The 72,089-nt window shown below is 37.8% G+C and overlaps 5 protein-coding genes and 1 pseudogene across 5 annotated transcripts; 5 read left to right on the forward strand and 1 right to left on the reverse strand.

Moving 5' to 3' along the window:
- The first annotated feature begins 13,473 nt into the window (after positions 1 to 13,473).
- On the forward strand, positions 13,474 to 14,442 carry LOC106833314 (olfactory receptor 11H6-like). The gene has a single exon (XM_014844519.3). The coding sequence runs from the start codon at positions 13,474 to 13,476 to the stop codon at positions 14,440 to 14,442; it is 969 nt and encodes a 322-aa protein (XP_014700005.3).
- A 1,149-nt stretch (positions 14,443 to 15,591) lies between these two features.
- Positions 15,592 to 16,505, forward strand: LOC106833313 (olfactory receptor 11H6-like; annotated as a pseudogene).
- A 7,623-nt stretch (positions 16,506 to 24,128) lies between these two features.
- LOC106833395 (olfactory receptor 11H6-like) lies at positions 24,129 to 26,170 on the forward strand. The gene has a single exon (XM_014844586.3). It carries the CDS (start codon positions 25,226 to 25,228, stop codon positions 26,168 to 26,170), a length of 945 nt encoding a protein of 314 aa, XP_014700072.1. The 5' UTR covers positions 24,129 to 25,225.
- Positions 26,171 to 32,508: 6,338 nt separating this feature from the next.
- On the forward strand, positions 32,509 to 34,606 carry LOC106833312 (olfactory receptor 11H6). Its single transcript, XM_014844517.3, has one exon. The coding sequence runs from the start codon at positions 33,683 to 33,685 to the stop codon at positions 34,604 to 34,606; it is 924 nt and encodes a 307-aa protein (XP_014700003.2). The 5' UTR covers positions 32,509 to 33,682.
- Positions 34,607 to 38,711: 4,105 nt separating this feature from the next.
- On the forward strand, positions 38,712 to 39,668 carry LOC106833311 (olfactory receptor 11H7). The gene has a single exon (XM_014844516.3). It carries the CDS (start codon positions 38,724 to 38,726, stop codon positions 39,666 to 39,668), a length of 945 nt encoding a protein of 314 aa, XP_014700002.3. The 5' UTR covers positions 38,712 to 38,723.
- An 18,891-nt stretch (positions 39,669 to 58,559) lies between these two features.
- LOC106833310 (olfactory receptor 11H6-like) lies at positions 58,560 to 59,687 on the reverse strand. The gene has a single exon (XM_014844515.3). It carries the CDS (start codon positions 59,562 to 59,564, stop codon positions 58,560 to 58,562), a length of 1,005 nt encoding a protein of 334 aa, XP_014700001.3. The 5' UTR covers positions 59,565 to 59,687.
- Between the last annotated feature and the right edge of the window lie 12,402 nt (positions 59,688 to 72,089).

The following is a 72,089-nucleotide window of genomic DNA, read 5'->3' on the forward strand; positions in this document are numbered from 1 at the left end:
AAATCCAAGACATAAAGACATGGAAAGATATCCCATGCTCATAGATTGGAAGAATAAACATAGTTAAAATTCCATATTACCTAAAGAGATCTACAGATTCAATACAGTCCCTGTCAGAATCCTAATGACACTCTTCATGGAAATAGAACAAAGAACCCTAAAATTTATATAAAACAACAACAAAAAATCCTGAATAGCCAAAGCAATCCTGAGAAAAAAGAACAAAGCTGGAGGCATCACAATCCCTGACTTCAAAATATACTACAAACGTATAGTAGTTAAAACAGCATTGCACTGGCAGAATAACAGACACACAGTCAAGTGAACAGAATTGAAAGCCAAGAAATAAAACCACACATCTACGGACACTAATCTTCAACAAAGGAGCCAAAAACATACACTGGAGAAAGGAAAGTCTCTTCAATAAATAGTGTTGGGAAAACTGGACAGCCACATGCAAAAGAATGAAAGTAGACCATTATCTTGCACCATACACAAAATCAACTCAAATACATTAAATATTTGAATGTAAGACCTGAAACCATAAAACTCCTAAAAGAAAACATATACAGTACGCTCTTTGACATGGGTCTTAGCAGTATCTTTTCGAATACCACGTCCACTCAGACAAGGGAAAGAAAAGAAAAAATAAACAAACAGGACTACATCAGACTAAAAATCTTCTGCAAGGCAAAGGAAACCATAAACTTAAATGAAGAAAAAATCAACTGGGAGAAAGTATTTGCAAATCATATATCTAACAAGGGGGCTATTGTCAAAATATATAAAGAACTCATACAACACAATAACAAAAAAACAAACGATCAACAAATGGGCAGAGGATATGAACAGACATTTTTCCAAAGAAGATATACAGATGGCCAAAAGGTACATGAAAAGATGTTCAACATCACTGATTATTAGGAAAATGCAAATCAAAACTACAATGAAATTTCACCTTACACCCATCAGAATGGCTATAATTGGGCCGACCCCCTGGCTGAGTAGTTAAGTTCATGCGCTCCACTTTGGCAGCCCAAGGTTTCACCAGTTTGGATCCTGGGAGCAGACCTAGCACTGTTCTAGTTCTACTATGAGCTGGCATCCCACATAGCAGAACTAGAAGGACCTACAACTAGAATAAACAACTATGTACTGGGAGGCTTTGGGAAGAAGAAGAAAAAGAAAAAAAAGAAGATTGGCAACAGATGTCAGCTCAGGGCCAACCTTTGGAAAAAAATCAAACATAAAGAATGGCTATAATTAACAAGACGAGAAATAACAAATGTTGAAGAGGATGTAGAGAAAAGGGAACCCTCATACACTGCTGGTGGGAATGGAAACTGGTGCAGCCACTATGAAAAACAGTATGGAGATTTCTCAAAAAATTAAAAATAGAAATACCATACAATCCAGCTATTCCACTATTGGGTATTTATCCAAAGAACAAGAAATCAACAATTCACAGAGATTTATGGATCTCTATGTTCATCACAGCATTATTTGCAATAGCCAAGACATGGAAGCAACCCAAGTGCCCATCAATGAATGAATGGATAAAGAAGATGTGGTGTGTATATATATACATAAACAGCAGAATACTACTCAGCCATAAAAAAGACAAAATCGTGCCATTTGCAACAACATGGACAGACCTCTAAGCTATTATGCTGAGTGAAGTAAGCCAGATAGAGAAAGATAAACATCGTATGATTCAATCACATGTGGAAAATAAACAAACACATAGCTAAGGAGAACAGATTAATGGTTGCCGGAGGGGAAGAATGGGGAGGAGGGCAAAAGGGGTAAGGGGACACATATATATGGTGACTGATATAACCTAGACAATTGGTAATGAGCAAGATGCAGCCTATACAGAAATTAATATACAAGATGTAGACCTGAAATGTACACCAATATGGCCTCAATAAAATAATTTTTTTAAAAAAGAAAAGCAATAAAATAAAAGCAGATTTTAAAAGTGATCTTGAGGCACTAAAAACAAAAGCGTCTTAACCTCTTCATAAATATAAGTATTCTGACCATTTTTTATGCCTAATAGGCTTTTATATGACAGTAAAGTGACAAACTCAATGGGCTAAATATAAATAGATTCCCAAAAGACAAGTCATTCCTTTAAGAACATGTAAAGCCATCAGAATTCTATAAAAAAGTAAACTTCTGCTTTAAAAATAAGATTGATATCTGAAAATAAAACTGGCTGCTGTGGAACATGAATGAGCTGCAGAACACAGGAGGAAACTGAATCCAAACTGTCAAGTACTCATCTGAGTCTACTCAAAGTTCTTGTTTGTTTGTTTTATAAGGAAAATAAAACAAACTATTTTAACGTGTTGACCAGAGCTCATTCGCGAACACTAAACTGAGGAGCTGTACTAGTTTAGTTTCATAATTAGCGTAAAGGAAAACAGAACACTTGCCCACAATCTAATCTTTTCCAGAATATTATAAGCAATGAAAAGGAAACAGCAGAATTAGGTAAAGCAGCAATGTTTTGTACTTTCTTCTAAAAAGTGGTGGGGTAGGAAATATGAAGAATATGTGTAGATGAGATATTTACAGACATTTTGAAGTGTTAAATTGTTGTTGATGTTTCTGTTTCACAAACTTGCACAATTCACCTTTCCGAACAAAGTGAATAGTACTCTTCAAGAAACCATTATAACAAAGAGCACCCATCTGACAGAATTAATATTTAAGATGCAAAAATGTTTAATTGGAAAAAAATGTTTAACTGGTTGTTTTAAACTTGAAAAATTTGCTAATCTAAACAGTTACAAATGGTGGTTAGGCCATAATGTACCTGCCCCTGAGTCTTTGTTGGTCTCCTCAGAAGTAAATCCTGAGACTAGGATTCTAGCACAAGTAGTTCATTTAGGTAATGAAGGGAACATTGACAGAAAAAAAAGGAAACAAGGAAACAAGGAAAGGAAGTCTTCCAACAAAGGGCGCAATGTCAAGCCAACTACCACTGTGGAAACTGGAGCTAATCCCTCTGGAGAACCTCAAGGTAGTCAAGTAGACATTCCAGAGTTATCCTGTGATGGGGGAAGGGAGCTGGGACATAGATATCCCAATTCCCGTCGGTCCATATCTGAGGACTTCAGGGGAGTGTGGAGGTCATTAATTTCCCAGCACATCTGGCCTGGAAGAATAAAAGACAGACAGGCAAAACAGATTTCTCAGAAATAAAAACTTAGAGAAATAAATGTGAATGCAGGCAGTTGCACTGAAGTGGAAGGAAGAAGGAAATATGGAGGGGATATGGACAGGGAACCAATGACCTCTGTTACGCTGTTCTAATACCACCTCTGAGACTTCTGTGAGAAAATGTCTGTGCTGTGAGGAACAATGAGGAAAGGCTAACAAAGAAAAGGAAGGCAAACAGGACACTTCGTAAGTTAGCTCTCTACATCCACATGAGTAAATTAATCTCCCACATTCCTCATTCTACAAGGCTTAACTGTCACGCTGGCAGTCATAAATGCAGAGTGTTCTTGTCTACTTTTCAGAGGGTAAAATTATTAACTTGACAAAAATGTATGATCTTCCATTGTGTGTCTAAGTAACATGATGTGGCTGTGACACAGAACATCTGCAAGAAATTGAGGGGAAAAGGTAAAACAACAATAACAACAAAAGTAATGATAACAATAGGTTTGGGCTGAATTTCAGGGGTCCTTGTTCACCAGTTGTGAATGTTCTGTTGAGGACAGAGGGGAACACCAAAACTATTCAGACCAGGACATGAAATGAACTGATGTGTCTTTGAGATGAAACTCCTTCCACACTTGGGGATAGACAGAGAAGGAGTTGTGCTAAAGACCTGCACCTCAACTGGGGATGAGGAAGGCTTAGAGCTCAACTCCCAGATGCAGCTGCTGGAGTGGAGTGATGGAATGCCCTGCTCTGGACGTGGGAACTGTGCCCTGAAAAGCAGCTGTTTGAGATGCACAGGGCCACCACAAACAAGAAAGGAAAAGATCTATAAGAAAACCAGGGTGGTCCTGGGAGGAGATTGATTCCTGCTGTAACTGTACAGCCCTCTATCCCTGAGGTCTCATCACACCTAGTGCCCATCTCTACTTCTGGAAAATCAGAGAAGTTTCTGCCCCAAAATTTATAATTGACACCACTCACTATAGTGAGTGAATAGCTCACTCACTATAATATAATATAATATAATTATAATAACAATAATTAATCTAATATAATATAGGTGAATAGCTTCTGGCATCACAGCCACCACACCCTGTGTTACTTTAATAGACTTTCCCTTGGACACCTGGTAGGTACCCTCAGTGGGCTTGAAAACTGATTAGATCTCATGCTGCCTATGGGAAAATTTGGGAAAGGTAATATTTTTCTACTCTACTGAAAACAAAGGCAGTAGGCCATCAGGGTCTCCAGAGAAGGCAGGCCCCAGGGAAAAGGAAGAACTAACACACAACAGTCTCCTGACACTGTTCTCCTTCTAGAAGTTGTAAACTGATCTTCATTGAGCAGGGATCACTCCCTGGAGGCTCTGCTTATAATCCTTCCATCCTCCAGCAAACACCGAGAAATCCTCACCCTATATCTGCACTTTCACTCCTTGATGGTTATTGTAGACAAGACCACCTCTCCTCTCCAGGAAGATCAGACATTGTGAGAGAAACTTCAGGTTTGGACTCCTGTCTTGTTCGTGACAAAAGATTATATAATGCTTAGAGGAGAAAATAAACACTAAAGAGCTAGAAAAACTACTATCCTCTAAATAAAGTTCCCTTTTCTTCCCTTCAGCTATCTATTATATGCCTAACAGTTCCTAAGCATTACTGCCTGCCAGGCCCTAGACAAGCGCTTCCACATATGTTATCTCATTCAGAGTCCTCTACCCTTTGGAGAAAGTGTTACTTTGCCCATTTTACTGTTGAAGGAACTTGGAAATAGTTTATATAATTGACTTCACAAGATTTCCGAATTGGTCCAGTATGAGTTGTAATTCAAACCTTAGGCTACTTACTCTAAATATTTTGATTTACTACTATGGCTTAGCTACCTAACACTTCTCATAAATGGGAAAGTTGTTCTTATTTTTAAGGGTTTTGCAGAAATGGGACACGTGTGACAATCTCCTGTCCAGGTCAAATGAGCCAAGTGGGTGTGCTACTGTGAGAGCAAGCCAATAACCGTTCCACACCATTGTGCCTCTTTGGACTAGTTCTGGGAAAAAAGTAAAATATTAGAGAAATGTCTTTCTCTCATATTACATACTATAGCTGGCTATCCTAGATTGGCCTATCCCAAACTTTCCAAGATACAATGGAGCTGAGGGTAGAGTTTATTTTGTTTGGCTTTGTTAATTAACTCAGTCTGAGCATCGCGTAAACACAACACAGCTTTGACTCCGTTGCATCCATAGTCACACTCCTTCTGCCATAGCACTTTCTGCAACTGATTCTGGAGAACCTTCCTGCTACTTTGGACAGCTCCAGCTTCACCTTGTGCCAGGTGAACACCACTGCTACTCTCTGCATAGAGGAGCCAAGGAATAAAAGGTGAGTAACAGTACAGTCTTGTTAAAAATACCTTTTTTCTCACCCACTGTCAGTTTAATTAGGTCAAGCATGAAATGGTGATGGCACACGGAGAATCATTTTTCTTGTTTTCTTCTTGTTTTCCAGGGAAGCTTTGTCAGATCTCAAAGTTGGAGCATTGCCCTGAGAGGAAGTTGGCCTGGCCCTTTTGGTTTCATGTGTAAGTGACAATCTATCCAACGGATGTTTTCATCTGAGAGATAAATGTAACTAAAATATCACCCCTAGATCTATAAAGTCTCGATGTCATGTGTGCTTGTGGTATACTTGGAACAGGAATAAGCATTTTTTTAATGAAAACTGGTTATAAATCATGTAATCCTACTCCCTTTTCATATAAAGAAAATGAAGCTTATAGAGCTTAAAAGACTCCACTAGAGCCACTAAGCAAATTTGTTGCAAGGCTGAATCTAGAATTTCCATCCCACTTTCTCTCCTACTTCAACATTCAGGGCTGTGGGGCCATAATTATCTTTAATAGTCAGAGAGGAAACCATCTGGGGTGAGACATGTTCTTCCACCCGGAACATTCAATCTCCCATCACCTCCTTTGAATGGAATTCCTCTCAAGTCTGGGCCAACACTGTGGTACCCTCAGGTCATTTGGAGCCTTTTTTGTGTATTTCATTCCCTAAAATTTCACCTCACAGGTTTTCTGAAGTTCCAATAAAGTAACTGGTAAGTATCTATCTATCTATCATCTCTCTATACTCTTCTACGCTTGTAACAGTGTAGACATCATTTCTTCGACAAATATTCTCAAAATACCTACTATTTACCTCAGACTGTGCTGGGCACTGGGGATAAAGAGTGAACATGAAGGACAACAAGAGCACAGACCCTGAACCAGGAAAGTACTTGCCTGTTACTAGAAACTAAAAGAAAGCCAATGTTATATTACTGAACTGTTGTGTGGAGAAAGGAAGGTTTGCATGCACGTGTGTGTGTGTGTGTGTCTATGTGTGTGTGTGTTAAGACAGAGAGAGGCAAACCTAAGGGCTTGGACACTCATTTTGTAATTTAGCTGAAAGCTGGCCCAACAGTTCAGTTAGCTCAGCAGAAGAACCAGCTGATTCCAGGCGCTGACTTATAGAGGTCCTCTCCTTGCTGGACCAAGAAGCTTCCATTGTTCCACAGTCAAATGGATGGTCCTTGCTTTCCTGTCCCTGTAAATGCACAGAGCTAGGTTCAGCAACTATGACTAATGGGCCAAATCTGGCCTGCTGCCTGGTTTTGTATGGCAGCGAGCTAAGAATTTTTAGATTTTTTAATATAAATTTAAAATCAATATAAGAATCACATTCTGTGACACATGAAAGTTACATGAAATTTAAATTTCAGGGGATATGAAGTATTATTGGAATACAGAAATGTGCATTCATTTAGGTATTGTATATGGGTGCTTTCACAGAACAGCAGAAGTGAGTAATTGTGAGAGAGACTATATGTCCTGTAAACATAAAATATTTAAGAAACAGTTTGCTGACCCCTGGTGTAGAGCATTACAGAAGCAGGTCCCTCTCTGCTAAAATGCTGGCTAGTGGGGTATAGTCCAAATACACAGAGCTCCCAGCGGGATCAGGAGAGCACAGGGGATAGTGTACACCCTACTATCCATTGCTTGTGAAACCTTATTTTATATTTGCAGTGCTTATGTTAGTGGAATGTATGCCTCCTTTGCACAACAGAATGTATATTTGTGTGTATATGTGCGTATGTGTGTGTGTGTGAGACAGAAAGAGTTTGTGTGTGTATTTGATTAATAGAATCATGAGATGATGTTGGAGAAGTTAAGAGGGGTCAAATCAAAGACTGTAGTTTGGAGATTTTATTCTATTCTAAGTGTATTGGAAAGCTAACTAAAGTCTGTGTTCAAGGGTAGGGACTGATCAGATTTTCTCTTTTGAAGAGTCTCTCTGGCTGTGGCATGGATAACAGGTTGCAGAGGCCAGGGTGGAAACATGAACCAGTTAGGACAGCATCACAGTGGTCCAGGAGAGAAAAGATAACAGCTTGAACTAGAGGGAAGTGAGTGGTCATGAGACTTATTTTGGAGACAAACTAACAGAAATTGTGACGAATTAGATGTGAGGGTAAAGGAAAGGGAGGAAATATGACACTGAAATAAGTTCCACCAGAAAAAAAAGAAAAAGAAAGAAAAGAAAAACATTCTTAACATATAATCCAAGGGGTCAATTGTTAGATTGTCGAGCAGATGATTACGCCTAAAACGAAATTTCCACAACACCAGCAAAACAACCCCGGTCAAAAATACCTAATAATTATTCATAACAATTGTTGCGAATTGATCATGAGTTGGTACTAGATTTATAGACTTAATCTTTTGTGGAATCCATCAAGGAACTTTACACATAGCAGAATTCTTCCTTTGTGTCCTTGTTTTTATACAGTAGCAATCAATCAGCTCATGTGACTCCAACATGACTGAAAACACACTTCAAAGGCCAGGATATGCTGCAAAAGAGGCTAAATGCCTAATGTCCTTGTTCATGAGTGAACTTGATACGGAGGGACCTTTAAAAAAATGTTAGGCTCTTCTACTGTCTGCTTTCAACTCCCCTTTATGAAATATAAATACATGGTCTCAGAAATTTACTGGGTCCTAGACAAATGACTATAGAAGCAGAAAAGAAAAAGACATATAGGAAAAGCAAGTTCATAACGTAGGTACCAGAACCTAGCTTTTTTTCCCCCACCAACTGTGCAGTCCACTAAATAGGTTCTAGTCATACATATTAAAATAGAGTCTGGCAGACCTGTGGACATTTTATTGACTCCAAGCATCCCTCATGCCATGGGAATCAGGGAATCCTGAGTTTAAAATGACCCAGAAAGGATTTTAAAAGAATATCTATTGTGTTATAATTACTCCCCCCAAGTCTCCTCTTCCCAACTCTGAAAATTGTATTCCTCCTCCAATTAAATGATTAAATGGGACAAAGTGATTTCTTCTGTTGAATCATCACCCTTCCTTTCCTCTGATAGTCTTTTGTTCTCCAGTTTCAATATCTCAGCTCCATCCTCTGTTACTCATTTTCCATACTTCTAAGCCCCTCTAAGTTGTTTTCCTCAAAATTCACTGCAATTTGCCCATGTACTTCTTAAATTATGAGACCCAGAACTTATGAAGAGTTCTCTGTCTGATCTCTTTAGACTCAAACAAGATTTTATCATTACCTCTATTTATATATTCATAGCTAGAGAGAAGTCAATGCCCGGCTTCAAAGCTTCAAAGGACAGGCTTACTCTCTTGTTAGGGCTAATGCAACTGGTGACTTTAAGTTGAAGCCAATGCTCATTTACCATTTTGAAAATCCTAGAGCCCTTAAGAATTATGCTAAATCTACTCTGCCTGTGCTCTATAAATGAAACAACAAAGCCTGGATGACAGCACATCTGTTTAAAAGATGGTTTACTGAATATTTTAAGCCCACTGTTGAGATTTACTTCCCAGAAAAAAAATTCCTTTCAAAATATTACTGCTCATTGACAATGCATTTGGTCACCTGAGAGCTCTGATCAAGATGTACAAGGTTAATCTTTTCATGCCTGCTGACACAACGTCCATTCTGCAGCCCATGGATCAAGGAGTAATTTTGACCTTCAAGTCTTATTATTTAAGATATATATTTTGTAAGGTTATAGCTGCCATAGATTTTGATTCCTCTGATGGATCTGGGCAAAGGAAATTGAAAACCTTCTGGAAAGGATTCACCATTCTAGATGCCATTAAGAACATTAGAGATTCATGGGAAGAGGTCAAAATATCAACATCAACAGGAGTTTGGAAGAAGTTGATTCCAACCTCATGGTTGACTTTGAGGCATCAAGACTTCAGTGGGTGAAGTAATTACAGATCTGGTAGAAACATCAAGAGAACTAGGATTAGAAGTAGAGCCAAAAGATGTGATTGATTTGCTGCAATTTCATGATAAAACTTTCATGGATGAGGAGTTGCTTCTTATGGATGAGCAAAGGAAGTGGTTCCTTATGATGGAAACTACTCTTGGTGAAGATGCTGTGAAGACTATTGAAAGGGCAATAATGGATTTAGAATATTGCATAAACTTAGTTGATAAAGGAGTAGCAGGAGGGTTTGAGAGGATTGACTTCAGTTTTGAAAGAAATTCTACTGTGGGTAAAACTATTAAACAGCATCGCATGCCACAGAGAAATCGTTCATGAAAGGAAGAGTCAATAGATGCAGCAGACCTCATTGTTGCCTTATTTTAAGACATTGCCACAGCCACTCCAACCTTCAGCAACAACCACTCTGATCAGTCAGCAGCCATCAACATCAAGGCAAGACCCTCCACCAGCCAAAAATTATGACTCGCTAAAGGCACAGATGATGTTTAGCATTTTTGGCAATAAAGTATTTTTTAATTAAGGTATGTGCATTGTTTTTTAGACATAATGCTATGGCACACCTAATAGACTGCAGTATAGTGTAAACATAACTTTTATGTAAACTGGGAAACCAAAAATTTTGTGTGACTTGCTTTATTGCAATATTCCCTTTTTGCAGCGGCCTGGAACTGAACCCACAATATCTACAAGATATGCCTGTATTTAATATTCTGATCCAAGGCTTAAGGCCAACTTATTCTTCAGCTTAGACCCAGGCCTCAACATCTTTCCCTTTTCCCCTAGAGGTTGAACCAATTTAGACCTCAGTTAAAGAAATATTTTCTGAGATCTGGCCAAAACTTTCTTATTGTTATCCCTAGATGAGGCCACTGGGAAAAACAGGGTAATCCAAGAGGGTCAGAAACAAACCTTGGCTTGTTTATTAAAAAGTGTACACGGGACTGTAGCTCAGTGGTAAGGCCTGAGCGCACACACAGAGTGCTCTGGATCACCATCCCCAAGATGGGTTGTCGACAGAATAGCTCAGAATGTGTTTGCTATATACTCTCCTTTAGAGACAGGAGTGTAGTTGGTCCTTCTCAAATCAGGAAAGACCATAGTGCCCTTTATAACTGCATGTAACTACTTTTCAAGCTGTTTAAGTGTTATGGCCATTGTGTGGGCTTCAAATAACTGCTATACTTGATAAAATTACCTTCCAACACTCATCCCATTTTAGAGGCCTTCTGAGATGCTTGGAGGTGAGCATCACTGTGTTTGGCTTTGCTGCATACTTGCTCCTGCTGAAATGAGAGAACAAGGAGTTGAGGCTGACTGCATACTCCAGGAGAGAGAGACCTAAATTTGGATGTCTGCCCTCCACCAGATTCTGTAATTCTCACACCACAGCTTCAGGTAAAGTGCAGTTCAGATTTCTTTGAGATGTATTTTTGACTTCTTTTTCACTCCTCTAATCATATATTGTATTTTCTCCATAAGTAAATGTAAATTAGAATAGTTTCCTCATAAGGGAAATTGGTTAGATTCTTGATTATATAACGTAGTCTCCAGCATCAGAACTGGTCTAAATAAATGTTAGGTTATATGTATTTTATTTATAAATATATAAGTAAATATATTTAATAAGAATAATAATTTTTTACTGAAATTGAGATGTTAGCTGAACCACAAAACCACATGGGCTGGGAAAAAATCTATTCTATACCTTATTACTTATTCAAGTGACATATACCAGATTTCCTGACCCTGAATGTGGAACAGAAGAAAATATCAGGCAGTAAGAGAAGAACGTTTTTCTACTAAAGAACATTTGGCAACAACATAGGAAAAAAATGTCAGTTACAGACAATACACACATTTTCTTTAAGAGGGAGAAATCTAAAACAGCTCACTTACCTATTTAAAAGTAAGAGGAAAAGATTATAAAAGCCATTCCATAAAATCATTTAAGGATATGGACCGTTAGGTACAGAAACAGACTGAGAGAGAAGACAGTAAAAAGCAGCGTGTGTCCACACATACACACATAAACACACACACACCCTTCAAGTGTGATACAAATTTAACAACACTAAGAAAGCACAGGGAATAAAGCAGAGTGGATGAAGGAGACATAAAGAAAGATAAATGAAATGATTCAAAGAGAGAGGCAGCTTCGATGTAGTCATCCTGAGGAGGCTCCTGTCATGGAGATCCTCCTGTTTGCTTGGACAGAGGGTGTATCCCCATAACAAATAAATTCCTTGTTGCCCTGCTTTTGTTTTCAGCATACTGGAGATTCTAGTCTTTGCATTTTTTTTCACTGTTTTCCCTAACTACAAGCAATTGTTTCCTAATTGGTTACTATTAGGGCATGTCCACTAATTGAAACAATAAATACCTAATGAGCACAAATAATATACTAGACATCATCCTAGATGCTTGGAACACATCAGTGAGCAAAATAATGTCCTCCTCTTATATTCAGGTGGTTGAGATAGAAAATACATACTAAGTTTATAATACAATGCCAGGTAGGGGCATGTGCTTCAAAGAAAACTGAAGCAGGATTGGGAAACAGAGTCAGAAAGATGGACTAAATTAGGGAAGGCCTCTCTGAGTCTCTGATTTTTACCAGAAATCTAAAAGAAGTGACAAATTAAGGGATGTGAATACTGTCAAGGGAAGGAGAGGGACATTCCAGGCCTTGATGAGAGCCACACTTGGCATCTAGTACAGTGTTCCCCTCTTATCCTGGGGGGCTACATTCCAAGACTCCCAGTGGATGCCTGAAACCAAAGATAGCACTGAACCATATATACACTATTGTTTTTCTATACATATATACCTATGATAGTTTAATTTATAAATTAGGCAGTGTAAGAGTTTAACAACAACTAATAAAAAAAATAGGACAATTATTAACAATATACCATAAGAAAAGTTTCTGTAGATCTTAGCAAGCTCAGCATACAATTTTTTTTCTTTCCTTCTTAAATCAAGAATTTTCACCTCTTCTCTTAAAGAAAGCACTTTATGACTTCTCTTTAGCATATGCAATTGCCAGCATTACTCGTCTTGTGCTTTGGCACCATTATTAAGTAAAATAAGGGTTTCTTGAACACATGCACTGCCTTACCCCAAGAGGCGATCCAGTAACCGAGAGGGCTACTAAGTGACTAAAAAGCAGGTAGCAGACACAGCATGGATTTGCTGGACAAAAGGAAGACTCATGCCCCAGGCAGGACAGATCAGGATGGGGCAAGATTTCATCATAGTACTCAGAATGGCATGCAATTTAAACTTATAAATTGTTTATTTCTGGAATTTTCCATTTAATATTTTCAGATTGTGGTTTACTGTGGGTAATTGAAACCACAAAAGTGAAATTGCAGATAAGGGGGGACTACTTTATCAGCACAGCTGGAGTGGCGTCAGTAGAGGGAAGAATGGTGGGAAATGTGGGCATGGGGGAAGGCCTCATTGGCCATATAAGTTGTGGTAAGGAATTTGGGGTTTACTTTGCATGTTTAAAGGATTGAGAACAGGTAGATGAGATGATCAGATTTTTGAAAAACTATCAGTCTAGCTAACGTGTGGGTAATAGTCTTTAACCTATAAAAAATGGAAACAGGCAATTTAACAGGTTTCTGTAGTAGTTTAAGTGGGAATTTCATGGTAGCATTGACCAAGGTGAAAGCTGATGGGAATGCCAAAACTTGTTCAGATTCCGAATGTTTGGAACATGATGCCTGGAGGCTTTGTTGATGGTTTGGACGTAGAGTACTGAGAAGGGTGGTAAGGTGTGCCCGAAGTTTGTGGCCTGTACAACTGAGTAAACGGAAGTGTCATTTAATGATAATGCTGAAAATCTTTAAGTAATCTAAAACTATGCTGCTAATTGAATTGTAAAGAGATTGAGAGAATATCTTATTGAGAAAACTTCTGTAGAGTCATTTGTAACATGGTAATGTCTTGTTATTGCAGTTTCAGGAAAGAAGAAATGAAAAGCCCAGGAGGGAATAATCACTCTGACCCTGTGACTGAATTCATTCTTCTCGGATTCCCTTGTACCTGGGAGACTCAGATCCTCCTCTTCTCACTCTTCTCTGTGATCTATTTCCTGACGGTAATGGGAAACCTGTGCATTATCTGTACAGTGTGGTGTGTCCACCATCTCCACACCCCCATGTACATCCTGCTGGCCAATTTTTCCTTCCTAGAGATTTGGTATGTTACTTCTACTGTCCCCAATATGCTAGCCAATTTTCTCTCTGAGAGAAACTCCATTTCCTTCTCTGGCTGCTTCCTCCAGTTTTACTTCTTCTTCTCCATGGGCACCACTGAGACCTTATTCTTGTCTGCCATGGCCTTTGACAGGTACCTCGCTATCTGCAGGCCCCTGCACTACCCCACTGTCATGACAGTTCAACGCTGCATCAGAATGGGAGCCTACTGCTGGATATGTGGCTTCTCCTGTTTTCTCCTCCCAGTTTATCTCATCTCTCAGCTTCCTTTTTGTGGCCCTAATACTATTGATCACTTTTTATGTGACCCAGGACCCCTTATGAAGCTTTCCTGTGTGCCAGCTCCTGCCACTGAGATCACCTGTGCCATCTTTAACTCAGTCCTAATTTTCTCCACTTTCCTCTTCATTACCAGCTCCTACACCCTGGTGATCAGAGCTGTGTTGAGGGTCCCCTCAGCAGAAGGCCGGCGTAAGACATTCTCCACATGTGGCTCCCATCTGGCCGTGGTGTCCCTGTTCTATGGCTCCATCATGGTTATGTATGTGAGCCCAACAGCAGGCAATTCAGCAGGGATTCAGAAAACTGTAACTTTATTTTATTCTGTGATGACTCCACTTTTCAATCCCTTGATCTACAGCCTTCGGAATAAGGAGATGAAGGAGGCCCTGAGAAAACTTTTTAGGGTTATAAGATTGGGTCAAAGACAGCCTCTGAAGAACTAGAATCCACAGATACATATGACATACAGAGATATAAAATTATAGGAGGTTAATGATCTTAAGTAAATTTGAAAGTAAGTAAATTTGTTCCCTATATTCCCCGGAATATTTTTAAGGATGCATTTCAGCGAAGCAAATAGTAAATAAGATCTTACCATAACTTGCATAAATCATTCATACTAGGCTTTATTATATTAATATTCCTGTGTGTACAGCATGGAAACAGGAAAATGTCAGACATTCTCGGGCATTTTCAAGGAAAAAACATAAATAACCCAGAAGTCAACTGGTCAGCTTCTATCCTTTGCAAATTTAGGTAAATTTGCCTCTGAGTCCCTGTTTCATAGTGATTAGATGTCGGGAGTCCCCACCACTGTCTCCCTACACACACACATACATAAACACACACACACGCACACACCATACAAACACATTCATGAATGCTTCTCCTCTCCCAATCGTGAATCCACCAGCTGTCTTATTTTGATCACAACAATCTGGATGTGAGAGCCATTCCTTTCAATATTTTACCCAAAACCAAACTCATTCCAGCTTAGTGTAGGTTTATTAACCTGACTACAGGTCAGAGTTAGGGAAAATCAGAGGAAAGGCCACCGTGCTGAACACCCTTTCAATCTCTCATATTATACCTGGTTCTGCCTCTTTTTCTTCCTTCCTCATCTTCTTTCCACTACCCACAAGAGTGACCCGAACATCTTTCCTTTCTTATTCAGAATAATTTTGACCATATGAAGGCCCTTTGGGGTTTGAGATTCTTCCTCAAGTGGGCTTGTCAAAAAATTTCTTCTCGGCCAACCTAATTCTCAAACAGGATCTTATCTGGAGAAAATAGCTTTCTCCAACTGGTTACTTTTTGGGTTGCGTTAGGTTCTTATAACTTAATATATTCCTTCTTTATCTTTGTACCACAGGAGCACTTAATGCAAAAGAATAAATTACTGAAACAGAACAGAGGTGAAACCTGGAAACTAGATTACCTGGAAAAAACTTAATGAAACAACAATAATTCATATTTTAAGTGCTTTATTATTTTTAAAATGCTTTTCTCCCTGTACGTATTAGAACGAATACTAACGATGTAGAGAGGACAGTGTGTGTGAGTCTGAGGATAGAAATAAGATAGTATGGCCAATGTCTGAAATGAAGTATATTACTCCAGTAAATTTTCAAAGTGGCCTGAAATTATCATATTGCATCTTAGTAAATAAGTCTTACTCTAAGAGGGCACAATCTCATCTACTAATGAAATTGTGCACAGTTCCATAGGAGCACAAAAAACAAGATTCACTTGTGCATGCCAACTTCTCCTTCCTGGAGATCTGCTATGTCAACTCTGACATGCCCAACATGCTGACCAACTTCCTCTCCCAGGGGAACCAGGGGAACCAAAACCATCTCCTTTGCTTGGTGCCTGCTCCAGCTGTACTTCTTTTTCTCACTGGACACAACCGAATGCTTATTTCTCTCCATCATGGCCTATGACGGGTTCCTGGCAACCTACCAACCCCTACACTACCCAACTATCATGACTACTAAGTTCTGTAGCAGCCTGGTCATCTTTTGCTGGGTTTTCTCTGGTTTCTGATCCCAGTGATACTCATTACCCAGCTACCATTTTGTGATCCAAATGTGATTGACGACGTTCTGCATACCTAGGTCCTCTGCTGGCCCTGGCTTCAGCCTGCATCCCACTCCCAGGGACTGTTCTTATATGTGGCACCACGAGCTCCCTCCTCATCTTTGCCACTTTTTTCTACAGTATTGGTTCCTACACCCTGGTGCTGAGGGCTGTAATACAGGTGCCCTCAGTTGCTGGCCGGAAGAAGGCATTCTCCACCTGCACCTCACATCTAGCCATCATGTTTCCATTCTATGGCTCTGTCATGATGACATATGTGATCCCAAGGTCAGGACAAGAGGAGGACATGCAGAAGCTCACAACTCTGTTCTACTCAGTTTTGACCCCTCTTTTCAACTCCATGATCTATAGACTACAGAACAAAGAAATGAAGAATGCCTTGAAGAAAGTTCTAGGAGGTTCCTAAAACTGCTCTGTGATGTTGGTGAGTTATTCCCAGATGAGTTTAGACTGTGACCTTCCTGTTAATGAACAGCTGGGAAACTAGCAAGTAGATGTGAACTTTTTGAAGAAGGCAGTTCAAAATCCTAAATGCCAGATCATCAATGAAGACTTTCCACATGCACAATTAATTGCCTCTTCCATAGCACATTACTTGTACTTCTATTTAATATGTCATTCATTTTTTTCTTGTATTACAGTTAGCTGTTCACAAATCTTTCTCCACATGCCTCCCCATACTTATTAGATCGTGAATTTTTTAAGAGTAGCATTCTGTGCTTTATTAATTTCTGTAACTCCATAACCCAACACAATGCCTAACACAAAAACATCCATAATGTCAATTTAAATAAAACAAATATATTTCTTCATATTTCCTCACTATATTCTATCTTTTTTGGGGGGTAGTGAGGAAGATTGTCCCTTAACTAATATCTGTTGCCAATCTTCCTCTTCTTTTGCTTGAGGAAAATTGTCCCTGAGCTAACAGCTGTGCCAATCTTCCTCTATTTCTCATATGTGGGATGCCGCCACAGCATGGCTTGATGAGCTGTGTGTAGGTCCGCACCCAGGATCTCAACCCACGAACCCTGGGCCACCAAAGCGGAGTGCGTGAACTTAACCACTATGCAACCAGGCCAGTCCCCAGATTCTATCATTCTTGACAGCCAGAACAGTGTCTAAAGAAATTATACAAACTCTGTAACAATCTGTATTTTATATGTGCTATGAATGAAATGAAAAGAATTTTCCTAGACAAATGTGAGGTTTTCTTCAACTGGTTGGACCAATCATTAAATGATAAATCAAATCAATGGAAAAATCTCCTCAGATGAAAGGTAAAGTTTAAGATATTACCTGGCACTGTACTAGCCTTTGGAGTGACCCAGATTAGCAATATTTCTTTCCTATCCTCAGAAAGACCACAACCCAGTGATGGAACTAAACTTTTCTAATCCTTTTTTTTTTCGCTCTGTAACAGCTTGACTGAAATATACCATAAAAATACCATAAAATTCACCCTTTCAAAAGTGGACAATGCAGCATTTTTTAGTTTATTACATAGTTGTGCAATCATCACTGCTAACAAATTTTAGAATATTTTCTATCACCTCAGAAAGAAATCCCATTCCCATTATCAGTCACTCCCTACTCCCCTCTCCCTTCAGCCCCTGACAACCACTAATCTACTTTCGGTCCCTATGGATTTTGTCTATTCTGGGAATTTCATATAAATAAAATCATACAATGTGTGGCCTTTTGTGCTAGCTTCTTTCACTTTGCATACTGTTCATCCATGAACAACTAATCTATGTTGTAGCATGTGTGAGTACTTCATTCCTTTTATTGTCAAATAATATTCTTTTGTATGGATATACCACACTTTGTTTATGCACCAATCAATTGGTGGACACTTGGGTTGTTTCCACTTTTTGGCTACTATGAACATTGATACTATGAATATTCATGTACACATTTTAATGTGAACACATATTCATTTCTCTTGGATATATACCCATATTAGTCCATAGAGGCTACCATAACAACATACCACAGGCTTGGTGGCTTAAACAATAGAAATTTATTTTATCACAGTTCTGGGGGCTGGAAGTCCAAGATCTAGGTGCCAGCAGAGTGGATGTCTGGTGAAGCCTCACTTCTTGTCTTACAGATATCTACCTTCTCACTGTGTCTTTACATAGTGTTTCCTCTATGTTGCAGGGAGAGAGAGAGAGACAGAGAGACAGGGAGAGAGAAAGAGAGACAGAGAGAACAGTGGTGTTTCTTCCTTTTCTTTTAAGGACAACAGTCCTATTGGATTAAGGTCCCACCTTTGTAACTTCATTTAACCTCAATTACCTCTTTAAAGGCCCTGTCTCCAAATACAGTTACATTGGAGGTCAGGCTTTCAACATATGAATTTTGGAGGGATGCAATTCAGTCCATAACAATACCTGAGTGAAGTTGCTAGGTCATATGGTAACTCTTTCAAAGAACTGCTAGACTGTTTTCCAAAGTTGCTGCGCTGTTTTATAATGCTACCTACAATTACGTGGGTTTCAAATTCCCCACATTCTGGCCACACTTGTTATTCTCTCTATATATTTATTTATTAGCCATTCTAGACAGTACAAAGTAGTATCTCACTGTGGTTTTGGTTTGCATTTTTCTAATGATTAATAATATTAAGCATTTTTTCATGTAATTATTGACCATTCATGAATCATCTTTGAATAAATGTCTATTCAAATTCTTTGCCCTATTTTTCATTGGCTTATTAGTTCCTTATTTTTCATTGTTGTTGAGTTTTAAGAGTTTTTAAAATATTCTGGATACAAGTCTTTTATCAGATATATGATTTGCAAATAATTTCTCCCATTCTGCCATTCTCTGGGTTGCTTTTCCCTTTTCTTGGTGACATTTGCAGCATGGATATTGTTTATTTTGATGAAGTCCAATTTATTTTTATGTTTGTGTCTCTTGTTCTTTTGGTGCCATATCTAAGAAACCATTGCCTAAGCCAATATCACAAATGTATATGCCTATGCTTTCTTCAGAGAGTTGTATAGTTTTATCTCTTACATTTAAGTATATGGCCCATTTTGAGATAATTTTTGTATATGGTGGGAGATAAGGATCCAACTTCATTCTTTTGCATGTGGATACACAGTTGCATGTGGATACACGGTTGTCTCACTGTTGAGACTGCTCTTTCCCTATTGAATTATCTTGACACCTTTGTTGAAAATAAAACCTTAAATATAAGGATTCACTTCTGGACTCTCAATTCGAAACCTGCATATCTATCCTTATGCTAGTATCACACGGTCTTGATTACTGTATCTTTCTGATAAGTTTTGAAATCAAAGAATGGGAATCCTCCAACTTTGTTCTTTTTTTTTGAGACTGTTTTGGCTATTCTGGTTCTCTTGCATTTCCTTATAAACTTTAGAATCAATTCGTTCATTTCAGCAAAAAAAAAAAAAAAAAGCAGCTGGTACTTGCTAGGGATTGCACTGGGAATTGCACCGTTGATCAGTTTGAGGAGAACTGAGACTTGAATAATATTAAATCTGCCAATCCAATAACATGGGATCTCATTCTATTCATTTAGCCTTATTGTAACTTCTTGCAACAATATTTTGCAGTTGTCAGTACTCAAGTCTTGCATTTCTTTTGTTAAATTAATTTATCATATTTTTATTCTTTTAATGCTATTTGTAAATGGCATCAGGATGCCTTGTATTTATTTTTCTGGCTGTGTATTAGAACATTCAGTACAATGCTCTACATAAGTGTCAAAAGCAGGCATCCTTGTCTTGTTCCAGATCTTAGAGGGTAAGCCTTGACTACCTCACCACTAAGTGTAAGGTTAACTGTGGGTATTTTATGGATGCTCTTTATCAGGTTGAGGAAGTTCCCTCCTATTCCTAGTTTTCTTTCTCTTTTTAGGATTTTTATCATGAAAGAATGTTTGATTTTGTAAAATCTTTTTTCTTTATCTATTGAGATAATAAAATATTTTTGTCCTTTATTCTATTCATATATTAAATAACACACACAATGATTTTCAAGTCAAAACCACCCTTGCATTTCTGTGATAGAACCCACATGATCACGATATATAAACCTTTTTATGTATTACTGGATTCAGTTTGCTAGCATTTTTTTGAAAAATTTTTTTGTCTAGGTTCATAAGGAATATTGCTCTGTAGTTTTCTTTCCTTGTGATATCTCTGTCTGGTTTTGGTTTCAGAGTAATACTGGGAATGATTTTTTTTGGATATGATACCAAAACTACAAGCAACAAAACCAAAACAAAAACTAAAAGAACAAGTGGAACTACATCAAGCTAAAGAGCTTCTGTAGAACAAAGGAAATCATAAGCAAAATGAAAAGGCAACCTATGGAATGGGAGAAAGTATTTGCAAACCATATATCTGATAAAGGATTAATATCTAAAATATATAAAGAACCCCTATAACTCAATAGAAAAATAAACAAATAACCTTATTAATAAGGAGCAAAGGACCTGAAGAGACATTTTTCCAAGAAAGACATATGAATAGCCAACAGGTACAAGAAAAGATACTCAACATCACTAATCACCAGGGAAATGCAAATCAAAACCACAATGAGATATTACCTCACACCAGATAGAATGGCTTTTATCAAAAAGACAAGAGACAGGGGCCGGCCCTGTGGTGCAGCAGTTAAGTTCACACATTCCACTTCAGCGGCCTGGAGTTCGCCGGTTTGGATCCCAAGTGAGGACACGGCATTGTTTGGCAAGCTATGCTGTGGCAGGCACCGCACATATAAAGTAGAGGAAGATGGGCATGGATGTTAGCTCAAGGCCAGTCTTGCTCAGCAAAAAGAGGAGGATAGGTGGCAGATGTTAGCTCAGGGCTAATCTTCCTTGAAATAATAATAATAATAATAAAATAGACAAGAGATAAGTGCTGATGAAAATGTGGAGAAAAGGGAATGCAATGTACATTTCCCTGTTGATGGGAATGTAAATTGGTACAAACACTATGAAAAACAGTATGGAAGTTCTTCAAAGAATTAAAAGTAAAACTACCATATGATCCAGCAATTCCACTTCTGGGGGTATATGGGAAAAAAATCACTATGTCGAAAACGTATTTGCACCACCAGTTCATTGCAGCATTATTTACAATGGAAATAGTGTAATGTAACATAATGACATGGAAACAACCTAAGTGTTTATTGATGGATGAATAGATAAAGAAAATGTGATGTGTATATATATAATAAAATATTATTCAGCCATGAAAAAGAAGGAAATCCTGCTGTTTGTGACAAAATGGTTGAACATTGAGGGCATTATGCTAAGTGAAATATGTCAGACAGAGAAAGACAAATACTGTACACTCTCACTTATATGTGGAATCTTAAAAAAAAAGAAGTTATAGAAACAGAGAACAGACTGGTGGTTACCAGGGGTGGAGGGTGGGGGAAATGAGTGAAGGTAGTCAAAATATGCAAGCTTCCAGTTATAAGACATATAAGTTCTGTGGATGTAAAGTACAGCATGATGACTATAGTTAACAATATATTTTAATTGCATATTTGAAAATTGCTAAGAGAGTATATCTTAAAAGTTCTCATCACAATAAAAAGAAAATTTTGTAACTATGTGAGGTTATGGATGTGAATTAAACTTAGCATGGTAATAATTTCACAATATATACGTATACCAAATCATTATGTTTTACACCTTAAACTTACACAATGTAATATGATAATTATACTTAAATAAAACTGGAAAAAATAAAATAAGGGAATATTTCACAAATCTCTTTCCTCACCAAGAGGGAGAACTTTATTATGTATTTGAACATATACACAGATTTTTTTAAAAGATCAAAAGCGCTCCTCAACTCCCTCCTGTTAAATTCTGTAGCTTAATACTTCAGTTCAAGTATCTGGCACAGCACCATCCACCTTACAAAAGTTATATAAATTCTTTCTGTCTAATCATAATTTTGGGAGAACTTAGTGTGAAGAAAATTCTCTTCACGCCTTCAAACACCAAAAGCTTGCAATGAATAAATAATTCTGGATGATTGTGCATCTTAAGATATCAATATTCATGACTGAAAAAGTGCTGCTACCATTTAAAAAACAAAAACATTTCTACTTTACAGAAACAATGATTATAAAATAAGCAAGTTCAGGTCATAACCCAAAAAATTCTTTTTGCGCACTGAGTGCTATGGGCATAGGGAATAGTAAATTATGAACAAGAGTTAAGTCTCATTAGAGATGGCTCTAAACCAATAATAGAAGAAAAATGTTGTTAAATATCTGATCTAAGTACATACATACTCATATGCATGTGCACCCACATGCACATATAAGTAATAAAAACAAAGGAGTCCAAGAGTTTGTCATCTCTCTCAGCAACGCCTTACTTAGAAGCAAGAAAATTTCAACCATCATGTCAACTTCCAGGGACATCTGCTAAAAACAGTTTGAAATAACCTGAAAATGGGAAGGTAGCTTCTAGAACTTTGGCATTTCGCCAAATGCCCCACAATCTCTGCTCCAGGACCTCTTCACCATGAAATGGTAATTTATTTATCACTATCATACTAAAAGCACAGAGCTGACCCAGGAGAGAAATCTTTTTACAAAAAAAAAAGGGAAGAACCCTTTTCAAGCCATTGAATGAGTCAATAGGAAAGAGAATGAGAATTCAGATGTCATAACTCTGATACTGATAGATAAGAGAGTCCAAAACTTGCAGACAGACAAAAAAAAATGAATAAAATTGAATGAAAGGAATATGAAGAAAAGCAAAAACCTCATGCTTCAGCTAAGCTGGTGTTGCTGTAGTGTTTGCACCATCATAACAGTAACCTGTCTATAGAACAAAATTAACATCTGCTCTAAGAATTAGCATGAGCTAATCTGATCACCACTGTAGAAACTGGGTCCCAAAGGCCAATTAATGGGCTCCTGAGGGAAGGAACCACTTGGGATATGATGGACAATCTTCCCTCATGAATTCTCACTTTTGGAATTCTTAGGAGACTATATCCCTTCGGAAAAACAAGACATAGGTTACAAAGCAACATACATATGTCTCTGTTATGCAGCAAATACACCAATTTCTCTCCAAACCAATATCAGTGTCCAAATGTAAGCCCCCCTCTGGGTTGCTGGCTGCCAAGGATGCCATGCCCTCCATCTTGCCTGCCTTTTGTTGCAGTGAAAACCGAAGATTACATGTCAGACCTACCAGTTTTATGAGGAGATGGATTCAGAAGAGATACAAGTATAGGACAGCTCTGAGGTGTGCCTTTTTGCTTTGCCTTATTTTGTGTGGCTATAAATACAATAGCACTTCATCTTACATGAATTAATGTAAGGAGATTCATTTTACAACTAGGAGGACTGGGAATCAGGGAAATGAGAGAGAAGAAGATGAGGAAGGAGCCCCAGTAGTATGTAAATTCTGTCCTTGTTAATCAGGAGGTGCACCCAGTCAGAACCAGGTCTTTGGGGGAACAGTATGTTAGCGAAGTGACATCTAGAAATGGCTGACAAAGCGGCTATGAGGAGCAGGGCAGAAAAAAACTTCAGCTCTCCCTATTTTTAGCCATGTTTGGCTCTGCCACAGAGCAGACGATCGGCCATTCCAAGGAGGGAGAACAACAAGATGACAGAGCACTCCAGATTGGTGAGTTCACTCCCACGTGGTTTACAAAACCATTTGCATCTTCATATACATTAGTCCCCAAATATTTCTTGCTGTTTTCACTCTTTCCTCATGGTTTCTTGGGCTTCTGGGTTACACTGAACTCCTGCTACAGAAAGATTACTCACAGCTTTGCTGTGCCAAACATGATCTATTCATAGACTGAAGAGGAGGCTTACAGTTAAGTGTGACATGGAAAATTGTGAATTTCTTTCATCTTTTGTGTCACTAATTGCAATTATCAAGAGCATCCTTAAATCTATGACATTATGTGATCTGGACAGTAACACATTTTTAATAAATTAATGAATATTCTTAGCTAGAATACTTTTATTAAAAGTGCCTGAGTCTGCATTCTGCACTTATATTTTCCTGAATAAATTCTGTCACTCGATCATGTCACTTTGGGTCATTTAGGTCCAAATGATGACTGTTCCTCACTAATGGAGGAGGTCCTAAAATAAATTACTAAATTAAGACCAAATTACTGACAACAGAATTGTAGGTTACTTTATTGTCTTTGTTTTGCTTTTCTCACCATGGAAGTCACACAATGTCCAAGACTAAGTCTAACTCAGAGAAGGAAGTTTTCACAAATATTCTCTGTCCACTTCCCAAACCAACTCCAATCTTCCACATCTGTAACAGGACCCATAAACCAGAAGAATAGAGGCCTTTCTAGGAATCCTGACATCTCAGGCAAAAGTCCTTAATTAATATGCCAGACCCACTGCTCACTTTTTCTGTATTTTTCTAGTATTAACCTAGACCAAGATTTTACAGAAGTATTTTAATCCAACTGGTAAAAGACAGAACCAAATTGAAAGCCATTATGTAGATATCCGGACTTTTAAAGTTTCCTTGAGTTAACAAACCATAACGAACACTGAAGAAATTATGGCACATTTGACACTTTTTGTCTAGATTATCAGACGACCTTAAGACACCAATACTTATAATTCCAACACTGATGTAGAATAAAAGTGAAATGCATAAAGGTTTCAGTGTGTTATTTGTTACCTTCCTCCCTCTCCTCTTCAGATGCCTAATATTTGTGTCTCTAATTCCAAAGATACAAGTATTTGAAACTCTGTGTTCAATATTAAGGTTCTCTGTATCTTATTCCACAGATACAAATACACGATTTTCATATCTACTTACATTTGTAAGTACTGCCATTAACTTTCTCCAATTGCTTATTACATAAGAGCCTGTCTTTTACTGGATTGGAGAAAATACTGAAAGAGGAAAGAGAGAGTACGAAGATTCAAAGTCTGATAACATCCAGCACTCTCAAAGTTTGGCAATCTTCAGCAATATAGTTACATTATTTATTTAATAGAATAATAGAATCTGAGGGACTTAGGCATCTCTAAATAAAAATATTCCTGAGCATTAGGGAATAACGTCATTTTTGTCTTTGTCATTTTTTCCTCTTCACCCCTTAGGAAGCCATGAATGTGTCAGGAGTCAATACGGTGACTGAATTCATACTCCTGAGTTTTCCCTGCTCCAGAGAGGTTCAGGTCCTCCTCTTCGTGCTTTTCTCTGTGTCCTACATCCTGACACTGATGGGGAATGGGGCCATTGTCTGTGCAGTAAAGCTGGATCGCAGACTCCACACCCCCATGTATATTCTGCTGGCCAACTTCTCATTCCTGGAGATCTGTTACATCAACACCACTGTTCCCAATATGTTAAGGAACTTCCTATCTGAGACCAAAACCATCTCTTTCACTGCCTGCTTCCTCCAGTTCTACTTCTTCTTTTCCATGGGCATTACTGAGACCTTTTTACTGCCCCTCATGGCTTTTGATCGGTACTTGGCCATCTGTCGGCCTCTTTACTATCCTACTATCATGAGCAGTCATCTCTGCACAAACTTGGTGGTCCTCTGCTGGGTAATGGGCTTTCTCTGCTATCCAGTCCCTATCTATTTTATCACACAACTCCCCTTTTGTGGCCCCAATACCATTGACCACTTTGTTTGTGACCCTGGTCCTCTTCTGGCCCTGTCCTGCATCCCTGCTCCTGGAATTGAGCTTTCCTGTTCTATTTTGAGCTCTCTTATTATCTTCATCACCTTCTTTTTCATCCTTTGGTCCTACATCCTGGTCCTCAGGGCAGTGTTGCATGTTCCTTCAGCAGCTGGCAGACGTAAGGCCTTCTCCACTTGTGGTTCCCACCTGGCTGTAGTGTCTCTATTCTATGGAACCATCATGATCATGTACATCAGCCCAACCTCTGGAAATCCAGCTGGCATACAGAAGATTGTAACCTTGTTGTACTCATCAGTGACCCCACTTGTAAACCCACTGATCTACAGTCTCCGAAACAAGGACATGAAGGCTGCCTTGAGAAAAATTCAGGTGTGCACAAAAATTAGTCAAAGCAAATGAGAGCTTATGAATGGGCCAAGATTAGAATTATTATTTTCCCCATTTCTATTCCCACTTAACAATAGGTCTTTATTCATTTGCACCCTGACATGCAGACCCAAATTCATCCATTTCTGCCAGGTCAATCATGAACAATAGTACATCAATTAAACTAGACCTTGCCTTCAGTCGGGACTTAATAGATAGTAACTTGAATTGAATGCCCCCGATTTCTGAATTTTAGCCTACCTTGACCTCCAATAACTGCTTATCCTTTTTTCTGTGATCACTTACGTGTTCCCCGAATTCACGCTTTTTTGACCTCTACTAAGTATCTCCATTCTCACCCTTGGTTTTTCTGACCAAATGATCTCTGCTCTGCTCCTGGTAGAAAAGAAGAGTATTCATCCCTTTCTAGCTCATATTAAAAGAAATTAGTGCCAATTAATAAATCATAACTGAGCCAAAATTTTTATTTAATTGGTATCCAAATGACTAATAATGATCTAAAACACTGTCTCTCAAAACTTTCTGTTTCATAATTATTTGAGGAGCTCTTAAAAAAAGCAGATTCCTAGGCCTTTCTCCAAATCTCCTAAATCACAATCTTTGAAGTAGACTCCAGAAATTTCTATTTTAATGTTACTCAGGTAATTCTGATGCATCAAGACCAGCACCAGTCCACAGACTGATCTTATAGAGTCACTATTTTAAATAGATATATGACATAGAGAAATAAAAATCTTATATTAGTTAAGAAAAGTGAAAGAAGTTACAGTGAGTACTATAAGTGACTGAAAAACTCACGAGAACAGCAGAAGTTTCTTTTTTCCTCAGTTTTCAAATTCTACACTTATAAAATAAGAAATAGATTACATTCATCTTAACTTTTCCTACTTGTGAAAGATAATTAAGATACTTGGAAATAGGTTTACATTTTGAAAGAATATTGGCATGTAGTGGCACTAAAATTTGGATTTAGTTTTACATGAGGGAAGATTGAGTTGAGCACACAGCCCCACAGAGGTAAAAACAGACAGAGGGCAATCGCTGGTGATTCTAATATACTGAGATGAAAACAGACGCAGAGGAATTTGATGGCAGCCCAGGTGATGGGCCCAACAATTTGCTCAAAAGTAAATTGGTTGGTTGGCATCTGAAGTGAATACATTTCATTCATTCATTCAATAAACACTTTTCACCTCTATGATGTGCCCTGAATTACATTAATGTAAAAGATAAAGTCCCTGCCTCTGTGAAACTTACATTCTAGTGAGGGAGGCAGATAATAAGCAGGTAAACACATAAATCTATAATTCCAGTAGTCATGAGTAGTCTAAAGAGAATAAAGGAGAAAGAAAGAAATTCTAACCATGTGTGGTGATGCATGTTAACTAGATGCGAAGGATGTGATCATTTTGCAATATATACATATATCAAATCGTTATGTTGCACATCTGAAACTAATATAAAGTTAGCTGTCAATTTATCTCAATAAAACAAAAAAATAAAGAAGAGTATGAATATAGAAAATGTTGGGGTAAGATAAGGAATAATTTAGACAGATGGTCATAGAATGCCTTTGTAAGGAGGTGATATTTCAAAGCAAGAGAATGTGCCATGCCAAGATCTAGGGGAATAAATCCCATGTAAATACAGGTAAAAGTTTGGGGTTTTCAAAGAACAGGAAAAGGCTGACTGCGCTATCCAGAAGGAAAATTATATATGAAGCTCAAGAGGTAGGCAGGATCAGATCACCTAGAACCTTCTAGGCCACAATAAAGAATGCTTCACAATGACAAACATACACATAGAAACAGAGATTGGATTGGTGGTTACCAGAGGGGAAAAGGGGTGGGAGGAGGGTGAAAGAGGTGACTAGGCACATGAGTGTGGTGATGGATTGTAATTAGTCTTTGAGTGGTGAACCTGATGTAATCTGCACAGCAATTGAAATATAATGATGTACACCTGAAATTTATATAATGTTATGAACCAATGTTACTGCAATCAAAAATAAATATATATAGGAAAAAGAAAAATAATATTTTATCTGAATTTCTGGGGAAGCCTGCCCAATACCATATACTAAGAAGAAGTCTTAATAAAAAATCTCACCTTAGAATCCTCATACACTGCTGGTGGAAGTGCAAACTGGTGCAGCCACTATGGAAAACAGTATGGAGAGTCTCCAAAAAATTAAGAATAGATCTACCACATGATCCAGCTATTCCTCTGCTGGGTATTTATCCAAAGAACCTGAAAACAAGTATGCATAAAGATACATGCATCCCTATAACCATCGCAGCATTATTCACAATAGCCAAGACTCAGAAGCAACCGAGATGCCCATCAAGGGACAAATGGATAAAGAAGATGTGGTATATACACAATGGAATAACACTCAGCCATAAGAAATTATGAAATCCAGCTATTTGTGGCAACATGGATGGATCTTGAGGGTATTATCCTAAGAGAAATAAGTCAGAGGGAGAAAGTCAAATACAATATGATCTCACTCATAAGTAGAAGCTAAAAACAACGACAAACAAACACATAGCAACAGAGACTAGATTGGTGGTTGCATGTCGTTAGGCACAGGTGTGTGGTGATTGATTATAATTAGTCTTTGGGTGGTGAACATGATGTAATCTACCCAGAAGTCGAAATATATAATGATGTACACCTGAAATTTATATAATGTTATAAACCAATGTTAGCGTACCAAAAAAAAGTTTCTTTTTAAAGGATTTGTATCTTTGTAATCTGTCCTTGAGGATATATGTTTGGGGAGGGGACAAACCAGGGAGCTCACTTGTCCAAAACAAATGGAAAGTCCTCTTAGACCCTAATAAAAGAAACTCTAATTCTAGAATGATGTTTTCATGACAAACTTAAGAGATAAAGGAAAGTCAGGAATCCACTTCTGGGGCTCTTAAACCACATTTAATCATATTATGACTATATAGACATGTACAAAATATGTTCATAACTATTATCTCATCTCATTCTATCAGCCCTATGGAGTACACAAGCAAGGTGAGTATGTAGCTAATATTTAAAGAAATTAGCTCCACCAATCTCTTATGGCTAATAAGTGAAAACACTCAAGCTAGGACCTAGATTTTCTGTGTCCTACTTGTCTATCTATTATCCCAACTCTTCCTCTTTAGGTTCAACTCTGCCAACACCCAGTGCTCTCTTTTTATAGCAGGTCACTCACTTTCATATAATGTCTGAATAATCTCCTCAACCATTTCCCTACCTATTCCAGGCCTCTTTCCAAAGCCTTCCAGATTCTTTTTTTTTTTTTAAAGATTGGCACCTGGGCTAACAACTGTTGCCAATCTTCCTTTTTTTTCCAAAGATTGGCACCTGGGCTAACAACTGTTGCCAATCTATTTTTTTTCTGCTTTATCTCCCCAAAGCCCCCCGTACACAGTTGTATATCTTAGTTGCACGTCCTTCTAGTTGTGGGATGTAGGACGCCACCTCAACGTGGCCTGACAAGCGGTGCCATGTCCGCGCCCAGGATCCGAACCCTGGGCGGCCGCAGCGCAGCGCACGAACTTAACCACTTGGCCACGGAGCCGGCCCCCCAAAGCCTCCCAGATTCTTGAATCCAATCCTGCCTTTACAGATACAACATCACCTATAACTCAGCCTCAAGTTCCAATTTTCCATACAAATACCATTTTTAACCCTGTCTCCAACCATCCTCAATTAGTTTCTGACCTTAATGAAATCCCCTCAAACTTAGAAGCTGTTTCAAACATACCCATCCTTAACCCAGACTCTAATGCTCTATCATCTACATAGTGGTTCTCGGATTTCTGCCCGCATCAGAAACACACAGAAAGTTTGTTAAAGCAGATCGCTGGGCCCCACACTCAGAGTTTCTGACTCACTAGGTCAGGGTGGAGCCTGGGAACTTGCAATTTAACAAGTGCTTAAGTGATGTTAATACTGCTAGGACAGGGACTACATTTTTGAGAACCTGCTCTGTCTTTATACAGTCTCACTCCTAAACTCAGTAATATTCTCTACTTTAACTCTTGCCATGATTGAATTCATCTCCCCCTCAAATTCTCTTCTTCATCTTGTTTGTTCTCCTGCCCCTGAAATCAATGAAAAAACTTCATACTTCCCACCTCTGAGCGACTTCAGTGCAAAACTTTCACTTTCACTAATATTGCATCATGTAAGTCAACAACATTACAAATCTACTTTTATAGAAGACTAAATTTTTTCAACTAAATGTGTTCAAGCTATACTTAAAATTGAAAAAGTAGATTCTTTGCCTTATGTTGAATATAATAAAATTAAGTAAAATATGTATAGACGACAATTTTGTTTAATTTAAGTGCTTACATATATGGGACCAAGAATAAACCAGGTCTATTTTGGAGAGAAGATCAAACACACACATTCTTTCTCCTTCTCTTCTCTCCCATTAACATGTCCCTCTCACTCTTCTAAACTACCCTGCTCCCCAGGCAGATCAGTTCCTTAAAGGAAGGATCCCTCCACAAAGAGGAAATATTTCCTAGCCCCTCTTGGATATTTATCCTGACCACTGTGTCTCAACAGTCAAACCGATGGAGGAAATATAAACAAATATAAGTAGGATTAGATGCACACACAGAAACACGTGCACAAGGAATTGGTGCCTCCCAGTGAACACACTGGGGAGCTGTGGATCCTAGTCAGGAGAGACTTGTAAACTCTTAATAATCACTGACATGAAAGATACATTTCATTTTGTTCAGAATACTAAAGGAAGCAAGACTCTGGAGCCACAAATACTGCTCTCCATCCACAAATGATCTTTTAGATTGTATTATGAGAACAGTCTTGTAGCTGGAGTTTCACTCACATCTTCCTTCTGGAGCCAGAAACACCATCAGGTATGTACAGAAACTCTGCCTGCATCAGTGCATCACTGCCTCTGTACATCCACTGCTGTCAGCTACTAAGAGCACGCTGGTTCTTCTGTAAATTCATTAATTCTATGTTCCTTTGTTCTTTGTACGAACAATATGTTAGCCCAGCAGTTCTCTTCTCTCAACACACTCAGAAGAGTGCTAGGGGTAATATAGTCCCAATAAGGACTCACTTTGGTATCACAGAGCTCTCAGTATACAACTCACTTAGGGAAAATAGTGCTCAAATGTCTTGGATATTGGGGGAAGGGGGAGCATTAAATTTCCTTCAGTTAGAATGCAACCTGAGTCTTGTGCCACTTTGCTTCTGATATCTAAGTTTTGATTGGCAAATATCCTTCAGCAAGAGCAATTAAAGCAGGCTGTTCTTATTTTTTCACAGTTGTTGGAAAGTGACAAGTGGCAAGTGGAAACTAAGAAAGAAGTAGGCCAGCAGATTCTGTTGTCCCTTGGATTCATCTGCAGGTTAACCTTAAAAATATAAGTATGTATAAGAAGAAGAATCTCTGCACTTATAATTTTAAAAGTGCTCTTTCCTGGGAAAGTGGCTTTAAATCCCAAGCAAGTGGTTGTGGTTATGGAGGAAGATCTGGCTTCCTTTTCAGTTCCTACAGAATGGATTATCCAGGCTCCTCGTTCCTCTTCTTCTCTCCAACTAATTTATTATAACACTTAAAGTGAAGAGAAAGATGAAAAGGGTGGATTTAAATTCACCATTTGAGCTACTAATAGATGTACTTTGGAGGGAGAAGCAATAGAAAGGTATGCAGTGAGATTTCAAATTACCTGTGAAGTTCATTTATCCATTTTTTTCTGATTATGTATTATAAGGCTAACTAAAATTTCACTGAAACATAAATGTAAAAAGGTCATGGACAGTATGAAGTCAAGTGACCAAGCAGGAGTTAAGACTTATGAGGTCTGGGTCCAGGTCAAAAACGAAGAATTGGAATTGTATTTCTCTTCTTGGTGCCAAGAACTTCCTGACCTGGGGTAGAATAAGTCATGTCTCATGTCTCTGTCTACTGTTTTGAAAAGCCCAAAATATCTCATTTATGTCAAATAAAGTTTGCTACATGCTACTAATCTCACTACATAGATTTATCTAAGTTATTCCTAACTGGAATAAATATCTTTTTTCAGGCCCACAGCATATAGCTCACGGAAGCCCCCATCACATAGAGACATGACTGTACAGATGTAGGTAGCAGTCCTGGTTGCTTTTATAAACAAGAAGTTCCAAAGGGAAGAAATTTTATTTTTCATGTTTACCATTGTACTCCAGAACTTTGTACTCTACAAGGAATTTAACAAACAGTGAATAAACATTTGTTAAATGTCTAAATGAATAAGTAAATGGATAATGTGCTGCAATTTAAATTCAGAATTGAATTTTTTTTTAATGCGAGCCCAGTAACTACATTTTCCAACCAAGAATTACAGCACATGGTCTGGCAAATACAAGTATAGTTATGGGAATTGTATTTGAAATTACAACTGTCAGAGAAATGTTTATACATATGGTCATCATAATTACAGTTCTTTGAACTAAATAACGGACAAAATTTAGATTTTCATAAAAATCGTGTTTATTAGACAGAACTTTTTCATCATTCTAAAAATACTGTTAGTTAATACAAATATCCAAAGTTACCTTGACAATAAAAGATTTATCCTGAGTTTGCTCCAGGTCTGATCAAATACTGAGAAGCAGGCCTCTGTCATTCTGAAGACTGTATAAATGGCATAAGGATGCAATTTTGTGAGTATCTTAACAGTGACATCAATAAATAATATGGTCAATTATCCTTCATTTGTAGTCAATATATTACTAAATTTAAAATATTGATGGTGGCTTACCAAACCAAGTATCTTGAAATTTACCCAGGAAACTTTAGGACATAGAAATAAGCATGGGCCAATAGCCTTAGGAAAGTTGTTGGCAAAATGTCCAAGTTTATAGTCCCGTCTCAACTCTCAACTCCTAATTCAGCCACTATGAGAAAGATCTTTCTGGTCTCAGCCTATCCTAAGGTGACCCTTCTACTCATTATTTAATTTAGGTAACAGCAAGATGATGAATGGCGAAGTTATGGTGTTCAGGGCTTAATTCCTAGCAAAAACGATAGCACATGGTTTTACATACTAGAGAAATTGAAATACCTAGCTGGAAAGTACCTCAAGAGCCCGGTCATGATGTAAAGCCCCCCCAAGTGCAGCTTAGGGGGAAACAAGCCAGAGAAAATAGCAGTCTCCAAAAGAAAACATATTCAAATTTAGAATATTTGAAAAGAAGTGGAGTTAGTTCAAACTGATCTCCAAATGGGCCAGGGTATCTAGGAGTTAATGGCACTGCACATTTAAGTAAACCCTTAAATCTCTCTTAACTTCAATTTCCTTATCTGTAAAGGAGAAGGATAAAGCACACCGCCCTACAGATCAAAGGGTTATTAGGAATACTAAATGTGATAACGTACGTAAAAATACTTTGTACGTTTTTAAGCAATTTATTACTAAACCTACAAATGTTATTATTCACTCCTTGGTTCCTTCTGTTTCTCTAACAGCTTTGGGATCCCAGAACACAACAATGCATTTTGTGTCTGAGTTTGTCCTCCTGGGTTTCCCTGGTCAAAGGAAGATGCAGAACTTCTTCTTCTCATTAATCCTGGTGGTCTATCTCCTGACGCTGCTGGGGAATGGGGCTATTGTCTGTGCAGTGAAATGGGACAGGCGGCTTCACACGCCCATGTACATCTTCTTGGGAAATTTTGCCTTCCTAGAGATCTGGTATATTTCCTCCACTGTCCCAAATATGCTGGTCAACATCCTCTCTGAGACCAAGACCATCTCCTTCACTGGTTGCTTCATCCAATTCTATTTCTTTTTTTCACTGGGTACAACAGAGTGTTTCTTCTTGTCAGTTATGGCTTATGATCGGTACCTGGCCATCTGTCGCCCATTAAATTACCCCTCCATCATGACTGGGAAGTTCTGTGTGATGCTGGTCTGTGTTTGCTGGGTGAGCGGATTTCTCTGCTATCCAGTCCCCATTGTTCTTATCTCCCAACTTCCCTTCTGTGGACCCAACATCATTGACCATTTCGTGTGTGACCCAGGCCCATTGTTTGCACTAGCCTGCATTCATGCTCCTTTCACTGAGCTTATGTGTTACACTTTCAACTCAATCATTATCTTTGGACCCTTCCTTTCCATTTTGGGATCTTACACTCTAGTACTGAGAGCTGTGCTTCGTGTTCCCTCTGGTGCTGGTCGAACTAAAGCTTTCTCCACATGCGGGTCCCACCTCATGGTGGTGTCTCTATTCTATGGAACCCTTATGGTGATGTACGTGAGCCCAACATCAGGGAACCCAGCAGGAATGCAAAAGATAATCACTTTGGTATACTCAGCAGTGACTCCGTTCTTAAATCCCCTAATCTATAGTCTGCGAAACAAAGACATGAAAGATGCCCTAAAGAAAGTCCTGGGATTAAAAATTAACCAAAATTGAGACATCTTTGAAATAGAAGCAGAATTTGTCACTTCTGACTTTAGTTATTTATAACAACAATAGAGAATTAGTCATGTTCTGCCTCATACTTAGGTAAAGACAGACTTATTTCTCACAGTTCCTTAGCAGTTCAAGTTCAGCTCATTGATGATAAATCCTCAATAAAATATTTTAAACATGTGTGATCTCACTGAATAATTATATGGTGTTATTATATATATGTTCTGTTTCTGTGATTTATCTTTGCTGGCTTAATCTTAGCTGGTGGAAGGAATCAAGTACATATGTACCTGAAGCCTTTCAAGGGAGGGTGCAATCTTCTAAATTCAGAAAATAAATATTCTGAAAGGCAATGAATCAAGAGGCCACCAAAAAAAGCACCTAGAAGTGGACATCTTCCATTGTTTGAGGCTTTCACATCAAAAACAGAGTATGATTCAGACTTCTAGCACTTAGAGATAAAGTACAAACACTTCTTACCATTCAAAGCCCCCACTCAGTGGACTGCTCCATTCAGCCTTCTCTCCAACTGACCCACTGTCTAAGCCCTGCACTTCACAATGACCAAGCTTCTTCTTTTACCTTCTCCTAAGTGAGCATCTTTACTCATAGCGCTTCCTCCCCAAATCAATTGTGACATCCCCAGTACCACTTGTAATGTAGAATAACAATGCCCTAAACATATTTTATGCCTCTCAGAAGGCTATAGGCAAAGTCTTAGTCAGAAAAATATTCAGAGAAAATTATACTAAGAACAAATCCCATTTTTGTGCCCAAACTCCATGCTGAAACAGGAAAGCCATAAGCTGAGAGGCCAATCTACTTAAAATGAGAGTACAATCTTTCAGTTATAGCCATACTGAGAATGAAATTAGGTATACCAGGAAGATAGGCCTGCTGGTGCTAGGTGATGAAGTAATCTAGCACAGTGTTTCTCAAACGTTTCTACCACCAAAACATGTTGTCAACAGTGGTCAGAAAATCTGAAGCATCTGGGGACAGTGTCTCTTTGAAATTCAAAGTATTATTTTTAAAAATATCACAAATTATACTTTCTGGTCCATAGTACATACATACTCACTGTAATAAAAAATTATCTTCTCTGAGTACGACTGTCCCTTCAGGAAGACATTTAATTAGGGTATTTGTGTATCCCATGCCACAAAATCACATACCCTGTTTGAGAAACACAAGCTTACAGTGACCATAGAGTCCCGTTGATGGCACACATTATTTCTAATAATCCCTTTGGGCCAACTTATCAGAAATATTAATGAAATCCCCAGGCAAGAAGTAAGAAGATCCCTACAGAAAGCATGGAAACTTATAGGATCATATGAAGAGATACATAAGAATTCTCAGCAGTGGTTAAAATGACACATAAATTAAGACCAGCACATAATTTCAACACACACTGTAGGAAATAGGCCACTAGAATCTTACGGTGCAGGGGAAGTGAAATAAGCCATGCAGGAGGCTCTCACTCAGGGCTTCTACATTAAAGCAAGTGAAGGAGAGAATTTTTGCCAGCTCCCCTTTGTGACCATCATAGGTCTCGCCAGGATGTCCTAGGAAAGCTTCATGATATACAGGAGACATCTTCTCTGATGGACATTGCTGCTATTATACACTACAGGTGGGCCTATTCAACTATACATTTGTTCATTCAATATATTTAAGAGATCATCAAAGAATATTCGTTTCTCTTTCAGTTCAAGAACCAAAAAGAAAATCTTTCAGAGTATTTAGATCACTCATGTCTCTCCAAAATAAGTACACTAAATGGTGCCAAAGTCATCCACAGGTCTTTCCCTTCTCAGGAAGTGGCTGGGGCACCAGAAATTATATGACTTTTATAGATATTTTGAACAGAACAGTATGGAACTAGCTCTATCCACTAGGACTGAAACCGAAAGGAAATAGGGATTTTTGGTTTTTTACCCTCCTCTTTCAGCCCTCCTCTCTTTCTCCATTCCATTACTCATCTGCACCTTCAGAAGAGGTGGTATTAAAAAAAATTTAAGGGTAAAATCAAATTGGTCTGTATAAGGAATAAGATTCACATGGAGTTTTAATATTAAATACATTAGGAACTGCTTCTTACAATTATTTTGGAAATTATCTGTGAAATTCATTTACCATGCTTTCCCTACAGCTGACTAAGAGATTTCCTGTGACGGTTTTTTTTTTTTATTTTAATATCAAAAAGAGTAGTCTAGAAGCTGACCCCATGACATAGTGATTCAGTTTCGCTCACTCCGCTTTGGCAGGCTGGGTTCAAGGGTTTGAATCCTGGATGCAGACCTACACAACTCATCAGCCATGCTGTGGTGGTGACCTATATAAAAATAGAGGAGTACTGGCACAGATGACAGCTCAGGGCTAATCTTTCTCAAGCAAAAAAAAGAAGAAGATTGGCAATGGATGTTAGCACAGGGCAAATCTTCCTCAGCAAAAAAAGAGAGTAGTCTATACCTCAAATACATGTACCTAAATCTTGTGCATTGTGATTTTGAGTCAAAGTCTGTGAATCTCAGTTCAAGTCATTGCTGCTATTCCAGGGGTAAGTGCATCTCTGCATCATTTTTCTTGGAAAGCCAGAGTTCCCATAGTGGGGAACCATTTTTTCATAATGTCTCACCAAAATGATCATCAATGCAAGCTAATTTGCTCTTCATAATCATCCTAGTTTTAAAAGTTAAAAAGAATTTATCCTCATCTTTCAGTTTCCTTGTCTTTTGGTTTTTTGTTCACAAGATTATAACCTGCCTTAACATAACCAGCCCAATAGAAAGGTTATATTTGCTTCCAGGTGAGTAGGTTCATAATTCACTTTATGCATTACTAATTTAGTGAGTCTGTAAAGTAGCTGCATCATTAGAAATATATTTATCTTATTTAATATGACCTCACTGAATATAAGCTTCTTTTTTCCTACTTGATTATGTTCAGTAAATACTATAAATATTTTATACATACCATTTATATTTAAAATATTTTTAAGGAAAATTCTCCTCTTAGTCAAAAAATTTAAAAGCATCTTGCTAAAAAATTTCTGCAGATTCTAATAGGTTAAAGCTATCATTGGGCTCTTTTCTCTGAGTTGTATTTGATTCTTAAAAAGACATCTTCTTTGGAGAATAAGAGCAAATTTTGGAATATGGGTAAATAATTATATTGGAAACATCTTTGATTCCCTTGCTTTCTGTTATTTTTAAAACTTGGGCTATTTCTTAAATTGATAAAGTAAAATCTTCCAAATAGTGGATTTTAAGGGAAACTTGTGGCAGCAGTAAGAAGACCTTTAGAAGAGAATCGCTTGGTGATTTTAATTTCCTTTTCCAATAGGTATCTCACATTATATTCATCCTTGATGACATATATTTTAAATGTATATGCAGCATTATAAATTGCCAGCATCATAATTGTGAATTAATCATTAGGGAGTGAATAATAGTGACGTTTCATTACTATAAACAAAGGATTAAAAAAATTGTAAATCAGTTGTAGTGCAATATGAATGTCTTTAAATAGGAAATAGGAAAATATATAAAGGAGTTATTATCTTAACATCTTTGTTGACTTTCTTCTGGTATCCTGGGGAAAAAAATGATAGAAAATAAATCATCCTAATGGAAATACCTCAAGAGAGAGAGAAAGAAAGGGAGAGAATCGGATTTAATGTCAAAGCTCAAAACATTCAAATTGGTAAAAAGTGTCAGATTCAAATCTATTTTAAAATAATAGCATGGGTATCCTCACATTTTGAAGTGAATAGCGCTAATTGCTATATATGAACAGCTTTCGCTGAAAAAAAATTAGATATAAGACAAAGTATTTGTGCCTCTATTTCAAGAATTCTTTATATCAAATGAAGATAAAATTTAACTGATTTTGTCCACTGACAAAGTCAAGCTGCCTGGAATTGCACATTTACAAAGAACCAGGGACAAACAGCTTATCCAGAATAGGGCAGGATATATTCAGTCTTGTTTTAGTATATTCAACACTTTTGCCTACATGAATCAAACTCCTTGTCTTAAAAAAATGTCTACATGCCTTGGAAGCAAAGTGACTTGTCATTATATATCTGTTTTCTCTCCACAGTCTGGAGACCATGAATAAGTCAAGGATATCTACTGTGACACAGTTTGTTTTGTTGGGCTTTCCTGGTCCTTGGAAAATGCAGATCATTCTTTTCTCAATGATTTTGTTGGTCTACGTCTTGACTCTGACTGGGAATATGGCCATCATTTGTGCCGTGAGGTGGGAACACCGACTCCATACCCCTATGTACATGCTCCTGGCCAACTTCTCCTTTCTGGAGATCTGGTATGTGACCTGTACAGTCCCCAACATGCTGGTCAATTTTCTTTCCAAAACCAAGACCATATCATTCTCTGGTTGCTTCACACAATTCTACTTCTTCTTTTCCCTGGGCACAACAGAATGCTTCTTCCTCTGTGTCATGGCTTACGATCGGTACCTAGCCATCTGCCGTCCACTGCACTATCCCTCCATCATGACTGGGCAGCTCTGCGCCATTCTGGTGTCTCTTTGCTGGCTCCTTGGTTTCCTTGGACATTCAATTCCTATTTTATTCATTTCACAACTACCCTTTTGTGGTCCCAACATCATTGATCACTTTCTGTGTGATGTGGACCCACTCATGGCATTGTCCTGTGAACCCACACCCATTATAGAGCACGTATTCCATTCTGTGAGCTCTCTTATCATCATCCTCACCATTTTGTACATCCTTGGGTCCTATATGCTGGTGCTCAGAGCTGTGCTTCAGGTTCCTTCTTCATCTGGGCGGCAAAAGGCCTTCTCTACCTGTGGATCCCACTTAGTTGTGGTGTCTCTATTCTATGGAACCATAATGGTGATGTATGTGAGTCCCACCTCTGGCAACTCAGTTGCTATGCATAAGATCATCACACTGATATACTCTGTAGTGACACCAGTTTTAAACCCCCTCATCTACAGCCTACGCAACAGGGACATGAAATTTGCCCTCTGTCATTTCTTTTGTAGAATGAGAATGATCCAAACCTTGTGAATGGGTTTTGTAAAACCCAAGGACTCTCTTTATGCAAGTGGAAGAATAATCTTCCAACTCAAACTGACTTGGTTTTATTCAGAATCTCATGGACCTTTTCTGCAAAGCAAAATTCATCATGTATTTGATCATATTTTAATGTGCTTTTAGTTTCATAAATGTGCTTCAGTGGAAAGAGATTGCCACCGAACACATGGTAAAAATAACTCATAAAAATCTTAATATTGGAGGGTTGTCAAGATGGCAGTGTAGGCAGACTCTGAACTCATATCCTCCCACAGACACAAGCAATTTGCAACTACTCTGGGAACAATTACCCCTGAGAGAGGACTGAAAACTGGATAAAAAGAATCCCCCACAACAAGGAACAGTCCTGACTGAGATGGAAGAGGCATAAATTCCTTCTGTAGAGAAAAAAGCCACCTTCACAAGCCACAGCACTTCATGACTGGCTGAGAGCAATACTAAGATATGCAGCCTTCCCTGGAGGAGTGAGGAACCTGAGCAGGGGAGTGTCACCACTATAAGCATAAGCATTGTCTCAACTGAGATGAGTCTCACAATATCTGGTTTTGCTGGCTACTAATAACAACAGGGAATACCACCAGAAAAGCTATCCAACATAAGGGGAAAAAAGCTGGCTCTTGAAGGGCCCACACATAAATGTACCCATTTTGGAAAGCAATCTAAAATCACGAGAAACAAAGGTACATAGTCCTTTGGTGAAAAGAGACTCACCTGATAGGCTCTGGGTGCATATCAGTGAGTGGTGAGACTGCTCCAGGGACTGAGACATTGGTAGCAGCAATTATTGTGACCTAGTACAGGTGTGCTGACACAGAGGCTGGCAGAAGCCACTGGAATGCTTCCTTTGATCTGTTAGCCCAGGGTCTTCCCTACTCAACTAAAGCACCAATTTAATCCAGCTCAGCCAGGCCAGGCACTCTGCCCTAGGGACTGGCCCCACCAAAACAAGCCCTTGGCAACTTCTGTGCCTGCAGAGGCAAGGTGCCTAGAACCTCTACAGCCAGGCCAGGGAGTCTGCCTCTGCAGGGCAGGGCATGCACGAGGAGCAGGTGAAGTGTATGGGGAGTTGGTGGAGTATGTGGAACCTCTGCAGTGGGGCAACTGGGTCTGCTTCAGGGGTAGGGATGTGTGCATGAGGCAGGAATGTGTTGATGCTGTGTGTGGCCCTATGGGTGGTGAGACTTGTCAGCTGAAGAAGTCTTGTGTTTCTCAAACAGCCACATAGGGATTGGCCCCACCTTCCAAAGCCTGAAACAATTGGGTGCTTCCCATGTCTGGGGCCAGGCCTACTCAGCTACAATCCTGAGAAAGCTGACAAGAGCCTTGAAAGCTGGAGGCCTACAGCAATTGTAAGCCCCTGAACCTAGAAATCAGCCACACTGGGGGCCTACTCACTTAACAGAAAAACTGCAACAAGAATGTGCTATTCGACCTTGCAGCCAGCTGTGCTTGGACTCCCCATGTCCAATAAAAGGATTGAAGGGTCCATAGCAGCCACATACAGTTAAGTATTACAACCAGCCAACCAGGGGGACAGCCTAGACTTCCTGGGCACCTGCAGCAAGAGCAATCCTGTCACAACAGAAGGACACAGAGAGCCCACACAGGGGTCACTCCTGGAATATTTGGAACTGGTGACAAGAGGGAAGCATACTGCCAGGCCTCATAAGGCATCTCTTACATAAGGCCACCTCTCCAAGATCAGAAGACATAGCTGACCCAGGTAATACATAGATATAAGTGATGAAAGGAAAAGACCTACAGCCGAGAATACTCAAGATTATCCCAGCAAGATTATCATTCAGAAAGGAAGGAGAGAGAAAAGAGTTTCCCAGACAAGCAAAAATTAAAGGGTTTATCAACAATAAAACAGTTTTACAAGAAATGCTAAAGGGACTTATTTAATGGGAAAGAGAAAACCACAAATGGGAATAAGAAAATTATCCCAAAAAAAAGTCATAAAATCACTGGTAAAGACAAAAATACAGTCAAGGTAGCAGATCAATCACCTATGAAGATAAAATGAATGTCAAAAGACTAAAATTACCTATTTCAATGAAAAGAGGGTAAAGAATACACACACACACACACAAACAGGTTAGATATGATATCAAAAACATAAAACGTAGGAGGAGGGGAGTAAAAAAGTAGAGCTTTTAGAAAGAGGTCAAACCAAAGAGACCATCAACTTAATAAAGATTGCTATACACATACATTAATATATATGAACTTCATGGTAATCACAAACCAGAAATCCATAATAAATACCAAACCATGCTGGGTGACATCCCACATAGAACAACTAGAATGACTTACAACTAGGATATACAACTACGTACTGGGGATCTGGGGAGAAAAAGAAAGAGAGAAAATCGGCAACAGATGTAAGTTCAGGGCCAATCTTGCTCACTAAACAAAAGAAAGAAAAAAGAAAGAGGAGAAATTACAATGGACATCTTAGAAATTCAAAAGGATTAAAAGAGAATACTATGAAAAGGTATACGCCAACAAATTGGATAATCTAGAGGAAATGGATACATTCTCAGAATCATACAACCTACCAAAATTGAATCAAGAGGAAATAGAGAATTTGAATAGACCAATCACCAGTAAGGAGATAGAAAGAGTAATCAAACACCTCCCAAAAAATAAAAGTCCAGGAGCAGATGGCTTCTCTGGTGAATTCTTTCAAACATTCAAGAAGATTTAATACCTACACTTCTCAAACTCCTCCAAAAAATTGAAGAGGAGGGTAAGCTTCCTAATTCATTCTATGAAGCCAACATTACCCTGATACCAAAGCCAGATAAGGAAAACACAAAAAAAGAAAATTACAGGCCAATGTCACTGACGAACATCAATGCAAAACTCCTCAAAAAAAATACTAGCAAATCGAATATAACAACACATTAAAAAGATCATACACCATGATCAAGTGGGATTCATTCCAGGAATGCAGGGATCATTCAACCCCCATAAATGAATCAACCTGATACACCACAGTAACAAAATGAAGCATAAAAATCACATGATCTTCTCAATAGATGCAGAGAAACCATGTGACAAGATACAGCATCCATTTATGATAAAAACTCTGAATAAAATGAGTATAAGGAAAATACCTCAACATAATAAAGGCCATATATGACAAACCCATAGCTAATATCATTCTCAATGGAGAAAAACTGAAAGCTATCCTTCTAAGAATAGGAACCAGACAAGGATGCCCACTTGCACCACTCTTATTTAACATAGTATTGGAAGTTCTAGCCAGAGCAATCAGGCAAGAAAAGAAATAAAAGAGATCCCAATTGGAAAGGAAGAAGTGAAACTGTCACTATTTGCAGATGACATGATTTTATATATAAAAAACACAAATAACCCACCGAAAACTTTTAGAAATAATAAATGAATACAGTCAAGTTGCAGGATACAAAATCAACATACAAAAATCAGTTGCATTTCTATAGACTAACAACGAAGTGGCAGAAAGAGAAATTAAGAATACAATCCCATTTACTATGGCAGCAAAAAGAATAAAATACCTAGGAATAAAATTAACCAAAGAGGTGAAAGATCTGTACGTTGAAAACTATAAAACATGGTTGAAAGAAATCAAAGAAGACACAAAGAAATGGAAAGCATTCTGTGCTCCTGGATTGGAAGAATTAACATAGTTGAAGTGTCCATACTTCCTAAAGCAATCTACAGATTCAATGCACTCCCAATCAAAGTTCCAACAATGTTTTTCACAGAAATAAAACAAAGAATCCTAAGATTTATATAGAACAACAAAAGACTCCGAATAGCTAAATGAACCTTGATAAAAAATAATAAAGTGGAGGTATCACACACCCTGATTTCAAAATATACTACAAAGCTATAGTAACCAAAACAGCATGGTATTGGCACCAAAACAGAAACACACACAGATAAATGGAACAGAATCAAGAGCCCACAAATAAACACACACATCTATGGACAGTTAATTTTCAACAAGGGAGCCAAGAACATACAATGGAGAAAAGAAAGTCTCTTCAATATATGGTGTTTGGAAAACTGGACAGCCACATACAAAAGAATGAAAGTAGACCATTATCTTACACCATACACAAAAACTAACTCAAAGTGGATTAAAGGCTTGAATGTAAGACATGAAACCATGAAACTTTCTAGAAGAAAACATAGGTAGTATACTCTTTGACATTGGTCTTAGCAGCACATTTTCAAGTACCATGTCTGACTGGGCAAGGGAAACAACAGAAAAAGTAAGCAAATGGGACTACATCAAACTAAAAACTTCTGTATAGCAAAGGAAACCATCAACAAAACAAAAAGACAATCTAACAATTGGGACAAGATATTTGCAGACCACATATCTGAAAGGGGTTAATATCCAAAATACATAAAGAACTCATACAACTCAACAACAAAGAAACTAACAACCCAATTAAAAAATGGGCAAAAGACATGAACAGACTTTTCTTCCAAGAAGATATACAGATGGCAAACAGGCACACATGAAAGGATGTTCAACATCATTAACTATCAGGGAAACGCAAATCAGAACTACAGTGAGCTATCACCTTACTCCCATCTGAATGGCCATAAGACAGGAAACAAGTGTTGGAGAAGATGTTGGGAAAAGGGAATTCTCATACACTGCTGGTGGGTGTGCAAACTGGTGCAGCCACTATGGAAAACAGTATGGAGATTCCTCAAAAAATTAAGGATAGAACTACTATAAGATCCAGTTATTCTACTGCTGGGTATTTATCCAAAGAACATGAAAACGTGAATGCATAAAGATACATGCACCCCTATGTTCACTGCAGTATTATTCACAATAGCCAAGACTTGGAAGCAACGTAGGTGGCCACATCAAGGGATGAATGGATAAAGAAGATATGGTATAGATACAGAATGGAATACTACTCAGCCTAAGAAACGATTAAATCCAGCCATTTGTGACAACAAGGATGGACCTTGAGGGTATTATGCTAAGTGAAATTAATCAGAGGGAGAAAGTCAAATACCATATGATCTCATTTATAAATGGAAGATAAAAACAACAACAAACAATCACATAAAGAGAGAGACTAGATTGGTGGTTACTTGAGGAGAAAATGGGGAGGGAGGAGGGCAAAAGGTGTGATTAGGCACAGGTGTGTGGTGGTGGATTGTAATTAGTCTTTGGGTAGTGAACATGATGTAATCTACACAGGAATTGAAATATAATGATGTACACCTGAAAACTGGATAATGTTATAAACCAATGTTACCACAATAAAAAATAAATTTAAAATTTTTTAAAATATTGAAAGAATAAATTAGGTAAATGTTAAAAGAAATACCTTAATATTTACCTCCAGGAAGGTTTTGACTTTTCAGTGTACAATCTCTGTCCACACAACTCTAAGAGATATGAATCAAATTGACATTGTCTTACATGGCTGTCCAACACTTTCTTAGAAAGAGACATACATAAAATACCTGTCTTCCTGAATTTTTGGCAGAAACCACACACATCAATGTTGGATACACTGAGAGAATGTAAAGTCAGTTTCACAAGTCTTAGCTCATCATCCTCATCAACAGTGTACAACGGGAGGCTGGGAGTTTGATTGAAGTCCTGAGTAAGAATATCTTTGATGAGCTGTTAGTATAGAATCCCCATCAGAAGAATTGTGATCATATCAAGAGAACTACTCTGAAAACTCGACCTTGTCCTCTAGAGTTTGAGGGACACCTGCACTGTCCCTGATTCATAACTGGGAAAAAATGTAAATATTGTGAAAGAGCTAGCTCTGAGAGCAGAGCAGAAAGAAATGGGATATACAGGAACAAACTGAATTCCCACCAATAATAGAGCAAATTTAGAATATTCACATTTACTCTTGTTAGAGCTCATGGAAGGTAATCAACTTGGACCATCTTGAAAGGGATTCCACCCAAAAGTACAACTTGGAGAGATAAGGCGAGCCCAAAAGTGAGTCTATATGGAGTTTGTCACCAGAATCCAAGGATGAAAGAAGTCATAAGTTTCCAGTCAATGAACCATTGTTCATATCAGTTTGAAGTTTATCATATCATTTGAAGTTTAGGGAACTCCCCGTCCCCCAAAATAGATAGCACTCCATGAGAGAAAAATCAACATACAAACTTTTGTCTAACCCGTAAGGCAACATACCACTCAAGAAAAAGCCTTTCTTCCTTTACTTCTCTCCCATCTCAAACTTAGAGTAACCAGAAGCACTGTAGTTATGTGGAAAAGGAGGAGTGAAAGGGCAGAGGAAAGAAGTAGATCAAGCCTGAGTCAGACTCAGTCTTGAGGAATGTTTTAACTTGGATAAAAAAATTAAAATTTGGGGGACTGGCCCCGTGGCCAAGTGGTTAAGTTCGCGCGCTCTGCTGCAGGTGGCCCAGTGTTTCATCGGTTCAAATCCTGGGCACGGACATGGCACCACTCATTGAGCCACGCTGAGGTGGCGTCCCATATGCCACAACTAGAAGGACCCACAACGAAGAATATACAACTATGTACCAGGGGGCTTTGGGGAGAAAAAGAAAAAAATAAAATCTTTAAAAAAAATTAAAATTTTGGTTCTAGATTGCACTAGAATTTCCAATACCTGGATAAGGAGACAATGTATTAATATTAAAAGTAATTAGAGAAGCTATAATATTGCCCCAAGATATTATCCACAGGTGGAGACAAAGAGAACATCAGAAAGTGTCTTAAGTAGACATGATGAGAAAAAATAAAATTTGTGTTTACAACCTACCAACTCCAAATCATCCAATTAAACAGTTACAAGTACAAATGTTTAAACATTGCTGTAGTCTAAGAAAGAAGAAATCCCTCCCCTGAAGACCAAAAGTGATCTCTTTGAAAGTCCTCTTGGACAACTAGAGAGCACAATGCTTCACGGTAGGTAAAGGGACCTAAAAAAGGTGAAAAGGAATCAGAAAATCTGCTTAGGAAGCTACTAAAGACAAGCTTCACCTATCCATCATAGTTTGGCCTTAATCAAGCACTAATATTTTAGTGATTCAGCTGAACTAATTAGCTGAAAGAGGAACAGACAATATTTGGTATAAAACTCCACAGCTCACAAGTATCCTACTGCTGAAATTTACCAGATGTTGAATATGTAGCTACACCTGTCAAACACCTATTCTTTCATTAAGATTCAACTCAGACATCACGCCCACCAGAGAGCATTCCAAACATCCCCAGGCTGGACTGTGTATCCCTCTGTAACGCATCTAGAATACACCAGGTCAAATTCCATCATTGTACTCACAGACTCTTTGAGGTTAGTCTATTATGTGTCTGTCTCTTCCCCTGGATTATAAGCGTTTGAGGACAAGGACAGTACCTTATCTTTTTATCCCCAGCATCTAGCATGATAACTGACTGACTCATAGTAAGCATGTGGGGAAAGGAATAGTTTTTACAATTGGATGAATGAGCTAGTTCTTGAATCAGCCCTTACTAGAATTAAACATATTTTAGTCAAAAAACCACTAAATGATTGTTCACATTTTTTAATATTTAAGAACAACATCTGTTTTTAAAACTACATTTTGATAGGTGGTGTTATTATAAAATAATAGCCTTGCCATGAAATTTTCAAACAATACATAAGAGTATAAAGTTAAGGGTAAATATTCCCACCCTCCATCTTCAGAGTTCCACTTCCCACCAATAACAAGTGTAGTACCAGTCAAAGTTTCTGTACATATTCAAGCATGTAAATGCATACATATATAATGGTTTTGATTTCTTTAAACTGATTATATTATACAAACTATTTCATATTTGTTTTTTATTCTCTTAAAATTGTGTAGCTTTCTGTCCAGGTCAATACAAATAGATATGCTTCATTCTTTGTCACAGTTTAGTACTGTCCTCTTGTGTAAATGAATCATTATTTAATTTTTCCCTTATTGCTAGATACACATTGTTTTAAAGTGTCTTGCTCTCACATAGCGCAATCTATTTTTAAAAAGTTCTGGGAAGGGTCTCGTTAACAACAAAAATAAGGGTCCAGCTCAGTGGTGTAGTGGTTGAGTTCACGTGCTTCACTTTGGTGGACCAGGGTTTGCAGGTTCGGATTCTGAGCACCAACCTAGCACTGCTCATCAAGCCACACTGTGGCAGCACCCCACATAAAATAGAGGAATATTGGCAAAGATGTTAGCTCAGCAACAACCGTCTTCAAGCAAAAAGAGGAAGATCGGTGGGGCCAGCCCAGTGGCACAGCAGTTAAGTTCGCACATTCCGCTTCAGTGGCCCAGGGTTCACCAGTTTGGATTCCACTTGTGGACCTACACACTTCTTGGCAAGCCATGCTGTAGCAGGCATCCCACATATAAAGTAGAGGAAGACGGGCCTGGATGTTAGCTCAGGGCCAGTCCTCCTCAGCAAAAAGAGGAGGATTGGTGGCAGATGTTAGCTCAGGGCTAATCTTCCTCAAAAAAAAAGTCTCAAGAAAAAAAGAGGAAGGTTGGCAAAGATGTTAGCTCAGCAACAGTCTTCCTCCCAAATAATAATAATAATAATCTATCACAAATCTTTTTTTAAATTATATAATATACCACACATACATAAAAGTCTACATAAAGTATACGCAAGTTTAAAGAAAATAAAGAAATGTCTGTGCCTGTCTTCACCCAAATAAAGAATATGGAATATTACCAACACTTTAGAAGCCTCCTGTGAGCTTATCCCCAAATACATCAGTCTCTCTATGCAGTAAAGGGGAAAGGGGAATTTAGTGTCAGTCATTCCCTTGGTTTTCTTCAGCTTTACCACTTATTTATCTCTAAATAAGAATGATGGAGTAGGGAACTCCAAAGACCCATTACTCTACAGAAATGCTGGAAAAAAAACTGGCCAAAATTGTCAGAATCAGCTTTAGGAGGACTCTGGAAAATAATCAAAGATTTAAAGCAACCAAGTGAATGTTTCATCAAGAAAAAGGCAAATACAACATGGTAGGAGAGATTTGTGGCATTTTAGCTTACCCTTGCCACATCCCCTCCTCCTTAGTTCAGCCTCAGTCTTAAAGATATCACTCTATATTCCTAGTAAATGTTCCTGGTTCCAGAGAAAGAAGATTGACCTTGTTCTCAAAAGGTGTTTTTCAGTTTTGACCTGTTTAAGGGCTCCCTGGAGGACTACAACAGAGGGCTTGTCTTTATTTCATCTAACTTGGAACTATCTCAGTGCAAAGTAACAGCTAGGTGGAGGGAATTCCTCAAAAACATTAAAAGGCAAACGAACCAGCCACTGACATCTAGGGCAAAGGATATGAATTGAGACAAACAAGAAACACACTGAAAATCCTGGGAGGAAAAGCTGAAGAGTGAGTTACTTTGAAGAATAAGGACTCTGAGAGCTTCCATATATTCCAGGGAATCTCCCCAAGCAGAGAACATCAACGAAGAGATAGAAATTATACAAAAGAATAAAAAATCTAGAGCTAAAAAGTACAATAACAAAAGTGAAAAATTCACTAGAGGGGTTTAACAATAGATTTGAGCAAGCAGAAGAATCACTGAACTTGAAGACAGGTCAATTGAGATTACCGTCTGAGAAACAGAAACAAAAAGAATTACGAAAAACAAACAGAATCTAAGAGACCTGTGGGACACCATCAAATATATCAATATACACACAATGGGAGTCCAGAAGAAGAGGACAGAGAAAGAAATGGAGGGAATGAATATTTGGAGACATAATGGTCAAAAACTGCCCAGTGATGAGAGACATGAATCTACCAAGAAGCTCAATGAATTCCAAGTAGAATAAACCCAAAGAGATCCACACTGAGACATTATAATCAAGCTGTCAAATACAAAGACAGCAAAAGAATCTTGAAAGCAGAAAAAACAGAAGTGACTCATTAGGAACAAGGGATACTAAATAAGATTAACAGCAAATTTCTCAAAAGAAACCAGAAAGGCCAGCAGGCAGTGGGATGACATATTTAGGGTGCTAAAACTAAAAATAAAAACAACCAAGAATTCTGCCAAACCTGCCCTACAAAAAAAAATGCTAACGGTAGTCCTAAACCCTAAAATGAAAGGACAATAGACAGTAACGTGAGGCCATATGAGGATATAAAAAACATTGATAAAAGTAATCACATAAATAAATATAAAAGCCATTATTCTTGCATTTGGGGTTTGTAACTCTTCTTTTTTTCTATGTGATGTAAAAAGCAAATGCATAAAATAATAATTTTAAATCTATGTTAATGAGAAAAGAATGCAGTGAGAGCAGTTCTCAGAGGAAAATTTATACCAGCAAATATCTATAATAAAAAAATGAAAGATCAGAAATCAATAACCTAACTTTACACATCAAATAACTAGAAGAAGAAAAGCAAAGTAAACTGAAATCTAATAGAAGGAAGAATATAATAAAGATTACAGCAAAGATAAACAAAATAGAGAAAAGAAAAATAATGGAGAAAATGAAATCAAAAGTTGGCGCTTTGAAAAAAATCAACAAAAATGACAAACCTTTAGCAGAACTAAGAAAAAAGGAAAGAATGCTCAAATTACGGAAAAAAGAAAGAAAGAAATGACAGTGGGGACATTACTATTGACCTTAGAGAAATAAAAAAGATTATAAAAAAATACTATGAACAATTTGCCAACAAATTTAGATAACCTAGACAAAATGCACAAATTCCTAGAAACACACAAAATACCAAAACTCACTCAAAAAGAAATGGAAAATCTGAATACACCTATAATAAGCTGAGAGATCAAATCAGGAATCAAAATCTTCCCAACAAGGAAAACCCAGGGACATATCATTTCAGTGATGTACTCTATCAAACACTTAAGATTAACACCAGTCTTTCTCAGATTCTTCTAAAAAATAAAGAGAGTGAAAACTTCCTAACTCATTTAGGCCAGCATTACCCTGATACCAAACCAGACAAAGACATCAAAAGGAATTAAAACCACAGATCAATATCACTAATAAAGATATATACAAAAATCCTCAACAAAACACTACCAAATTGAATCCAGTAGTATATAAAAGGACATCATGACCAAGTGCGATGCAAGCGCAGTTCAACATAAGAAATCCAAATAATACAAGAGTGATTTAACATAAGAAAATCATTCAATGTAACACACTACATTAACAGAATGAAGGGGGAAAAAACACGATCATCTCAATTCATGCAGAAAAATCAATCGATAAATCCAACGCTCTTCGACGATAAAAAACACCCAACAAATTAAGATTATAAGGAAACTTCCTCAACATGATACAGGACATGTATTAAACAACCCACAGCTAAAATCATATTCCCCAGTAAAAGACTGAAAGCTTTCCCCCTAAGATCAGGAACAGGATAAGGATGCTTGCATTCACAACAATGTGAAAGCCTCCCAGTTTCCACAGCTGTGTCGCGTGCTGCCCAAGAGGCCTACTACTTTCTTGTTCCACCCAGAATACTGAGCTGACCTGCATGACTGGGGGATGTTGGAGAGGCTGGGAGCAGAGCAACCAGGGCTTGGAACTCATCAAAGGGACACTACTAACCACTTCATGATTCACCCTAATTGCTTAAAGAACTCCATCAACAATGCTGAGTAGTGACTATTTAACATTGCACTAGAAGTTCTATCGAGTACAATATGGCAGTAAAAACAATACAAGTCATCCAAACCAGACGGAAGTAAAGTCATCTCTATTCACAGATAACGTGAAACTATATATAGAAAATCACAAAGAATCCACAAAAAAAAAACCCACTAGAACTAATAAATGAATTTAGCAAAATTGCAGGGTACAAGATCAATATACAAAAATCAGTTGTATTTCTATACACTAGCAATGAAAAATCAGAGAAGAAAATTAGGTAACCAAATCCATTTACAACAGCATCAAAAATAATTAAATACTTAGGATTGAATTTAATCAAGATGATGTAAGACTTATACACTGATAACTATATAAGATTGTGAAAGAAATTTAACATCTAAACAAATGGAAAGATCATATGTTCATAGATTGGAAATCTTAATATTGTTAAAATGGCAATATTCCTCTAAGTGATTTACAGATTCAGTGAAATCCCTATCAAAATTCCAGTGGCCTATTTTACAGAAATGGAAAAGCTGATTTTAAAATTCACAGGGAATCTGAAGAGACCCAAAAAAGCCAAAACAACCTTGAAAAGAGAAGAATAAAGTTAAAGGACTCATACTTTCCAATTTCAGAACTTATTACAACACTACGGTAGTCAAGATAGTAGAGGTAGAGTATAGACATACAGATCAATGGAATAGAATTGAAAATCCAGAAATAAACCTGTATATCTACAATCAATTAATTTTTAACAACGTGCCATGATGATTCAATGGAGAAAGAATAGTCTCCTCAAAAAATGGTGCTGGGACCACTGGATATCACATGCAAAAGAATATAATTTGATCCTTACCTCACTCGAAATAAAAAAATTAACTCAAAATGGAATAAAGACCTAAATGTAAGACCTAAAACTATGAAACTCTTTGAAGAAAACAGATTTAAATCTTTGTGACCTTGGATTAGGCAATGACTTTTAGATATGATACCAAAACTCAAGCAATAAAGTAAAAAATAGACAGGGGCTGGCCCAGAGGCATAGTGGTTAAATTTGTAAGCTCTACTTCGGCAGCCCCACCTTCCTCACCAAAAAATAAATAAGCAAAAAATGAAAAATAGATAAATTGGCAATGATTCAGCAGGATGGAATAATAGGAGTTTTCTCCATCATAATCTCACAGAAAATGATTTTTGACAGTCACTCACAGACAAAAGTACCTTTGTGGGAGTCCAAGAGTCCAGCAGAGAAGTTCCAGCACACCATTGAAGCAAAAAAAAACCAAGAACAGACTATTGAAGAGGGTAGGAAAAACAGTTTCACTTTACCCTTATCACCCAAGGCAGCACAGCTTAGTGTCAAGAAAAAGCCCCTCAGCCTGCAAGGGGAAAGTGAAAGCCCAGCTCCCCAAGCTGTGTCGGGCACTGTCCAAGAGGTCCAATTCTTTCTCACCCCACCCAGAATACTGAGGTGATCTGCAAAACTAAGGACTTATGGAGAGGATGGGAACACAGCAACCAGGGCTTGGAACTCATCAAAAGGACACTACTAATCACTTCATGATTCACCCAACTAATTGCTTCAAGGACTCCCTCAAGAATACCACCCACAGGCCTCTAAGAACACCTCAGCTACAGAGCCTCCCCCCCCCCCACCATCTAGCCCACAGAGACCTCCAATGCTCCACACACTTCACCCGCTTCCATTCTCAACCCAAAGTCCAGCTGCTGGCATGTGCTTCTGCAGGGAATGGTGAACATTTACAGACAGCTAGAAAGCACATGTAGAAAGCCAGCCCAACTTTGTGGAACTGGGAGAAGGCTCACAACTTGAGCATTTCAAGGCACTGCCATAGAGAAAATAGGGAGGCTGTCAGCACCTGGCTGCCCGTGCAGGATAGAGAAAAGGCATACCATCTTAAGAATTCTCCCACAAGAAAGAATAAGAAGGGTGGAGAAGGCATATCCATAGAAAATGGATCCCTAACTAGACTCAGAATACCTAGTCAGACTGATTAGTGGAGGTATTACTCTCCTGAAACCAGTCAGGAGAGACTGAAGGAAGTGACTGCCCCTTCAAATGTGAAGAAAGTAATACAAGTCTCCAAGGAAAATGCAAATCAAGGAAACATGACAACCTCAAAGGAATACAATAATTTTCCAGTAACTGACCCCAAAGAAATGGAGACCCATGAACTGCATGATAAAGAATTCAAAATAATTGTCTTAAAGGAGCTCAGCAAGCTATAAGAAAACATGGATGGACCACTCAATGAAAACAGGAAAACAATACATGAACAAAATAAGTACAACAGAGAGATAGAAATCACAAAAAGAAACTAAACAAATTCTGGAGCTGAAGAGTGCAATGAATAAAATTAAAAATTCAATATAGAGAATCAATAACAAACTAGATCAAGCAGAAAAAAGAAATCGTGAACTCAAAAACATGTCATTTGAAATTATCCAGTAAGAGGAGGACAAAGAGAAAAGAATGGAAAAGAATGAAGAAAGCCTATATGGATTATGGAACTCCGTCAAGTAAAACAACTTGCACATTATGGGAGTCCCAGAGGAGTAGAGAAAGGAGCAGAAATCTAATTTAAAGAAATAATGACTGAAAAATTCCCAAATCTGGGAGAGGTATGGTCATCCAGGTACAAGAACCTAATGGATCCCCAAACAGATTCAACTCAAAGAGGAATTTATCCACTCATCTGTTGATGGACATTCCGGTTGTTTCCAGTTTTGTGTTCTTATAAATAAACCTGCTAGGAGCATTTGTCTACAAGTCTTTGGCACATGCATTTTTTTCTCTTAGGTAAATAGCTAGAGGTGAAATGGCTTTGTCAAATGATAGATGCATGCTTAACTTTTTAAGAAACTGCCAAACTGTTTTCCAAAGAGCTTATAACATTTTATATTCACACTAGCAGTGTGTGAGAGCTCTGGTTCCTTTATATCATCTTTATATCCTTTATATCACCAACACTTGTATGGTCAGTCATTTTAATTTTAGTCATTCTTCTATTTATATACTGATAATTTGACAGTTCACTGTGTTTTAACATGTATTTCTCTAATGACTAACAATGTTGAATATATTTTCATTTCCTTATCCGCCATATGTATACATTCTGTTCAATGTCTGTTCAAATCTTTTTTCTATTTTTTATTGGGTCATTTGTTTTCCTATTATTGATTTTTGAGTGTTCTTTATATATTCTGATGCAAATTCAACAGATAAATGATTTGCAAATATTTCTTCCATTCTGTGGCTTGTCTTTTCATTTTCTTAATAGTCCTCTTTCCAAGAGCAAATAATTTTAATATAAATGGAGTCCAATTTATTAAACTGTTCTTTTATGGATTGTGCATATTTAAGAAATCTTTGCCTAAGTCAGGGTCACAAGGATTTTACCCTATATTTTCTTTTAGGTGTTTTAAAGTTTTAGGATTTATATTTAGGACCATGGCCCATTTTGAGTTAATTTCTCTGAACTTTGTGAAGTAGTGAAATATTGATTTCAATTTTTGAACATGGATATACAATTATTCCAGAACCATTTATTAAAGAGACCCTCCTTTCTACACTGAATTGCTTTTGCACCTTTGTTGAAAATCAATATTCCATATATATTGGTCTATATCTGGACTCTCTATTTTGTTCTATTGATCAATTTGTTTAACTTAATGCCAATGCCACATTGGTTTGATTATTGTGGCTTTATAATAAGTCTTAAAGTGAGGTACTGGTACTCCTCCAACTTTATTTTCTCTAAGTTCTTTGCATTTCCTTATGGACTTGAAAATTAGCTTGCCAATTTCTACCAAAAAGGCCTCCTGAGAGTTTGATTAGCATGGCATTGAATCCACAGATGATTTTGGAAAGATCTGATATCTTAAGAATACTGGGTTTTCCAACCCATGAACAAGTTATATGTTTACATTTATTTACATCTTTAATTTCTCAGTCAAGTTTTATAGTTTTCATTGCACAGGTCTTACACATCTTTTATCAGATTTATCTCTAATATTTTTGAAGCTATTGTAAATGGCATTATTTGTATATCTGTTTCTGATTGTTACTAGTGCAAGCATATAGAAATACATGAGACAGTTGTGTATGGTTCTTGTATCTTGAAATCTTGCAAAACGCACTTATTAGTTCTAGCAGCCTATTTGTAGATCTCTTTGAATATCCTACACAGACGATCATTTCACATCTAATGAAACATAATCTTACTTCTTTCTAGCAATCTGGGTGCCATTTATTTATTTTCTTTGCCTGCTTGCACTATCACTTCCAGTACAAGGTTGAATGGAAGTGGTGAGGGCAAACATTCTTGTCTTGTTTCTGATTTTAGGGGGAAAGCATTCACTTTCACCATTAAATATGATATTAGCTATAGGTTTTTTAAAATGTTCTTTACAGATCAAAGAAGTTTCTATCTATCCTCAGTTTGATAAGAACTTTCATCAGGAATGGATGTTGGTTAGAATATAGTTTAATATGTACAGGTACATTATGTATTACCTAGATATTTATGTGCCAACTTGATCTTTTAACTACACTATCTAACAGGGTGTAAATGGGAAAACTAATATCAAATTTCAAACAATTCAGTACTGAGAAAGGTTTGCCCTTAACTTTCAATCACGTCAAAAATAACTCTTCCCAAAACTTCCTGCCTCTTTTTCAGTTCTAGGTCACCCTTTCCTTCAACCCCTCACTCTTCTTGAAAAAACAGGTGTGAGAGCCCTGTATACGAAAATTACCTCCAGCGGAGAAAGAAATCTAATAAACTTCTTGAGGCAAATATATCATATCAACATTTCCTTTCATTCTTGTGAAAACGCTTCCAAAGTTAACTTCTACATGACAGAAGAGAACTTTGGTATCCAAATTTAAGAGTTATTAATCTTTGACTTGGGTAGGCATGTAATTAACTCAATTTTATTCTTAGGTTATTTTGCGTCAGACTTTTGGGTTAAGAGAGATCATCAGAAAGGTGATATTTAGCCCATAATTCTTAGGTCTGGGAGGAATTTCTTCTATTGAGTTATACTTCTACATAATGCTTTTGAATTTTATTGAGGAATGCCATAAGAAGCAGCTCTACTGAACCAGATATATATATATATATATATATATATATATATATATATATATATATATATATATATAACACTATTTGGGAGACCACTGTTCATATATCTCTGACTCCCTCATATATGAATCCCCATGAAAGAAATTATTTTAAAACTAGGAGCCAGTAATTTAGCTTCCCTTGAGGATCCTGTGGTTTGTTTTGTTTTGTTTTTATAGACAATTAAAATCATATAACACATAATGTTTTCCCATTCCTCACTTTGCTTTACAGGGAGTTCATAACACATTCAGGGACTTGACTTTTTACCAGCACAGGATCTTATGATTCACAAACCTTCATTCTATTTTTTTCTTCTTAAATTCATTGTTCTCTTTTTTTGTATGTTGCTTGTTGGATATTTCAAATCCTTGATGGAACAAGGAAGAATACAGTAAAGGCATTTTTAGTTAAACATGTTGGTGAATAAGTAATTCCAAGTTAAGAACTACTTAGAAGGTACGGAATTTACTAAGATGGGATTTATTAAGGTGGAATTTTTATTGACTTCCCCTTAGTACCCAGTATTGAACATGCTTCCTCAGCATTGAGATAAAACACACTTTATTGTGTCCTAGTAAGTTCCAGATGATCTGATAATGCTTACCTCTCCACCCTCATAAACCATTTTCCTCTGGATAGCCAAAATTAACTTCTATTATCTTTGAAAACCCCATAATTATACCTGCACTTACGTGGAAATTAATTCCCTTAGATTGTTGAATGGCTTATTCTCTTACTTTGAAATATCACCTCCTCACAAAAACATTCTCTGACCATCCGGTCTAAATTATGCCCTATCCTACCCCAACAACTTTTATATTTATATTCTCTTTTATTCTTTTTATATTACTTACAACTTCGGGAATTATATGTTTATGCATTCATGTGCTTATTATCTGTCTCCCTCACTAGAATGTAAGTTTTACAGAGGCAGGGACTTTGTCTTCTACATAAATGTAATTCAGGGCACATCAAACAGGTAAATAAATGTTTATTGAATGAATGAAATGCACCAATCCCACATACCAACTGATCAATTTACATTTGACCAATTGTTTGGCCCAATAACCTGAAGCTATCATCAAATGCCTCTGAACCTGTCTTAATCTCAGTGTCTTAGAATCACCGACTTTTGCTCTCTGTCTGCTTTTACCTCTTTAGGGCTATGTGTTCAACTCAACCTTCCTTCACGTGAAACTAACCCAAATTCTAATGCCACTACATGCTAAACTTCTTTTAAAATGTAAACCTATTTCCAGATATCTTAATTATCTTGCACAGGTAGGAAAAGGTAGGAAGAATATAATCTATTTCTTGTTTAATAAATGGAAGACTTGGAAATCAAGGCAGGAAACGAAACTTCTACTGCTATTGTCATGAGTTTTTCAGTCACTTGTAGTGCTCATTGTAACTTCTTTCACTTTTCCTGACTAACATCAGATTTTCATTTCTCTGCCCATGTCACATATTTATTTAAAACAGTGGCTCTATAAGGTCAAGGTGCATCAGAATCACCTGATTAACATTAAAATAGAAATTTCTGAGGTCCACTTCAAAGACTGTGATCTAGGAGATTTGGAGAAAAGTCCAGGGATCTGCTCTTTTAAAAAGCTCCCCAAATCATTATGAAACAGACAGTTTTGAGAGACAGTGCTTTAGATCATTATTAGTCTTTTGGATGCCAATTAAATAAAAATTTTGGCTCAATTTTGATTGGCACTAATTTCCCTTTTTTCTGAGCTTAACAAGTGTGAAAACTCCACTCTTCTGCAGGAGTAGAGCAGAGATCTTTATGCCAAAAAGACCAAGTGTAAGAATGGATGCACCTAATAGAGGTCAAAAAGGCATAAGGTCAGGGACCAGGTAAGTGATCACAGATAAAAGGCTAGGCAGTTTTTGAAGGTCAGGGTAGGAAAAGAGGCTAAAGTTCAGACATCCAGGTCATTTAACTCAAGTTACCATCTACCAAATCTTCATTTGAAGACAAGGTCTGTTTTAACTGGGTGAACTCTTGTCCATTACTAGACTAGGCAGAAATAGATGAATTTGTGTCTGCATTTCTAGCTGCAAATGAATGAAGACCTACTTTTAAACTAGGAATACAGATAGGGAAAAAATAATCATTCTGATCTTGATGCACTGATGAGTTCTCATTGACTGACTAATTTTTGTGCACATTTGAATTTTTCTTAAGGCAGCCTTCATGTCCGTGTTCCGGAGACTGTAGATCAGCGGGTTTACAAGTGGGGTCACTGATGAGTACAACAAGGTTACAGTCTTCTGTATGCCAGCTGGATTTCCAGAGGTTGGGCTGATGTACATGACCATGAGGGTTCCATAGAACAGTGACACTACAGCCAGGTGGGAACCACAGGTGGAGAAGGCCTTACGTCTGCCAGCTGCTGAAGGGACATGCAACACTGCCCTGAGAACCAGAGTATAAGACCCAAGGATGAAAAAGAAGGTGATGAAGATAATAAGAGAGCTCAAAATAGAACAGGAAAGCTCAATTCCAGGAGCAGGGGTGCAGGACAGGGCCAGAAGAGGACCAGGGTCACAAACAAAGTGGTCAATGGTATTGGGGCCACAAAAGGGGAGTTGTGTGATAAAATAGATAGGGACCGGATAGCAGAGGAAGCCCGTTACCCAGCAGAGGGCCACCAAGTTCATGCAGGGAGGAATGCTCATGATGGTAGGATAGTGGAGAGGCCGACAGATGGCCAAGTACCGATCAAAAGCCATGAGGGGCAGTAAGAAGGTCTCAGTAATGCCCATGGAAAAGAAGAAGTAGAACTGGAGGAAGCAGGCAGTGAAAGAGATGGTTTTGGTCTCAGATAGGAAGTTCCTTAACATATTGGGAACAGTGGTATTGATGTAACAGATCTCCAGGAATGAGAAGTTGGCCAGCAGAATATACATGGGAGTGTGAATCCTGTGATCCAGCCTCACCACACAGACAATGGCCCCATTTCCCACTAGAGTCAGGATGTAGGACACAGAGAACAGCATGAAGAGGAGGACCTGAACCTCTCTGGAGCAGGGAAAACTCAGGAGTATGAATTCAGTCACCGTGTTGACTCCTGACATATTCATGGTTTCCTAAAGTGTGGAGAGGAAAAAATGACAAAGCTTACCTCATTTCCTAAAATTCAGGACTATTTCCTTTTTAGAAATCCCTAAGTCCCTCAGATCCTATTATTCTATTAAATAACAATTATTAACTATACTACTGAAAACTGTAAAATTTTGAGAGTGCTTGATATGATCAGACTTTGAATTTTGGGCTCTCTCATTTCTCTTTCAGAATTTTCTCACAGTAGAAAGCAGGATCTTATGCAATAAGCAACTTGGAGAAGATTAATAATGGTACTTAAGTATAAATACATATGAAAACCATCTATTTGTATCTACAGAATAAGATACAAAATACTCTTAATATTGAACACAGAATATCAAATACTTGGATCTTTGGAATCATGGACACAAATATTAGGCATCATAGGAGGAGAGGGAGAAAGGTAACAAATAACACACTGAAACCTTTATGCATTTCACTTTTATTCTAGATCGGTATTGAAACTATAAGTGTTGGCATCTTAAACTCATCTGATAACCGAGACAAAAAATGTCAAATGTGCCATCCTTTCTTCAGTATTCATCAAAGTTTGTTAACTCAAGAAAAGTTTGAACATCCAGACACCTACATAATGGCTTTCAATTTGGCCCCATCTTTTACCTGTTGAATTAAAACACTTCTTTAAAGCCTTGGTCTTGGTTAAAACTCTACTTATAGGTAGAAAAAGTGATCAATGAATCTGGTATATTATGTAAGGAGCTCAAGATTTTTACCCAAGGTGTCAAGATTCCTAGAAAGGCCTCTATACTTTTGGTTTATGGATAGATGCAGAGGATTACAAATGTCAGATGCTTCCAAGCAGAAATCTCTGGGAACCAAGGAAAACAGTGAGAGCCAGAAAAAGTCTCTCTGGACAAGGATTCCTCTTTTATTTCTCCAATCCTCTGTCGCCTCCTTCCTTTATAGATGTGGAAGGCTGGAGTTGTTTTGGGAAGCGGATGGAGAATCTTTGTGAAAACTGCCTTCTCTGAGTTAGACTTAGCCTTGGATCTTGTGTGACTTCCATGGTGAGAAAAGCAAAATAAAACCATTGAAATAGCCTGAGATCCTGTTGTCAGTCATTTGGTATCAATTTATTTTAGGATCCCCTCCATTAGTGATCAACAGTCATCATTTGGACCTAAGTGACCCAAAATGACATGACTGAGTGATGATATTTATTCAGGAAAATATAAGTACAGAATACAGACCCAGATGTTTTTCTTAAGGATTCTAGCTAAGAATATTTATTAATTTATTATTTACAAAATGTGTTACTTTTCAGATCACTTCATTTCATTACTTTAAGGATGATCTTGATAACTGCAATTAGTGAAACAAGAGATGAGAGAAATTCAGAATTTTCCACATCACACTTAACTGTAAGCCTCCTCTTCAGTCTGTGAATAGATCATGTTTGGCACAGCAAAGCTGTGAATAATTCCTCTGTATCAGGAACTGAGAGTAACTCAGAAGCCAAAGAAAGCATGAGAAAAGAGTGAAAGCAGCAAGAAATATCTGGTGACTAATGTGTATGAGGATGTCAGTGGCTTTGTAAACTATGTGGGAGTGAACTCACCAATCTGGAGTGCTCAATCATCTTGTCGTTCTACCTCCTCACAATCTGCTCTGTGGCAGAGCCAAACGTGGCTAAAAACAGGAAGAGCTGAAGTTTTTTTCCTGCCTTGTTCCTCATAGCCACTTTGTCAGTCATTTCCAGATGTCACTTTGCTAACATACTGTTCCCCCAAAGACCTGGTTCTGACTGGGTGCACCTCCTGGTTAATAAGGACAAAATTTACATACTATTGAGGCTCCTTCCTCCTCTCGTCTCTCTCACTTGCCTGATTCCCAGTGCTCTTAGCTGTAAAGATGAGTCTCTCTACATTCATTCATGTAACTTCAGGTGCTATTATTTCTACAGCCATCCAAAAGAAGGCAAAGCTAAAAAGCACACCTAACAACAGTCCTTTACTTGTATCTCTTCTGAACCCATCTCCTCATAGAACTGGCAGATGTGACTTGTAATCTCTAATTTCACTACAGCAAAAGGCAGGCAAGATGGAGGGAATGGCATCCTTGGTAGCCACCAGTCTAGAGAGGGGGCTTACACTGCTGAACACCGATAAGGTTTGGAGAGAAATTGGCATACTTGGTGCACAAGAGAGACTTACCTATGCTGTCTGAAACCTATCCTCCTCCTAAGGGATATAGTCTCCTGTGAATTCAAAAAGTGAGGATTTATGAGGGAAGATTGTCAATCATATCCCAAATGTTCTCTTTCCTCAGGAGCCCATTAGTTGGCCTCTGGGACGAAGTTTCTCCAGCAGTGAATGATCATCTCAACTACTCTTAGAGCAGGTGTTTATTTTGTTCTCTAGAAAGGTTTCTGTTATGGTGCAATCAGTACAGCATGAACACCAGCTTAGCTGGAACATGAGATTATTGTTTTTCTTCTTATTCCCTTCCATTCAATTTTATTCATTTTTCAGTCTGTCTGCAAGTTCTGGACTCTCTTATTTGTCAATATCAGAGTTATGTCATCAGATTTCTCATTTTCTTTCCTATTGACTCACTAAATAGCTTGAAAAGGGTTACTCCCTTTTTTAGTTAAAAGCTTTCTCTCCCCCCAGGCCAGCTCTGTGATTCTAGTATGACACTGATAAGTAAATACCATTTCAGGGTGACCAGCTCCAAGTAGGGGAAACCATGGGGCATGTGGTGAAATGTCAAAGGTCTAGCAGATACCTCCTCATCTAGCCCTTTTAGGTATTCCAAATTGCTTTTAGCCGATGTCCCTAAAAGTTGGCATGATCTTGCTTCTTTTAAGTAAGGCATTGCTGAGAGAGATGACTCAAACTTTTGTATCCTTTTGTTTTTGTTTTTTTTTGATTGAGATATAATTGACGTATAACATTATATTAGTTTCAGGTGTACAACATAGTGATTTGATAGTTGTATATATTGCAAAATGATCACCACAATAAGTCTACTTAACATCTGTCCCCATACATAGTACAAAATTTTCTTCTTGTGCTGAGAACTTTTAAGATCTATTCTTTTAGCAACTTTCAAATCTGCAATACAGTATTATTAGCTATAGTCATCATGCTGTATATCACATCTCCAGAACTTATTTATCTTAAAATTGGAAGTTTATACATTTTTTGACTACTTTCTCCCATTTCCCCTGCTTTTCCCCTACTAACTACCAATCTGTTCCCTGTTTTGATGAATTCGTCTTTTTAAGATTCCACATATAAGTGAGATCATACAGTAGTTGTCTTTCTCTGTCTGACTTATTTCACTTAGCATAATGACCTCAACGTTCAACCATGTTGTCACAAATGGCAGGATTTGCTCCTTTTTTACAGCTGAATAATATTTTATTATACACACACACATATATATATATATCTCACATTTTCTTTATCTATTCATCCATCAGTGGACACTTACATTGTTTCCATGTCTTAGCTATTGTAAATAATGCTGTAATGAACATGGTAGTGCAGATATCTCTTCGACGTAGTGATTTTGTTTCCTTCATATATATATATACCCAGAAATGGAATTGTTGGGTCATATAATAGTTCTATTTTTAATTTTTTGAAGAATTTCGATACTGTCTTCTACAGTGGCTGTACCAATTTATATTTCCACCAACAGTATACAAAAGTTCCCTTTTCTCCACACTCTCACCAGCACTTGCTATTTCTTGTCATTTTGATGATAGCCATTCTAACAGATATGAGGTGATATCCCAGTGTGGTTTTGATTTGCATTTCCCTAATGAGGAAAGAAACTTGTGAAATACCCCCTCATTTTATTTTAATAAAAACTGATAAAGTAGTAATAAGTAAGATAAATAGCAAGTATAATCTTGTTATGTATGTGGAATTAAATGGTCCTGATTACTATTGAGAATTATGCTAAATTCATTAATATGATGTGTTGTATGAAAAGAGCATTGGTTCATTTCTCAGACTGATCTCTATTTGTATTACAGCTGTGTCATATACTAAACTGTATGATCTTTGATATGTTGTTTAACCTTATAAAGCTCCAGATATTTCATCTATAAATATACTAGTTCTATCCTAATAGATACAGTTGTGAAAACTAAATAATAATGTATGTAAAATACCTAAAATATGGTAAGTACTCAGTAAAAGTGAGTCCTCTCTTTTTCCCTTCTTTTGTGTTAAACTTCATGCAAAATTTCCTCTGGAAGAAATATTTCTGTTATTCTGTTTTGCAATTTCTTAGATATATGAATAAAACAATTCATGCATATACATACGCATTTATACTCTACCCTTTCTGAAAAATGATACAAATTATGTAAACAAAAAATTTAAATGTAAATGAACAAAGCTAGGAGTAACTATAGGAGAAGGAGATAGAACTGTGTCAGAAAACCTAAGTTAAAGAAAGCTATCACAGCTAACATCACACTTAATGGTGAGAAACTTAAAGCTTTCCCACTAAGATCAGGTACAAGGCAACAATGTTCCCTCTCACCACTCATTTTCAAGATCAAACTGGAAGTCCTTGCTAATGCAATAAGACAAGAAAAGGTATACATATTGAGAAGGAAGATATAAAACTTGTTTTTTGCAGATGACATGATCATCTATGCAGAAAATCTGAAAGAATCAACAAAAAACCTCCTGGAACTAATAAACAGTTATAACAAGACTGCACGATACAAGTTTAAAACACAAAAGTCAACTGCTTTCCTATATACCAATAATGAACAAGTAGATTTTGAAATTAAAAATACAATACCATTTACATTAGCAACTCAAAACATGAAATACTTGGGTATAAATCTAATAAATATGCACAAGATCTATATGAGGAAAACTACAAAACTTTGATGAACAAAATCAAAGAAAAACTAAATGAATGGAGAGATATTCCAAGTTCATGGATAGGAAGATTCAATATTATCAAGATGTCAATTCTTCCCAATTTGACCTACAGATTCAATGCAATCATAATTAAAATACCAGAAATTATTTTATGGGCAGCACCAAATTGATTCTAAAGTCTATATGGAGAGGAAAAAGACCTAGAATAGCCAATACAATATCGAAGGAGAAGAACAAAGTTGGAGCACTGATACTATCTGACTTCAACACTTACTATAAAGCTACAGCAATTAAGACAGTGTGTTACTGGCAAAAGAATAGACAAACTAGGGCCAGGCCAGTGGGGTAGTGGTTAAGTTCACGTGCTCTGCTGTGGCAGCCCAGGGTTCAGGGGTTCAGATCCCAGGCACAAACCTACACACCTCTCATCAAGTCATGCTGTGGACGCACCCCACATACAAAATAGAGGAAGACTGGCAAGGATGTTAGCTCAGCAACAATCTTCCTTACCAGAAAAAAAAGAAAAAGAGGAAGACTGGCAACAGATGTTAGCTCAGGGCCAATCTTCCTCACACACAAAAAAAGAAGAGACAAATAGATCAATGGAACAGAATAGAAAGCCCAGAAATAGACTCCCAGAAATATAGTGAACTGATCTTTGACAAATGAGTAAATGCAATATAATGGAGCAAAGACAGTCTCTTCAACAAATGATGCTGTAACAACTGAACGTTCATTCACATGCAAAAAATGAATCTAGATTAAAACCTTTCACCCTTCACAAAAATGAACTCAAAATAGATCATAGACCTAAGTATAAAGTGAAAAACCATAAAATTCCTAGAAGATAACACAGGAAAAAACCTAGATGACCTTGGCTATCGTGATGCCTTTTTAGATACAACACCAAACACACAATCCATGAAAGAAATAATTGGTAAGCTGGACCTCCTTAAAATTAAACACTTCTGCTCTGTGAAAGACAATGTCAAGAGAATGAGGGGCCAGCCCCGTGGCTGAGTGGTTAAGTTCGCGTGCTCTGCTGTGGCAGCCCAGGGTTTCGCCAGTTCGAATCCTGGGCGTGGACATGGCACCACTCATCAGGCCATGCTGAGGCGGCACCCATATACCACAACTAGAAGGAACCACAACTAAGAATATACAACTGTGTACCAGGGGGCTTTGGGGAGAAAAAGGAAAAAAATAAAATCTTAAAAAATTAAAAAAAATAAGAGAATGAGAAGACAAGCCACAAACTAGGAGAAAATATTTGTAAAAGACATATCTGATAAAGAACAGTTATCCAAAACATATGAAGAACTCTTAAAAATGCAACAAGCAAATAACCTCAACAAAAAATGGGCCAAAGACCTTAACAGACACCTCACCAAAGAAGACATACAGATGGCAAATAAGCATATGAAAAGATGTTCCACGACGTAAGTAATCAGAGAAACACAAATTAACAATCATTAGATACCACCACACCTATTGGAATGGTCAAAATCCAGAACACTGACAAGACCAAATGCTGGTGAGGATGTGGAGCAAAAGGAACTCTCACCCATTTCTGGTAAGCACAGTCTTACCACACCACCGAGCAATGGCATTCCTTGGTATTTACCCAAAGGAGTTGAAGACATATGTCCACACAAAAACCTGCACATGGAGGTTTATAGCAGCTTTATTCCTAATTGCCAAACTTGGAAGCAACCAAGATGCCCTTCAGCAGGTGAACAGGTAAACTGTGGTACCTTCAGACAACGGGATATTATTCAGTGCTAAAAAGAAATGAGCTATCAAACCCTGAACATTTAAATGCACATTACTAAGTGAAACAAGGCAATCTGAAAAGCCTACAGACTGTTCGATTCCAACTATAGACATTCTGGAAGGGCCAAACTATGGAGACAAAAAGATGAATGAGGGGGAAAGGCGCAAAACTACCCCTTCAGGGACTGGTTCCGCGGGGTTTCCCAGGATTGAAACTCTAAGGCTCAAGGTTTGCCACGTCCCCCTCAGGAGAATGTTAGGGACTGAGAGACAAAGAAATGTTAAAGTGTTCAAACCGCTAGATCGTCAGTGTAAACACCAAGTTGACGCGGACGGCCCCACCTGACACCTCGGGCTCACTGGCGTCTCTCCCAGACGGCGCGCGGAGTCCCGCCTTCCTGCCGCAGACCCAGGCACCGGCGCGAGGCCGCCAAGCGAGCGCCCAGCCAGGCACGCTGACGTCCCCGTGCGTGGGCGTGCGCTCTGCTGGGGCGGGGGACTCGGGAGCGCGGACCTCAGCCGGCCGGTTGGCGTCTCCGCTCAGCGCAGCTGCTCTGAGGTCCGGGGAGTCCGCCAGGCCGCTGCGCATCTTGTGTGTTTGTTGCGCGGCGCTGTGATTTACAGCCCTGAAGAGTCTGCATTTTTCTCCTCCTTTTTTTCCCCTGCATTGGTAAATCCGATTTGGAGACCCAGCGGAAAAGAAAATTAATGCTTGCCAGGTGTTGGGGGCGGGAGGAGGGAAGGTGGAGATGAGTAGACAGAGAAGAAAGCATTTTTTAGGGCAATGAGAATGCTGTGTATGCTATCGTGATAATGGATATATGTTGTTATACATTTGTCCAAAACCGTAGAATGTACACCACCAAGTGTGAACCCTGAGGTAAACTGTGGACTTTGGGTGATTATGATGTTTTAATGTAGGTTCATCCTTGGTAAAAAATGTACCAATCTGGTAAGTGATATGGATAAGGGAGGAGGCCATGGCTGTGTGTGGGCAGGGCGTACATGGGAAATCTCTGCCTTCCTTTCAATTTTGTTATACATCTAAAACTGCTCTAAAAAAATGAAGTCTTTACAAAAAGAAAAAAAAAGCTTTGAAACTTCTGTCAGAAAATATAGTAGATATACATGAACTCCCCATTAAAGAACTAAAAAGCTTAGTAAAATATATAATACACCAGAGCACGCTCATGACATATAAGAAACAAGATGCTGTGAGTGAAAGACAACAGATCAGATGAATACATAAAACTTTCAATTTTAGAATAACACATCTCTGAGCATCCTAGAATCCAAGGCAAAAAAGAAAGCAAAATAAATTATATTGTTCTGATTATATAGAGACACTATAAATCAGAGAAGCAAACTTTTACATAGCACGATACTTCAAAAAATTTATTAAATTAGGTTGCCCCAGGATTTTATTTTAAAATTTGTAGGGACTGGCCTGTTGAATAGTGATTAAGTTTGGCACACTCTGCTTCCGCGGCCAGGGTTCATGGGTTCTGATCCCAGGTGCAGACCTACACCACTCATCAGCCATGCTGTGGTGGCCACCCACATACAAAATAGGGGAAGACCGGCACAGATGTTAGCTCAGGGCTAATCTTCTTCAGCAAAAAAATATATATTTTTTTTTACAATTTTCTTATAAAATACGATACATGGCAGAAAATGCGTAAAACATAAATGAAAAGTATAATGAATAATTATAAAGCAAACTCCCCTTAGCCACTACTGAAGACAAGAAACAGGGTGTTGCAAGAACTCTGGAAGTCCCTTTTGGTTTTGATCATACCCATTTCTCCCTCTAACTTCTATTGTAAACTTCTTTGCTTTATAATTTTATTCACCTACTAAAAAATAGTTTAGATTTACAAGTTTTAAAACTTTACAGAAGTGAAATTTATTTATTTTTACTTTATATACAGTAAAATTCACTCCTGGAATTAACTAACTCTGATCAGTTAAGCTCTGTTGTTAGGTACCTCCTACATTTGATATTGTTATATTTTCGTGGAAAACATGACTCCTTTTAAGTTATGTAATGTCCTTATTTATTCCTGCTGAAGTTCCTCATTCTGAAGTCTACTTTGTCTGATATTAATATTGCTACTCCAACTTTCTTTTGATTAATGTTTTCATGGTATATCTTTTTCTGGTATTTTACTTTTAATCTATTATTTTCAATTAAAGTGGGTTTCTAGTTGATGGCATATTGTTGAGTCTTGCTTTTTTCCTCAATTTACACTCTCAGTCTTTTAATTGGTTTCTTTAGACCATTTATATTTAACCTAATTTCTGATATGGTTGGATTAAAATCTACAATTCTGCTAACTGGAGTCTATTTATTCTATATGGTTCTTTTTTCCCTCTTTTACTGTCTTCTTTTGGGTTGTGTTTTATGAGTTACTTTTAACTCCATTATTGCCTTATTATTTGTATTTCTTTTTAAGAAATTTTAAATGGTTATCCTAGGGTTTGCAATATACATCTTTATTTAATCAGAATCTAACTTAAGATAATATTATACTACCTTGTGTGTGTGTAAGGGATTTACACCTGTATATTCCCAATCCCTCACTCTCATCCTTTGGGCAATTTTTTTTCATAGATTTTACTTTTACATGTGCTATAAACACACCAAATATTCCTACTGTATATATATTTCTTTTATTCCATTTCCAGTGCTTTTCATTTCTTTCATGGATCTATGTGCCTGGTATCATATTCCTTCTGCTTGAAAAAAATTAAACACTATTCATAGTACAGGTCTACTGGCAGTGAATTTTCTCAGTTTTCCTTGGATAATAAAGTATATGTTTCTCCTTAATTTTTTCCAGCTTTATCGAGGTGTGATTGACAAATAAAAACAATACACATTTAACTTGTACAAGTTTTTTAAGATATACAACATGATGATAATATATGTATACATTGTGAAATGATTGCCACTTCAAGTCAATTAACACACCTGTCATCTCACATAGCTGCCTTTTTTATGTGGTGAGAACACTTAAGATCTACTCTTTTAGCAAATTTCAAGTGTGTAATATAGTGTTCTTAATTATAGTCACTATGCTGTACATTAGATCCCCTGAACATACTCACCTTATAACTGAAAATTTGTACGCTTTGACCAACATCTCCCCATTTCCCCCACCTTCTAGCCCATGGCAATCACCATTCTACTGTGTTGTTTGATGAGTTCAACTTTTTTATATTCCATATATAAGTGAGATTATACAGTATTTTTCTTTCCATGTTTGACTTATTTCACTTAGCATAATGTCCTCCAGGCTCATCCTTCTTGTTTCAAATGACAGAATTTTCTTCTTTTTTATGGCTGAACAGTATTGCATAGCTTTGGCTATTAGGGTCTTCTGTGGTTTCATAAAAAGTTTAGGATTATTTTTTCAATTTCTGTGAAAAATGCCACTGGAATTTTGATAGAGATTGCATTGAATCTATAGATGGCTTTGAGTAGTATGGACTTTTTCACAATATTAATTCTTCCAATCCATGAACACAGCATACCTTTCCATTTATTTGTGTCATCTTCAATTTCTTTCATCAATGCCATTTGGTTTTCAGTATACAGATCTTTCACCTCCTTGGTTAAATTTACTCCTAAGTATTTTTACTTTTTGATGCCTGACAGCAGGAGTGCTCCTGGCCCATAGCCTAGAAGGGCTAGGGGCCATTTCAGGATCTGCAGTTGGACCAAGGTCAGAAGGCCTGCCTCAGGGACATGGACAGGTTTGTCCACTGCCCAGTCCCTGGGCAGGCACAACTCATGCCTAAAAGGAGCTAGCGCTGGGTCACAGGTGGCTTCAGGGTCCAAAGCCGGACTGAGGTTGGCGGGACTGTTACCTGGGGCACACACGGGCATGACTCCTGCTAGGTCTTATGTGGATGGTGCTTGTGGTGGAACCAATGCCAAATATGGTTTAGCCAAGTCCACAGGCAGATGGGGCTGTTTCTGAATCTGCATGCAGGACCTTGGTCAGTGAATCTGCCACCTGAGCTTGGGCCAGCCTTCTCAAAACGGCCCTCCGTGGTCATGGGGTCCACTGGGGTTTCACAATCTCTCATCTGGATCCCAAAGCTCCCTAAAAGGCACTTTTGCTCATGAATGGCTGCCAAATTATTGTTGCTGAGGGGACATACAAAGCCAGCATTACCTGAACACTAAAGCCAGATAAGGACACTGCAAAAAAGAAAACTACTACCAATATTCCTAATGAACATACATACAGAAATTCTCAACAAAATATTAGCAAACCAAATTCAACAATATATTAAAAGGATCAGGGGCCAGGCTAGTGGTGCAGCAATTAAGGTCACACATTCCACTTCAGTGGCCCAGGGTTCACCAGTTTGGATCCCAGGTGCAGACCTACACACCACTTGTCAAGCCATGCTGTGGCAGGCATCCCACATATAAAGTAGAGGAAGATGGGCACAGATATTAGCTCAGGGCCAATCTTCCTCAGCAAAAAGAGGAGGGTTGGTGGTAGATGTTAGCTCAAGGCTAATCTTCCTCAAGAATACATTAACAAAATGAAGGATAAAAATCGTGATTATCTCAACAGATGAATAAAAAGCATTTGACAAAATACAACATCCTTTCATAAAAAAAAAATTCTTAACAAATTGGGTACAGAAGAGGCATACATCAACATGATAAAGGCCTTGTATGACAAGCCCGTAGCTAAAATCATACTCAAGTGTGAAAGGTTGAAAGCTTTTTCTCTAAGATCAGAAAGAAGACAAGGGTGTCTATGCTCGCCATTTCTTTCAACACAGTACTGGAAGTCCTAGCCAGAGCAATCAGCCAAGAAAAAGAAGTAAAAGGCATTCAAATCAGAATACAGGGAAAATTGGGGGCCTGCTCCATGATGTAGTGGTTAACTTTGGTACATTCTGCTTCAGTGGCCCAGGTTCGTGGGTTCAGATCCCAGGCATGGACCTACACCACTTGCCAGACACGCTGTGGTGGCAACCCACATATAAAGTAGAGGAAGACTGGCACAGATGCTAGCTCAGGGCAATCTTCCTCAAGCAAAAAATGGGTATTGTTGGCAACAGATGTTAGCTGAGGGCTAATCTTCCTTAGCAAATAAACAAATGAATAAATAATTTTTTTAAGAAAAGAAAGTAAATTATCTTTGCAGATGACATGATCTTATATAAAGGAAATCCTAAAGACTCCACCAAAAAAACTGTTAGAACTATCAAAAAATTCAGTAAAGTTGCAGGATTCAAAATCAACATACAGAAATCAGTTGCATTTATATACATTAACGATGAAATATCTGAAAAACAAAGAAAACCATCCCATTCACAATAGCATCAAAAACAAGAAAAAATTTAGAAATAAATTTAACCAAGGAGGTGAAAGATCTGTACCCTGAAAACTATAGGACTTTGATGGAAGAAGTTGAAGAAGACACCAATAAATGTAAAGATAGTCTGTACTCATGGATTAGAAAAGGTAATATTGTAAAAATGTCCATACTACCCAAAGCTATTAATAGATTCGATGCAATTCCTATCAAAATTCCAATGGAATTTTTCACAGAAATAGAAAAAAAAACCCTAAAATTTGTATGGAACCACAAAAGACCCTGAATAGGCAACAATCCTGAGAAAGAAGAACAAAGCTGGAAGCATCACACTTCCTGATTTCAAACTATACTACAAAGCTATAGCAATCAAAACAGAATGGTACTCCTCATACACTGCTGGTGGGAATGCAAACTGGTGCAGCCACTATGGAAAACAGTATGGAGATTCCTCAAAAAACTAAAAATAGAACTACCATACGATCCAGCCATCCCACTACTGGGT

The sequence above is a fragment of the Equus asinus genome, chromosome 2, assembly GCF_041296235.1.
Source record: "Equus asinus isolate D_3611 breed Donkey chromosome 2, EquAss-T2T_v2, whole genome shotgun sequence".
NCBI lineage: Eukaryota > Metazoa > Chordata > Mammalia > Perissodactyla > Equidae > Equus > Equus asinus.

What these genes read in the sequence shown, in the direction of transcription:
- LOC106833311 (XM_014844516.3), top strand. Translation starts at nt 38,724, where the DNA reads ATGAATAAGTCAAGGATATCTACTGTGACACAGTTTGTTTTGTTGGGC.
- LOC106833312 (XM_014844517.3), top strand. Translation starts at nt 33,683, where the DNA reads ATGCATTTTGTGTCTGAGTTTGTCCTCCTGGGTTTCCCTGGTCAAAGG.
- LOC106833314 (XM_014844519.3), top strand. Translation starts at nt 13,474, where the DNA reads ATGAAAAGCCCAGGAGGGAATAATCACTCTGACCCTGTGACTGAATTC.
- LOC106833310 (XM_014844515.3), bottom strand. Translation starts at nt 59,564, where the DNA reads ATGAATATGTCAGGAGTCAACACGGTGACTGAATTCATACTCCTGAGT.
- LOC106833395 (XM_014844586.3), top strand. Translation starts at nt 25,226, where the DNA reads ATGAATGTGTCAGGAGTCAATACGGTGACTGAATTCATACTCCTGAGT.